Source organism: Sminthopsis crassicaudata, chromosome 4 (assembly GCF_048593235.1).
Source record: "Sminthopsis crassicaudata isolate SCR6 chromosome 4, ASM4859323v1, whole genome shotgun sequence".
In the NCBI taxonomy this organism is placed as follows: domain Eukaryota; kingdom Metazoa; phylum Chordata; class Mammalia; order Dasyuromorphia; family Dasyuridae; genus Sminthopsis; species Sminthopsis crassicaudata.
The window spans coordinates 429,384,427-429,456,515 of record NC_133620.1 but is presented as its reverse complement, the minus strand read 5'-3'; the positions used below and the strand labels follow the sequence as shown (position 1 = coordinate 429,456,515).

At 34.8% G+C, this 72,089-nt stretch overlaps 1 protein-coding gene and 1 long non-coding RNA gene across 3 annotated transcripts; one reads left to right on the top strand and one right to left on the bottom strand.

The window, feature by feature from the left end:
• Window positions 1-18,705: 18,705 nt before the first annotated feature.
• LRIF1 (ligand dependent nuclear receptor interacting factor 1) lies at window positions 18,706-54,362 on the top strand. Of its 2 annotated transcripts, none has more exons than XM_074263028.1 (4): window positions 18,706-18,810; window positions 48,536-50,042; window positions 51,177-51,431; window positions 53,852-54,362. In XM_074263028.1, exons 2-4 carry the CDS (start codon window positions 48,549-48,551, stop codon window positions 54,311-54,313), a joined length of 2,211 nt encoding a protein of 736 aa, XP_074119129.1. In that variant the 5' UTR covers window positions 18,706-18,810; window positions 48,536-48,548; the 3' UTR covers window positions 54,314-54,362. The 2 variants fall into 2 exon arrangements, with proteins under 2 accessions (XP_074119129.1, XP_074119128.1); XM_074263027.1 differs by lacking the exon at window positions 18,706-18,810 and adding an exon at window positions 26,453-27,000.
• On the bottom strand, window positions 23,013-26,500 carry LOC141539780 (uncharacterized). The gene is made up of 2 exons (XR_012481388.1): window positions 26,084-26,500; window positions 23,013-23,198 (listed from the first exon to the last, which is right to left on the bottom strand). It is a non-coding gene; the product is annotated as an uncharacterized LOC141539780 (long non-coding RNA).
• Window positions 54,363-72,089: the final 17,727 nt, after the last annotated feature.

The window sequence follows — 72,089 nt, the reverse complement described above, 5'->3', positions numbered from 1 at the left end:
ATGTTAAAGAATATATGCATATTTCCACAATTGCCATGACACAAAAGAAAAATAAGATCAAAAAAGGAAAAAACTGACCACTCCCTCTGTCTGTCCTCCCTTCTATCTAGTCCCTCTCTTTGCTTTCCCTCTTCTCCTCCTACTTTTGTAGATCAGATAAATTTCCATACCAACTTGAGTGTGTATGTTACTCCTCTTTGAACCAAATATTATGAGATTAAGATTCATACAATGTTTATCCTCCTTCCTTCTTCCTCTCTTTTGTAATATGTCTTTTGTGCCTTTTCATGTGCTCTTATTTACTCCATTTTACCTCCTCTTTCCACATGTTAATGTCTTTTTTTCTTATATTATCATATCAAAATCAACTTGTATCAACTCTTTTAATGTATACCCCTTTTAACTGCCTTAAGAAAGTTGTTTTTTGGGGCAGCAAGGTGGCTCAGTGCATAGAGCACCAGCCTTGAATTCAGGAGGACCCGAGTTCAAATCTGGTCTCAGACACTTAACACTTCCTAGCTGTGTGACCCTGGGCAGGTCACTTAACCCCAGCCTAAAAAAAAAAAAGAAAAGAAAAGAAAGTTGGTTTTCTACTGTACACAGAGCAACAAGATTATGGAGTGATCAACTATGATCGAATTGGCTCTTTTCAACAAAGCAGTGTTTCAAGGAAATTTTAATAAACTTATGATGGAAAGAGCCATCCCCATCCAGAGAGAGAATTATGGAGACTGAATGTGGATGAAAACATGGTATTTTCATTTTTTCAGTTGTTGTTTGTTTGTTTAATTTTTTTCTTTCTCATATTTTCCCCCTTTAATTTTATTTTTTTCATGCACATGATCAATATGGAATAAATGCACATTTTAAATCAATATCAGATTGCTAGCTGTCTAAGGGATAGTAGAAGATGAAAAACAGGGAGAAAAATTTGAAACACAAGACTTTGCAAATGTGAGTGTTGAACACTATCTTTGCATGTGTTTGGAAAAAAATTTTTTTTAAGTATTTAAAAAAAGAAAGATACAGTTCTCAAAAGTTGCAAACACCATGTTCCCATCTAGACATGTAAATAATTTAACATTTAAATATCATTTTTTCCTGTTTACCTTTTTATGGTTCTCTTGAATCTTATATTTGGAAGACTGAATTTTCTGTTTAGTTCTGTTTAGTTTCATCCAAAATGATTGAAATTCCATTATTTCATTAAAGGTTCATCTTTTCCCCCAAAATATGCCCTTTCTTGCAAGGTAGTTGATTCTTGGCTGTAATCCCAGTTCCTTTGTTTCCTGGAAAATAGCATTTCAGACCTTCTATCCTCTAATGTAGAAATTGCTACATCAGGGGTAATTCTGACTGTGATTGTCAATTCTTGAATTGTTTCTTTCTGATGACTTGTAGTAATTTTTTCTTTGATTTTGAAGTTTTGGAATTTAGCTACAGCATTTCTTGGAGTTTTCCTTGTGAGATCTCTTTCAGAATTTATTGATGGATTCTTTCAATGACTATTTTTTACTCTGCTTCTAGCATATCAGGGAAGTTTTCTTTAATGATTTTTTTCTGAGGCAATTGGAGTTAAGTGACTTGCCCAGGGTCACACAGTTAGGAAGTATTAAGTGGATGAAGCCAGATTTGAACTCAGATCCTTCTGACTTCAAGGCTGTCACTCTATTCACTGCACCATCTAGCTGCTCCTTCTTTAATGATTTCTTGGAAGAGATTATCCAGGCTCTTTTTCTGAACATAGCTTTCAAGTAGTCCAATACATTATCTCTCCTGGATCTGTTTTCCAGAGTGGTTGTTTTTCCAATGAGTTATTTTATTTTTTTCCCATTTTTTCATTCTTTTTATTTTGTTTACTTCTTAATGAATTATAAAGTCTTATTCTAGTTTTTAATGATTAGCTTTTGTACCTTTTTCATTTGAATAATTCTATTTTTTAAAGATGTTTCCTTCAATTTTTTGTCCATTTTTCAAACCGATTTTCTGTTTCATACCTCTCATTGTTTTCCAATTTGAGACCAATTCATATTCTTCTTTGAGGTTCTGCATGTAGGCATTTTGTCCTCTTCTTTGGTGTTTTGATCGTCCCCATGGTATCTTTGTATGGTCATGGGGTTTTCCCCTTTTGGTGTGTTTCTCTATGCGTTTCATGACTTTTAAAGTTGAGCTCTGATTTTGCAGTTTAGTGGGTGCTGTACAAACATCTTGTGCAGGATCACTGGGTTTAAGTGCTGGACCCTCAGATATGTGGTGACTTGATCACTCTGCTGGGCTAGTCCGACTTAGTTATGCCTGTTGAAGCTTGGTTGGGAGGTGGGGTTGTCTTCTACACTGGTGCTAAAGATTCTACCACTGATCTGCAGTGCTATTGTCTTCTTTCATCAGGGGAATCTGAGTTGTTAATCTGTGCTTTGGCAAAGATCTTTGGCTTGCCCAACCCCTATATGCACAGGACTGCATTCTTCCTTCACCCATGTGGGAATGGCCTTTTCTGAAATCCTTCCAAGGTATATTAAGCTGGAAACCTGTTTAACTTCATCTCTTTGGAGGTTCTGTTACTTCAGAAACTGTTCAAAGTCTTGATTGAAAGTTGTTTCTGAGGGAAACTGGTATATATCAGGATAATTTGTGCTTTTGAGGGGATGTCTTAACATCATTATAATTATATCTCTTTTTCTTTTAAAGCAAATTTATTTAATCAGGGCAGGTGAGCAGTGGAAATTTTGTAAGTACAATTTTGTTGGTGGTTAGCCACTTAAAAGACATGTCTGACTCTTTATGACCCCATTTTGGATTTTCTTGGCAGAACTACTACAGCAGTTTTCTATTTCCTTTTTCAGGCACTTTTTACAGATATGGAAACTGTGAGAAACAGGGTTTAGTGACTTGCCTAAGATCACATATCTTGTTGCTGAGGTAGAATTTGAACTTAGCTCTTCCTAATTCTAGGTTTTGAGCTCTATCTATTGAATCACCTAGCTGTCCATTTAGATAGATACTAGTTTTAAGAAAAAGCTCCATTTATTCCTATACTTTTTAATGTTTTTAATAGGAATGTATTTTGTATTTTGTCAAAAGCTTGTTTTGTACCTATAATATTTGATTTTTGTTGTTGTTTTTTGTTATTGATATGGTTAATTTTTTTCTCTTTAGAACGAATCTTTTATTATTTTCAATTTTTTATTTTTTCTTTTCCTTTTTCTTTATTTTTTTAATTAAAGCTTTTTATTTACAAAACAAATGCATGGATAATTTTTCTTCATTGATCCTTGCAAAGCCTTCTGTTCCAAATTATCCCCTCCATCTCCCACCCTTCCCCTAGATGGCAGGTAATCCAGTATATGAGAAATATGCTAAATCTCCTTTCTTGATACTGCAAATTTTGTTTTTTTCCTTTTAAAAAAAGAAATTAGTTAATGATTTATCTCTTGTATTATTTTTAAAGCATCTAGTTTTATTTAGCTATTCTTTTTTTGTTTTTAATTTTGTTAATCTATTTTTAATTTTTAGAATTTTTATTTTGTTGTTTAAGTTTTTTATGGTATAGAGTAAAAAATTCCTTGCTAAATTCCTTGATTTGTTCTTTCTTTTGTTGATGAAGTTATTTAGAGATATGCAACTTCTCTTCAGGAATACTTTGACTACATCCCTCAAATTTTGTTATATTGTCTCATTGTTGTCATTTTCTTGGTAAAATCTATTGTGTTGATTTGTTTTTTGCATCACCATTTCTTTTAGATTAATACAAGCTCCAATTATTTTTTATTCAAAAGTTGTTCATTATATATATTTGTTGTGTTGTAGGCAATAAAGAATGTTTAATAATTATGATTTTCTGCATTTGTCTGTGAAGTTTTTAATGATCTAATTTTTTAAAAATAGCTTTTATTTTAAAAATATATGCAAAGATAGTTTTCAACATTCAACCTTGCAAAACCTTGTTTCAATTTTTTCTCCTTCCCTTCTTCCTACCCCCACACAGCAAGCAATCCAATATATGTTAAAACAAGTGCAATTTTCTTATAAATATTTCCACAATTATCATGCTGCACAAGAAAAATCAGATCAAAAGAGGGAAAAAACGAGAAAGAAAAAAAAAAGCAAGTAAACAACAAAAAAAAAAATGAAAATACTATGCTGTGATTCACATTCCATCCTCAAAATCCTCTTTCTGGATGCAAATAGCTCTCTCCATCACAAGAATGACCTAATTTTTAAAATAATGCTATACACAACTAAGAAATATATAGTCTCCTTTTTATTCTCATTTAATAATTCCCAGACCTACATTGTATCTAACTTTGCTTAAATTGTACTCAAGTCCATATCTTTTCTTTTTGTAAATTTGCCTTGATGTGGGAGTAGTTTTACTATATAATTCTTCTTGTAAATCAATTATTTTTTCCTTTAGATATTTAGATGGTATGCCATTTGACATATATGTATATAAAGTATTGATATTATTAATTCATTATCTATAATGTGCTTAAGCGATGTAGTTTCCCTATTAAACTCTTTTAATCAACTATTATTCTTATTTTTGTCTTGTCTAAGGATAATGTTTGTTCCCATCATTTGCTTTTAGTTATCTCAAGTTTAATAAATTTGGCCTTAACCTTATTTTAACTTTTATAAAGTTCATGAGTTCATGAGTTGTTCTTGTTAACAACATATAAATATTGGATTTGGTTTTCCAATACATTTGCTATTATTTAAGAGTGATTTTATTCCATTCCTAGATATGGTTATGATTTTAAATTGCATATTTTATCTCCTTCCTAATCTCTAATACTTTTCATCCTTTGTGCAACTTTTTACAAAGCAAATTGGAGTGATAGAGAAGGGATATGTTCAATAGTGATCTTTAATTGATGTGAATTGCTTCTGCTCCATTGCTTCTCTTTTCTCCCAGACTAGGCTTCAATAATAGGTTCTTAATAATTTTTTCTTTCCTTTTATTTCTACCTTGGAAATCTATATTCTGAAGTTGGAGTTTATCTTAGGGGTACTTCCTCCTCCCTACTCACATCTCTGTTTATACTTGTTTTTCTAATGAACTTAAAAGTTTTTTCATACATAATGCATTTGTATCTTTTTTTTCCTTTTTTTTAAAATTAATTTTATAATTATAACATTTTTTGACAGTACATCCCTTGTACTGCCTTCTGTTCCGAATTTTTCCCCTCCTTCCCTCCACCCCTTCTCCTAGATGGTAGGCATTCTCTTATATATTAAATATCTTACAGTATAACCTAGGTACAATATATATGTGCAGAACCAAATTTTGTTGTTGTTGTTGTTGCAAAGGAAGAATTGTATTCGGAAGGTAAAAATAATCTGGGAAGAAAAACAAAAAAAGTGCTCACAGTTTACACTCATTTCCCAATGTTCCTTTTCTGGGTGTAGCTGATTCTGTCCATCATTGATCAATTGGAATTGGATTAGCTCTTCTCTATGTTGAAGATATCCACTTCCATCAGAATACATCCTCATACAGTAACATTGTTGAAGTGTATAATGATCTCCTAGTTCTGCTCGTTTCACTCAGTATCAGTTGATGTAAGTCTCTCCAAACCTCTCTGTATTCCTCCTGTTGGTCATTTCTTACAGATGCATTTGTATCTTTAACTTTATGTGGTTCAGGTGGAAATAAATCTCATGTGTAACCAACCCATTTTCCCACCCTCTTCCTTCACTTTTTCTACTTATTCATCATATTTATATGAAAGAGTAAGTTCTCCTTTCTTCCCTAGTATGTTCATTCCCTCTTTCTTTCCTTTCTTGTCTTAGAATCATCAAAATAAAAACTGCTCCCAAGGAGTACATGGGAATAAATGTTGAGCCTGAGATCAAGAAGACCTGAATTCAAAACTTCTCTCAGATACTTATGGACCCTTGGATAGTCATTTAAATCTCTGTTTGTCTCAATTCCACAGTTATAAAGCTATAAAATAGGGTTAATAATAATACTTCCAGGGAAGCTAATTGGTGCAGTGAATAGAACACCAGCCCTGAAATCAGGAGGACCTGAGTTCAAATGTGACCTCAGACACTTAACACTTCCTAGTTATGTGACCCTTGGCAAGTCACTTAACCCCAATTACCTCAGCAAAAATAAATAATAAAATGATAATAATAACCTACATTCCAAGACTGTTATGATGATGAAATGAGATGATATTTGTAAAGTGCTTCACACAGTGCCTGAAACATGGACATTTCTCTTTACTATTGAATTTGCATTCAAATTACTTACTCAGCTTTGATATTTTCATCAGTAATTCTTAAAAATATTCTATTTTATTAAAAATTCATTTTCTCCCTACAAAATTACATTCAGTTTTGCTAAATTATTATTGGCTTTAATTTTTTATCTGTTTGATTATTTCATTCTATTTTTTATAAATTATGTTATTTTCCCCAAGTACCATGTGACCATAATAATAGTTCTATATTAATTAAATTATTTTTGATTGCTTGCATCACAGGCTGCAGCAGCAACAACAGCAGTGCTTTCTTGAAAGATCTGGATTTGGTTATGATATTCATGAAAATTTTCATTTGATAGTTTCTTTTGGCAGATGACCAAAAATATAATCATTATAACAAGTTATGTAAAAGAAAGCTGTTTTATAATAACATTTTTAAAATTAAGTATACTGTGCCAAAACTTAGTATTAGGGTTAAAAACAAAATATAGATTAAAAATTAATTTAGGGTTAGGGTATCACGAAAGACAAAATGCAGAAGATGATATTAAGCTTCATTTTAAAGGTAGAGAGATTTTTTAGGTAAAGAGGGAATGTGCTCTAGACATAAAGGACAATCAATGTAAAGGAATAGAAGTAGGAGTTGGAATGCCATGTATGAAAAAGAGAAAGTGAATTTGGCTAGATCATAAGAGTACAGGAGAAAGAAGAATGACCAATGAGTTTGGAAAGACATTTTGGGGACAAGATGTGTATGGCTTTAGAATTTGAACAGAGGAATTTATATTTTATTCTTATAGGAAACAGAAATCCACCACAGTAGTTAAAGTAGGTATATAACATTGTATGATGAGCAGGCTAATTTTAGAAAAGCCTGGAAAGACCTACATGAACTGATGCTAAATCAAGTGTGCAGAATCAGGAGATTATGGTACACAGTAACAACAATATTATGTGATGATCAACTGTGATAGACTTAGCTCTTTTCTCAACAATGTGACAATTCAGGGCAATTCCAATAGATTTGAAATGGAAAATTCCATTCATCCAGAGAAAGAACTATGGAGATTGAATGTGGATTTAAGTGTGGTATTTTTAAAATTTTGTTGTGATATGGGAGCCCCCTGTCAGTGGCTTCTGGCGATCTAACTCAGACCTATAGAATGGATCTTCTTCATGTGAGAGGAAGATGATGATACAAGGAGACTGAGAGGCATTTGTGTTCTCTGACCTCTTTCCTCTTCCCTCTTGCCTCCAATTTATTTCATTCCCAGTCCACAAGGAACATATGTGTTAGCAAAGGCTGCTTAGCAACTCCTTCAGGGATATTATGATACCCAGCTATGGAAGCTCTCAAAGAATTGACCTGCCCCCTCACTTAGTCATGGTCCTTAACAATGAGGTTTCTAATGTTTTCTTATGTTTACCAAGACTTTTGTGCTGTGTGAGAGTCTTTCCACATTCATTGCATTCATAAGGCTTTTCTCCAATGTGCATTCTCTGATGGACAGCAAGATTGGAGTGATATGTGAAAATCTTTCCACAATTATTATATTCATAAGGCTTCTCTCCAGTGTGGATTCTATGATGGTTTATGAGACTGTTTTTGAATTTGAAAGTCTTTCCACATTGCTTACATTCATAGGCCTCCTCTGCAATACAGATTGTCTTATGGGAAGTAAGATTGCTGCACTGTGTGAAAGTCTTTCCACATTCATTACATTCATAAGACTTCTCTCCAGTGTGCATTCTCTTATGTGCATCAAGATAGGAGCGCTTTGTAAAACCCTTTTTCCACATTCATTACATTTATAAGGCTTCTCTCCAATGTAGATTTTCTGATGTCATGAAGACTGAAACTCTGTATGAAAGTCTTTCCTCATTCATTACATTCGTAACGTTTCCCACCAGTATAAATTCTCCCATGTATATCAAAGCCTTTCTTACAACTAATGGCTTTTCCACATTCAGTACATTTATAGGATTTTTCTCAAATATGATTTCTCTTATGGGAATTCAGGTTTCCTTTAAGAATGAAAGCTTATCCACATTCATTACATTTATAAGGTTTCTCTAAAGTTGGCATTCTCTTATGTTGAGCGAGATATCCACTCTGACAAAAAGCTTTCCTACCTTTTTAATTTTGTTTAAAAGGCTTTTCTTCCTGAAGATTTTTCAAATGAATAGTATGATATGGATTATATCTGGACGTCTTACTACATTCCCCAAATTTATGGCATTTATCTCCAATATGAATTTCTCCATATTCAGTAAGGCTTGAATTGATGTGGAAGCTTCTGAGACATTCATTGATTCTATGAGATTCTCCTTGAGAATGTATTCTATGGTAATGATTAAGTTTTGAGTAGTAACTGAAAGAATTATGTTTCTTCACCATATAAATTCTCTTACATTTAATTGTGTATACCATTTGAAGCACTTTCCAATTCTAAAATGATTATGAAAACATTTTTTTCTGTTGAAACTCTCTGTTTTGGAATGGGAACTGAACTGAAACTGAGTTTTTTTTCCAAATTGGAAAAAAATATGGAACACTAAACTTATAAGACTTTTTTTATGCTTCACTATAGCTGTCTTTTCAGATTGTTTGTCTGTCCTTCTAATCATTTCTTGTCAAATTCACTATGCTTTTCAGCTGCTTTGTCAGCACCATCCCCCCCCTCCTGCTCTGTCTCCTCATACTTCCTTATCTGGTTGTCTACCTTAAACTTTTCCATTTTTAGAACTTGTGGGATTCTTTAAAGTATTATATTGTACATAAGGAATGTTTACTCAGGAATTGAATCAGGACCCATAGCTTTGTAATTTTCAGTTAGTTGCTCTCCCACTATTTCCAAGGAAACATACACTCTAATATATTTAAGAGTATAGTGATCTGCTTCCAAGTTACCAACAAACCTTGCTTCTTTATTAGCCTAACTATGCATTCTACACACTTCCCTTGGGATGGGGAGGCTCGTTTCTTAGTATTTGTTCCATTTCAGCTGAAAAACGAAAGTGACTAGTTTATCTCTTACCAAAGTTTCCTGCTTATCTATTTTTATACTCACTCTATTTCCGGGTCACAGGGACTTCTCCACTGAACTTGGCTGATCGAGTCAGTCGAATTGATTTGTGCCCTGCTTTGCAAGGCCCTGCATTTCTAGGGGCCCATGTTTGGACGCCACATTTTAATTTTTTTCTCATAGCTTTTTTTTTTCCCTTTTTGTCTGATTTTTCTTGCCCAACTTGACAAATATGGAAATATGTTTAAAAGGAATGCATATGTTTAAACTATATCAGATAGCTTACTGTCTTGGGGAAGGAGGAAATATGGAGGGGCAAAAATTTAGAATACAAAGTTTTACAAAAATATATATTGAAAATTATATTTATATATATTTGGCAAAATAAAATACTATTGAAAAATAAACAATATTTCTTTTACCATAAAAACAATTTTAACATTGTAAATCATGCTTAATGAGATTCTTAGGTTCTCTTTTGAAATATTTTCCAGATGAGTTTGATAGAAATACGTCTACATTCTTTCCTTTTTTTAAAAAAAACTTTTGATCTCTTTTAATATTTCTTGTTGCCACATCAATTCATTCACTTATTCTATTCTAATTTTAAGTGAATAAGATTTTGTAATTCCAGTTCTAAACTATCCTCCTTCCAATTATTTTTCCTAAAGTTCTCATTTCCTTCCCATTAATAGTCATCACTAATAGTAATTAAAACTTTAATGTCTTAACAACAAAGTCCAACAGCAAGAGCTACAAAGAATTCCATTTAAAATAACTGTAGATAATCTAAAATATTTGGAACTCTTCTTGCCAAGGCAAAGTCAGAAACTATATGAACACAATTACAAAACACTTACCACTCAAAGTAAGATCTAAATAATTGGAACAATAATAAGTTTCATGAGTAAGCTAAGCTAATATAATAAAAATGACAATTCTGTCTAAATCAACCTATTTATTCAGTGCCATACCAATCAAACTAGCAAGAAAATACTTTAAAAAGCTAAAAAAATATTTAAAAGTTCATCTAGAAGAATAAAAGGTCAAGAATTTCAAGGGAATTAATGAAACATATGCAAATGAAGGTAGCCTAGCTGTACCAGATTTAAAACTAAATTATAAAGCAGCAGTTATCAAAACTATTTGGTACTGGCTAAGAAGCAGAGTAGTTAATCAGTGGAATAAGTTAGGTTCACAAGACACAAAAGTCAATGACTATAGTAATCTAGTGTTTGATAAACCCAAAGACCCCTCAGCTTCTGGGATAAGACTCAATATCTGACAGAAATTGCTGAGAAAAGTGGAAAATAATGTGGAAGAAACTAGTCATTGACCAATACTTAACAATCTATACCAAGATAAGGTCAAAATGGGTTCATGATTTAGACATAAAGAGTGATATTATAAATAAATTAGAAGAGCCTAGGATAGTTTACCTCTCAGACCTGTGGAGGAGGAAGGAATTTGTGACCAAAGAAGAATTAGAGATTATTGATCAACAAAATAGATAATTATGATTATATTAATAAGTTTAAAAGTTTTTGTACACACAAAACTAATGCAGACAAGATTAGAAGGAAAGCAATAAACTGGGAAAACATTTTTATATTCAGAGGTACTGATAAAGGCCTCATTTCCAAAATATATAGAGAACTGACAAAAAAATTTATAAGAAATCAAGCCATTCCCCAATTGATAAACAGTCAAAGAATATGAACATTTCTGTAGTTCTGTCTGTCAAAGGTAAATTATATGATCTGAAGATATAGATAGAACATTTTCTTTTGAGGGAAAGCATTAGGATTTTGCTTTGTTTTACCATGCCAAATGTTTTTTTTTAAGTCAATAAATGATATTTACAGTAGAGTTTTGTATTCTCTGCATCTTTTAATTGTATAACTAAGAAGATAAAATATGTTTTAGAAAACTTGCTCTATTTGTCTATTTTATTGCAATATTTTCAACATTCAATACATATGTGGACAATTTTCAGGAAAATTTTAAAGCAATCAAAAAGTAGACTATGGATTAGTAATTGTTGATAATGATTTAAGGTTTGCAAAATGCTTTACATGTTTTATCTCATTTGATCTCTCCCAAAAACTCTAGGAAATAGGTATTATCCCCTTTTTTACAGATGAAGAAACTGACATTGGGATAATTTAATAATATTATTAGAAGTTAATTTTCTGGGGTCACAAAATATCTGCGATGGAATTCAAATTTTGGTCTAACTTCATTTTCAGTTTTATATTGACCATGTCAAATGTCTTATTGGTTATATTTTATGAATAATAATTTTTAGTCACTCTTTTGATACCTCTTAAAAATAGACTCACTAAAACTTTCATAAGTCTGGGTTAGATTTCTTCAGTCTCCATTTGGTCTAGTCTATTCACTCTTTCTATGTTTGTCTTATTAAATGTCACTTCTACTCTCTTGTAGAGAACTAAGGTGTTAAACCTTATAAGTGGTGCTTCCTTTGTCATAAATAATATAAGAAATTCAAACAAAGCCCTTGAATTTTTTGTCTATTTGGTATGCTCTTTCCAGTTTCATATATAAGAGCTTTTGAAATTTACTTGGAGCTTGTGCAAGATTTCTATTGACTCATTTTCTCTTCTCAGATTCTTTACTATTTTGTGAGATGATGCTATTCATAGTATAAAATCATCGATTTAGAGTTGGAAGGGATATCATAGGTTATCTCTTCCAACCTACTCATTTTAGGAAACTAAAGCCCAGAAAGGTGAAATTACCAGTCATACAGGTAGCAAACATAAGAGGAGGTATTTGAACTAAGGATCTCTGACTCATTACAATGTATCAGACTTTCTTAATTTTGAAATATATTTCACCCCTTTACTTGCCACATAGGAAGCCCTTTCTTGTAATACTGTTTAAAAAGGGGAAAAGAAGTTCAATAAAACCAAGCAATATATTAGCCATGCAAAATCATGTAAACAAAGTTCTATAACCATAGTTACCTATTTCAAAGAAGAAAGGAGAGTTCTCACAATTCTTATTTAGAGCCTATATGGTCATTATAATTATATAGATTTCTGATTTTTAAAAATAAAATCTATCCACTTACCTTTGTGAGGTCATTGTATGGTCATTGTTTTCATGGTTCTAGTTTCTTTAATATGCTTCAGCTCATATGTCATGCTTAGCTGAATTATTCATATTTATTATTTTCATGGCAAAGTAATAGTCCATTATATTCATGCATATTTGGTTGAGCTATTCTTACATCACTGGGTATCTATTTGTTTATAGATCTTTGCCACCACAAAACTGTTATATTTTTTGTGTATGTGTAAACTTGTCATCTTTTAATCTCGTTGGTATATATGCTTATCAGAAGGATCTCCAAGTAAAAGTGTGTGGATATTGAAGTCACTTTTTTTGCTTAAATCAAAATTATGTTCCATAATAACTGGACTTAAAAATCCAACCACAATATATTAATGTGTCTGCCTTTCTGAAATCCTTCTAACATTGAGCATTTCCATCTTTTCTCATCTTTTCCAGTTTTCTAAAAATTGCTTTAATTAATTGGAATAATCTTTCATACAGTTAACAGTGACTTTCTCTTAAGAATTATTTACCAATATCCTTTGACCACTTATCTTTTGGGGAATGGCTTTGAATTCATATATATTTAGGTTAATTCCCTATATATTTTATCAAATGGTTGATGAAAAGATTCGCCCTCCACAGCTTTCATTTCTATACTAGTTGCATTTTGTTCATGAAAAATTATCTCATTCTCATGCTATTTATTAATTTAAGTTTTTGTCTAACTTTGCCTCTATTTTGTTAAGAACTCTCCACTAGGCATAATTTAAAGGAACTCACTCTTATTCTTTTATTTTCTTTTGTACTACAACCATCCCTTCCAGATAGTCTTCATTTTAAATTTGCTATTACAGCATGAGATATTGATTTAAGCCTAATTTTTGACAAACTATTTTTCAGTTTTTCTAGTAGCTACTAGGAAATTCTTTCCCTACATTATTTGTGTTCTGAGAAGTATAAGTACTTGAATTATTGAATTTGTTTCTAATTCTTATAATTTCTGTTCCATGGATTTTACTTTATTTTTAATGAATACCAATTAATTTTTAAGAATATAAATACTGCTCGAACCAGAAGATCACTATACACTTCAACAATACTGTATGAGGATGTATTCTGATGGAAGTGGAAATCTTCAACATAAAAAAGATCCAACTCACTTCCAGTTGATCAATGATGGACAGAAATAACTATACCCAGAGAAGGAACACTGGGAAGTGAATGTAAATTGTTAGCACTACTGTCTATCTACCCAGGTTACTTATACCTTCGGAAGCTAATAATTAATGTGCAACAAGAAAAAGGTATTTACACACATATATTGTATCTAGGTTATATTGTAACACATGTAAAATGTATGGGATTACCTGCCATCGGGGGGAGGGAGTGGAGGGAGGGAGGGGATAATTTGGAAAAATGAATAAAAAATAAATAAATAAATAAATATTAAAAAATATAAATACTGCTCTATAATTTGGAAGTACTATTCTATTTCAAAGATTACTTTTATGAGATTCTGGTATATTCTTCCTAATTTTTATGTTATATAGACCTTAAATTGTTAGTTTTATTGAAATAAAAATGCAAACTAATTTATGCAATGTTATTTTTTGTATCATAATATTCCAATCATAAATATTAAATAGTCCTTGAATTGTTGACTTTATTGTTCCAAGGTATTTTTTAAATGTATGTAAATAAGTCATTTCCCTCCATAGATAGGATTCCATGTATTTGATACATCTTATAGATACTTTGAATAGGACTTTCTCCTAGAGATTGTAATTTTTATATAGATATGCCATCAAAGTTTTGGATTTATTTTGTATCCTATAATTCTACTGAAACTTTTATCTCAATTATTTCCTTTTCTGATCACCTGAGGGTTGTTTGGCAATTGTTTTTCCCACTATTTTTGCATATACTTTTCTTTTTATATATTTTCTTGATAGGTTTTCTTTTTATATTACTCAGATTTCCCTCTATATTCCTTCTTTCATGTCCTTGGTAAACAGAGAAAGAAAAAAAAATAAAAGAAACCAACACATCAAGAAATTTAAATCCAACATTACATGCAATATTCCACTCTTGTGTATGTTTCATACCCCAATCTTTGAAACCTTCACATATCTTTTCTATGGGATCATGCTTGTTCCTTATAATTTCCTATCATTTGTAGTTTTATGATGGTCCTCTCTCTCCATTTACCTTGTTGTGGTCATGTGTATTTGTTGCCAAGCTCTACTTCATTTACTTTGCATCAGTTCAAGGTTTTCCCAAGATGTTTTGTATTCATTGTCATTTCTTACTTCACAATAATATTCTATTATATTCACATGTAAACATTTATTTGAACATTACCAGCCAATGGACATCTACTTTCCCTCCCTCCCCCCAGTTCTTAAGCTACTAAGAACTGACTTGTTTGGAACTATATGTCTGGCAATGGAATCTCCAAATTAAATTTGACATTTTATTCCCTTTTTTTAAATTCACAATTGTTTTCCAAAGTGGATATGCCAATTTATAGTTCCACCAATAATGCATTAATATATACTTTTAATTTCCCCTTGTCATTTCTATTACTAGCATTTTGATAACTATGTGAAATATCAATGAGAAAATGGAGATGGATCTTCTTATATTTATAGAGAATGCTTCTATTTTCCTTCTATTATTAATGTGCTAGTTTTGGGTTTGGGATATGGACAAACTATCTAAAATAGGTTTTTCTCTGATTATTTTTTTTTTTTAGCATAAATGAGTATTTTATCAAAGGCTTCCCTTCCTCACCCCATAATGTATTCATAGAATCATTGGTTTATTGTTTTTTTCTTATTCCTAACATAATGAGGCTAAATGTTTCCATAATGTTGAATGATGTTTGGATATACATTCAATTTGGTAATAGTGAATTTTTAAAATATATTGCTATATTTTTGTTTTGTTGACTAGTTTTCATTATTATTCACTGTTAATGTTGGTTCACAACTCTTTATCTTTGCCGCATACCTCACTACTCTAAAAACTAGAAATATATTTGCTTCACAAAGGGATTTGGCAAAATGATTTATTAATTTTTGAGAATCTGCAGTATTATTTTCTCTTTAAATTTGATAGAATTGTCTTCTAAATTCATCCCATGCAGCAACCTCTTCTCCCTCCCCATTTTTGGTAGTTACTTTGCAGTTAGATTTCATTTTTTGAGATTTGAATTAAATTCTTTAGATTCATTTCTATACATTGTATTTTTGTAGGTAATTCCCCATTTCTTTTAAATTGTCAATCTTGGTAGCATATAATTGTGTTAAATAGGTTTTGAATATTCTTTTTCTTTTCTGTGATTCTACCTTGTTCATTTTTTATTTTGATAATTTGATTTTTATCCTCTTTGTGTTTCATCAATTTAGGTAGAGTATTATCAATTTTATTAGCTTCCAGCTTTTAGTTTTATCATCTGCATTGTTTTTATTTTCTTTTAAAGATTTTCCTTTTGTGCTTATTTTGGGTATGTTTCCTGATTTTCTTATTTTTTAATTGCATATTCAGTTCATAAATCCTTTTTATATCAATGCATATTTTCATAAGTATAATTTTTTTTCTTGAGATACTTTTAGCTGCATCACATACTTTTGGGTATTTTACTTTATCATTATCATTCCCTTTCACAGGTATTTTCCATGATTTGTTCTTTAATCTGATGACTATTCAGGATGATTCTTTAAAATATCCACTTACTCTCTATCTTCGGTGCTCTCTGTATTTACTATTTTTATATGTTCTATAAAAGATGTTATTTCCAATATATTATCAGTGATAACATACATAGCACATAATCTATTTTTTGTAAAAGTATCATATAGAACTGAGAATTGTGTATAGCCTTTAAAAGTTCCAATTCACAACAAACCTTATACCTTTCACCTGTAACTTCTCCAAAAGCTCTTTAGTTCTATAGTTTCCATCTTGTTACTACTTAATAGATTTGTACAATTGTGATAAAGAGTAAAGTCTTTTGCAATTATTATATATCCATGCCCTTTGGCAAATCAATTTACTTTTCCTTCAAATATTTAGATACTGTACTATTTGGTGAACATATTTTTTGTACAGATATTATCTATGCATCCTTTCAGCACAGTTTCTCTGTTTCTTTTTTGATATTGTTTTTTTTTATTTTGATTGCATATGATTATAACCCATTTAAAAATAATTTTATATAGTTTTTTCAGATTATCATTTTCTTTTTTTTTCATTTTTTTTTTTAAATAAGCAGAAATTTGTTGGGTTTTCTTTTTGTCCATTTTGTTACTTCCCTTTCATTTTACTACATTGGTTAATCTAGTCTTATTTTTTTATGCCTGTATTTTTCATTAGTTTTATATTGGTCTTCATCATCCCTTTTCTCTCATATTTATATTTGTGATTACCTTCATGATACTGATGCTCTTTTATTCACTGATGTGTTTTTCCGAACCACTTTTCACAAACCAGCCTTTCCCAAAATTGACTTAACTCAAGCTATTAATTTTTCCTTGATTCCTTTTTCTTTATATATATATATATATATATATATATATATATATATATATATATATATATATATATATATATATATATATATATATATATATATATATATATATATATATGTATATATATACATATATATATGCCATTCAAAATCTTCCCTCCATATCATTTCTAATTTTATTTTAACTTACTTTTGCCATACTATTTAACACATTTCCTTATTGTTTATCTCCCTCAGTATTTTTCTTCTCTTTCTATCTTAAGATAAAAATTTTAAATTTATTTTCTGGTTATGGATTATATCTTTAATTGTTCTTCACAATTCTACACAAGGGTCAAACTTTCAAAATTCTAGATCAATGCTGTCTCTTTTACATTTGTCTGTTATTGCTTTTTTCATTCTTACTCCATTCTCCTACTTTCTGATGTGATGCACTATAATACATTCATGGAGGAAATAATGTAGAATTGAGGCATTGTTGGCTATGATGCTCACTCCTTTCTTCAATTGTCTAATCAGACTCCATAACTAAGGACATGATTCCTGTTATTGGATCTATTCTCTTCTCTCCAGTATCTTTGTCAAGAAGATTCTGTTAAAAATGGGATCATGAAGTTGTATAGAACTGGAAAAAAAACTTAAATGTTAATGGAAAATCATTCATGACTGGGTTCATATGAGCAGGAATTATTTGGGGCTTAGTTTCATATCCTTTGCTTTTTTGAAATAAATTATTGCAACATTAGTACTAAATTTCTTATGAAAGTATAATAATTTTGGCAACTTGAATGCCTCTTCACATTTAAAGGTATTTTTCTTGGCTGCTTGTAAAATTAATTATTACTTAAAACTGTAAAGTTTAATCACTATATACTTTAGAATCTGATGCACATTTTTTTTCTTTCTTTCAGTGGTGATCTATAGATTCTATTGGTCAAGCTTCACTGTATTCACTTGTGATTGATTTTCTTGCATTAGTGCAGTAAATGTATATATTTGTCATATTTTTTCTGGGAGCTCTCTGATTTTTTAACTCTGAAACTCAGATGTCAAGATGAATTGCATTGTTTTATTAAGAATCCACACACTGCCTTTTCCTTCTAATATTCTTTCACTTCAGTATTTTTGTTATGTCTTTATTCTGTTTATTTGCCCCCCTCCTTTTCCCTTCTAATTTCTATGTCTTTGGAAACATTTCCCCATGTTTGATTTTTCTTTCTCTGTTTTAAAATTCTGTGCTGAATGCTTTTATTTCTGTCCTAACTTCATTACTAAGATTTTCTCTAGTTTCTCTTTTGAACTATTCAGGATTTTTTAGCAGTAATTTTTATTCATCTGATAAAAATCTTAGAGCAGATTCTAGAGGATTTGCACCAGCCTTTTTTATCAGATTATTTTGGTTCACTTTCCTTTATAGTATATTTGTTTAGGGTGTTTTAAGACAGTTTGTAAAAACTTAATCTTAAAAGAGATTAAAATCTCTTTGTTTGCTTATGTATTTTTAACCTAAGCTTTTTATCTTAAATCTTTGGTCTTATAAATTCCTTCTCCTTTCCCACTTTTATACATAGCTCCAAGGCTGAGCTTTTATCCTCAGCTGCTTAAAGTTGGAAGATGGGGTTTGCCTGACTCAGTTCCCCATTTTGAATAAACTATTAGGGGACAGGATAGATTTCAACTAGCTTTCTAATCTCCTATATTTCAAGTTTAAGGTTCTTTTCTCTTTAGCCTGTGATTCTGAACAAAGCTCAGCTCTTCCTCTTTTTCTTACCTCACAATCCCTTTCCTTTGTGTGACTGGGAAGAATCAATGTCAGTCATCATGTTTGTTGTGATCAGGCTAAGTCACTGCAATGAGGTAGTCAGAGTTCTCTGAAAATAAAACTTGAATCATCAGTCTTTAGTTTGTCTCTATTCCCTATTTTTGACACCAGATTGGCTGAGATATGAGAATGGTAAGTAGGAGCTATTAAAGTATTAAAATTCTTTGATGTTATATCAGTAAGTATGTAACCTTAGGGGTTGGTGTTATCTTCCGTGTTGTGGACTCAATTATTATTCTATATTTGGTACATAATTGCTCATTTTGAAGTTTTAAAATTTGTTGTTGTATGAAAATAGTAATTACTCTGCCATATTTCTGGTTATATTATTTCTCTCCATGTTTTATGAGAGTTGGTCCTCCAATTTAATGTTTTCTTTGAATGCTATAGCTCTATATTTTGTAAAGAGATGAGATATCTTCCATGTATGGTTGTTCAGGGGTTCTTCTATCTCCTTAATGTAGCAATAGTTTTATCTTGGGTAATCTCTGGTAAGAAATTACAGTAAAGTTATTATCTTTATTTTTATTGATTGTACATTTGCTCAAAAAAAAAAGCAAACTCAAAAGTTTGCTTGTTGTGATTTTATGCGACTTCTAATTTTTATTTAATTCAATCAATCATATGATCAAGACAACATTTTAGGTGTTGGAAATATAAAGACACAACAAAAGATCCTTTCATTCAAGAAATTACGGATCAGTATAATTCTAATTTGAGATTTCTAACAATTAAGGAAAAGAATTCCCCAAGAAGGTGATATAAAGTGGTATGAGATGCATTTCAAAGGAAAAAAGGGACTCTTAAAAAGTCAAGGTGAGTGCGGCAGCCCTCTTTGTAGTGGCCAGAAACTGGAAAATGAGTGGATGCCCATCCATTGGAGAATGGCTGAATAAATTGTGGTATATGAATATTATGGAATATTATTGTTTTGCAAGAAATGACCAACAGGATGGTTTCAGAAAGGTCTGGAGAGACTTACATGAACTCATGCTGAGTGAAATGAGCAGGACCAAGAGATCATTATATACTTCAACAACAATACTATATGATGATCAATTCTGATGGACATGGCCATCTTCAACAATGAGATGAACCAAATAAGTTCCAAGAGAGCAGTAATGAATCAAACCAGCTAGACCCAGCAAAAGAACTCTGGGAGATGACTATGAACCACTACATAAAATTCCCAATCCCTCTATTTTTGTCCACCTGAATTTTTGATTTCCTTCACAGGCTACTTGTACACTATTTCAAGTCCGATTCTTTTTGTACAGCAAAATAACTGTTTGGACATGTATATATATACATTGTATTTAATTTATACTTTAACATATTTAACATGTATTGGTCAAACTGCCAACTGGGGGAGGGGATGCAGGGAATGAGGGGGAAAATTGGAACAAAAGGTTTGGCAATCGGCAATGCTGTAAAATTACCCGTGTATATATCTGGTAAATAAAAGCAATAATTAAAAAAAAAAAAAAGAAGTCAAGGTAAGAGCAAATAAGGGCATTAGTGAGAATCAAAATATGAAATGCCAACTTCAATAAATACCAGGTAGCTCAGTTTGGTTAAGATGGAGAGTAAATAAAGAGAAAGTTGTAGGGAAAAGAAAACCACTTATTTGGTGAAGGGGCATAATGGAAAAATACAGAAGAATATTGCCTGGAAAGAGATGTGTGACTTAGAATACTTTATTTAAAAGGAGGTTCTGGGAGAAGTCATGCAATCAGAGGAAGTCCTCAGAAGTAAAGGGTCCTTCTAAGGTGAGTTCTAGAGATGAAGTGAGTCGTAGATGAAAAGATTTCTGGGATATGGTGAAGAAGTTCAATCATTAATAGAGAGGCAGGTATCTTATTCTCTTGTGACATCATTTGCCATATACTGTATATTCTTTAGGAGTCACTTACTTGTTCTCCAGTCTTAGTATAGAAGTATGTATATCAAGAAGGAAGAAAAGAGGAAAAAACATTACTATCTCCTGCTTGTTCTCCATGAGAATTTTGCTTGGTCACTAGCCTCCAGTGGGGTAGGAAGAGGAAATAAAGATAGCTTACTAAAATATCTGACATTTATTGACTGATTTCTAGCTAGTCAATAAACATACATTAAGCATCTGCTATGTACCAGGCACTGTTAAGTACTAGGGATACAAAAAGTGGCAAAAGACAGTCTTTGCCCTCAAAGAACTCTCAATCTATTCAGGGAGTCAACAAACAAATGTATACAAAACATATTAAGATAAATAGGAAATAATAAAGGGGGTAATACTATAATTAAGTGAGTTGGGATTGGGAAAGGCTTCCTAACGATGTGGTTTCACTTGGGACTCTAAGGAAGACTGGTAAGGCAATAGGTAGAGAACTAGAATAGTGTTCCTAAAAAGATTATCAAGGAGGGAAGGATGATCAGTAATGTTAAAGGTAGGTCAAGGAGAATAAAGATTGAGAAATGTCTATTAGATTTGGCAACTAAAAGATTATGGCTAAGTTTGAAGAGAGTAATTTCAGTGGAATGATGTCAGAAGCTAGATTATAAGGGGTTGGAAAGAGAAAACAAAAAGGCACCTAAAATAAATAGTCTTTTTAAGGAGGTTAGCAAAAAGAGGCAAATGATATGTTTGTGGGAATAAAAAGAACAAGTTAGAGTTTATTCAGGATGGAGAATATGGGGACATATTTGGGGACAGCAAGAAATGAATGATGGGATTGATCCAAGGCTGAGACTTAGCACAACACAATTAGCAAAATGTTATGGTGGCTAGGGACTCAAAAGAGGATAGCACAGAATTGAATTAATTCATCAAGAGATTAAGATGGGGAAAAGAGGAGTGTCTAGTGCAAGATAATGATAAGAGTAATAACAGTAATTACCTTTACATAGTGTTTGCTATGTGCCAAGCACTATGCTAAGTCCTTTAAAATGAACACATTTGATCCTCACAACAATCTTGGGAGTAGGTGCTCTTTTCTCCATTTTATAAATGAGGAAACAGAGGCAAATAGCAATTAATTGACTTGCCTAGAATCACAAATCTAGTAAGTATGAGACCAGATTTGAACTCAGGTCTTCTTGAATTCAGACCAGTGCTCTATTTACTTCACTACCTAGCTACCTCGGAGAGTATTTGAGGTCAGCAGACTGGAGCTCAAAGTGCAGAAGAAGAGTAGAGTTTGATAAGAAAAGGCAGAGGGGAAGATAAAAACTCAATATATTGGATAACAGGATTTCAGAACTCTTGAATATGGAGGCTATAAATTTGTGATGATGGAAAAATCAAGAGCATAGCATTTTTATGTGTGACTGAGGTTGAGTGGAGGAGTAAGTTATGGGAAATTATATTGAGGAACTGAATGGTTAAGGTTTTGAGGAAAGCCAGTAATACACTGAAGTGCCCTAATATGAGAGTAGGATTTGGGGAGAAGACAAAAATTATGAGTCACATATTACCTGAAAAAGGGTTTTGACTTGGGGGGGGTCTACAGAGAACTACTAGAATGTTGATGGTAGATAGATCCCTAATAATGGGAACAAGGAATATTCCAAGTCCCTTATGTTGACCACTGAGCTAAAGAGAATGAGTGAAGGTAAGGACAATACTGGAAAGGATGTTTAGAGAGTTTGTGTTCATCAGGGAGAAGCTAGGTTTCAATAACAGCAAATAGATTGAAGGAGAAGAAAAGACTTAAAATGAAGGAAAGTTTGTTGCCATGGAACAAGCATTGCAGAGGGCACAGTGGAAGGCTTGGGTGACGTTTGACTAAAACTTTAGCGGAGTAGGTTGAGGGGAATGCGAACAAGAAATTGGTTGGTAGGGATCGGAGAACTGGATGCCCTGTAGGGATTCAGACTGTTTTCTGTAGGGTGTAACTAGTTATGAGAAGGATTTTACTGAATGGAAGGCATCATTTCTCTTCCTAAAGGAAGTTGGAGATTGGAGGCAGAGACAGTATGAGGTGGGAAGCACATAATCAGGTAGAAGAGCCTATTTCAATACTCTTTTCCCCTTTAAAGACTGGAGGTTAGGTAAGGGAGCAACAGGAGATAGAAATCCAACCTGCATAATAGAAGAAAGTATCATTCTCCACAAAATTTTCTTTTTTTCCCTCTGGAGGGAAGAAGAGGAAGCAAAAGGAAAAGGACACACCTTATCATCCCACCTCACCATCTCTGACCTTCCTTGGAACAGAAAAAAAAAATAACCAAAAACAACAACAAAAAAAAAAACAACCATTCTAGTTCCCTGTTGCTATGGTGAAGAGCCACTCCCATCTCCTGATTGTTCTTCAGATTCAAATGTGTTGGTCCATCATATTAGAAAAAAATTGAGGTCATTCACAAAGAGCTCTTTATTCTCTTCTCCTTATGTAACATTAGTCAGGTGATTTTGCTAGCATCTCTTCCTTCTCCCTCTTCCTCCACTCAGTTCCACATGATGAAGTGGCCATTCTCCTTGCCACTGTCAACACTTCTAGGAGCACAAATGATCCTATTTCATCCTGTTTCCAAGTAGATTCCTTAAAAAAAACAAAACAAAAAAAAAACCTACCATTATATTTTCCCATCTTACTCATTCTGAACTTCCATTAGATCATTCAAACTCTATTCTCCATCTACTATTGCCCAATTTCTTATTCTCTTTTCCTTTAACCCATCTTTTCACAATGTTCCACCTTTCCTCTTCTGGAATGCCTCCTCTATAGTCAACAAACTTGTTTTCATCTTAAATCTGTTTATTTCTCATTCCTTCCAACTTCTGGCTCCCACTGAGTCCTAGGTCCTCCATGGCCATGTTTTTCAGATCTTGTTGCCCTTTCGCTGATGCCCCCAATTCATTGTTCTAGGTGGAGGAGTTAGAAAATTCTTTACTCTCTCTCTGCTACTTCCAGATTTCCCCACCCCTTATATCATTCAATAATTCCTCCTACTTTGAGGTTCACAAAATATACATCTATGACCCAATCAAAATATTGGCAGCCATAGCTTCAACCTCTAGGACACTACAATTCCTTAGAAGTTGAATTTAGTATCTAACTCACAGAGAGTTTTGACTCTAATTAAACTTCCAACTGAAGAAGTTTTGGGGTTTCCTTCACATAGCAAAGCTTCTAGTGTTGAATCTATTACAACTGATTACAAGACAGGGATTCCATTGCTCATACAAAAACTTAAAATGTTTTCAAGTTATATAGCAAGAGGAGGTTATCTTCTAGAAGTTCAAGAATGCTTCCACCATCTATCTCTCTAAAGGAAAAGAAAATAGGTCCTGTGACAGTCACAAGGGAATTTTTCTTTTAGTTACTGCCAGCAAGATTCTTACTAGACTCCTCCTTAATAGGCTGGTCCTTCACTTGGAAGATAGTCATCTACCTGAGAGCCAGAGTGGCTTCAGAAAGGGCCAAGGAACGATCAATATACTGTATGATGCCCAATGACTCCAGGAGAAATGCTAAAAGCAGAATAGAAGTCTAATGCAAAATCTTTATCAATCTGATCAAGGCCTTTGATATTGTCATTTGTGAGGACTTGTGGACACTCATGGCAAAATTTCATTAATATTGGATGAGTTTCATTATGGCATGCTTGCACAGATTCTGGATAGATGATGTTCTTATACTTTTTCAGTTAGCAAGGAAGTGAAGCAGCACTGTGCTTGCTCCGTTTTTAGGCATGATGTTTTCAGCAACGTAGTAATGACACCTTCAATGAGGATAAAAAATGGCACCAAGGCCAGCTACTACACTGACGATAAATTATTTAACTTGAGAAGGCTACAAACCAAGGCTAAAGTGGAGGTAGATTGGTGTGTGACCTTTTGTTCACACAGGACTATGCAGTCAACACAACCTCTGCGGCTAAGGTGTAACAACATATGGATCCATTCTCTGTTGTTTGTACTATCTCATAATAAACACCATGAGAAAACAGGTTCCATCCCTGCCACACTATACCACACCATGCATGTGTGGAATCATTAGTTACAGCAAATAGAGGAATTTTGGATGCCATAAATAAGTTCACTTGACAGTATACTTTCCAGGGATGTGTACATAGATCATGAGATTGACATGTGCATTGCCAGAGCTAGGCTCTGAATGAAAGTGTGGGAGAAAAGAGTAATTAGGCTGTCTACCAAACTGAAGGTTTTCAGAGCTGGTGTCCTGACTTCCCTCTTGTACACCTGGGAAAAGTGGACTGATCACACAATAATAACTGATGGATGATTTAGGAGTTATTCCTATGTTAGCAAAAGGGTGTCTGTCTTTTGCATTATACAGACAGTATAAACAGACATTTCACAGACTTCTATGTAAAGTGATTTTTACATAATGCAAATTTTTTCTCTGGTGTGGGGAAATGAAGGAGGAAAGGAAGCAGGACAGGGATACACCTATGGAGGGTGAACATTTTATCAAAGTGATTGGTAGTGAAAAAGAAGTTGAAACAATTGGCTTAAAAATAATTTTTTTTTTAAGTTTGGGAAGACATGTTTATAGGAGAATAAGAAAATGTAGGGAAAGGAGAAAGAAACTGAAGATATGTAAGATAGAAGTGATTACTGATGGATTAAGAATCCTGTCAGATGCTAGAAGTGGATTTAGCAGAGATTTCAGATTTATGGTAAGAAAAACTAAAACATAGGAATGGGCTATTGAGGAAAGTAGTGGATTTTTCATCAATAGAGTTTTGATGAAATAGAGGATGAATGACTACTAATTGGCGATCCTTAGATCAAGCATGGGTTGAACTATCTTTGAGTTTTCTTACAAATTTGAGGTACAATGAATGATAAAATGGATAGCACGAGAATAGGTCTTCATGGAATATATGAGGATGTAGATAGGTGGAATGCTTTAAGTTTCTGGAATCTTCTACTGTGTATAGATTTTGCCTCCAACATATTCCAGGGCAAGGACATTTTCTTATCATTTAGCACATGTGTGTATGTATGCATATGTGTCTGGTTCTTCCTTTTTAAAAATTTTTTTTGGATTAGGTGACTTGCCCAAGATCACACTGGTAGTTGAGTGTTAAGTGTGTTTAGTTGGATATGAACTCTTCCAGACTCCAGGGCTGGTGCTTTATCCACAGCGCCCTCTAGCTGCCCCTCACTTTTCTTTTGATCTTTGTTATCCCAAGAACCTATCAGCTTTTGGCACATAATAAAACCTTTTTTTCGGAATAGGATTTTTAAAAAGAAGAGTATCCTGTCTTATGAAAAGTAAACGAACTTTTCACTTGTGGTAGATGAGTTGAGACCCTATGTCCTGACTCTTAGGCTTTTAAAAAAATATTGAAGAGGTAGTAGCCTGCTGTAAGGCAGAAGGTGGCGCTGTTCAGTGGGAAACAAAAATGTGAATAAGTAAAATCCACGAAATGTCTGAGTGGGTGTTCTGCTTACCGGAGCTCCAACAACACTACAGTCTGTGGGTGGGTGAGATGGAGAGACTGAAAGGTCAAAATGAGCCAATTTGAGGGGTGGAAACCTATCACAGCACCAGGGATATATCACCCCCTAGTCGTAAGTCAAAGTACTACTCAAAAGAAAGAGGCAGAAACCAGAGCGGAAACGGTTTGTAGACCCGGAACCGTTTTTAACTTACACTCCCTCTCTAAGAATTTTCTTTTGTGATTGTCGATTGATCCGGAAGGACAGGGAACGGAAATGATTGGCAATTGGCTAAACGCAGAAGGGCGGAGCTCAATTCAGCAAGTGGCCATCGAAGCCGGATATGACGATTCCGGAAATAGCTAGCTAAGGTTCGTTCTGGTTTGTTCTTTCGGTGGGCGGGGTCGAGAGGGCTGGATTCACCCAGTCACCGCCTTCTCCACTACTCCAAAAGCTCAGCTCCTCCCTTCCGGCCACAATCAACTGGTCGCCCCCTGCCGCCCCTACAGTGTGACACACACTAGAGCGGCCAGTGCGTGGAAGCTCCACCCCGCTACTTCCCTAGCCAACTCCAACATCCGGGGCTTACGCCACGGCCCCTCCCTCCTGGCGCTTTCATCCCTCTCAGTGCGGCCTTGGGCGGGGTTTTATACGCTCACGTCCACTTCCCCCGGGCACAGACCGAGGTCGCCCTTGGGGGTCCCTCGCTCTAGGACACGGAAACTGGCACCCCCACCAGCGCTGCGACGGCTCCCGCCCTTGATCTCGGCCCCCGTGCCGAAACCCCGGGAGCTCGCGCTCCGTTTTGTCTCTACACCCCCTCACCGCGTCCCCGCCTTTCACCCTTTCCCCATCCCTAGCATGTCCAACCTGCCGAGGGTCGTCCTGAAACCCCCCGAGGACGTTTCAGGCAGCGCCGCCCCGCCATGGTAAGTACCCGGCTCCTCGCCTCCCCGCCTGTCCTCGACCCTGGGCCACGGCCCTTCCCGAGAACGTCCTGTCCTCCCCGCGCCGAGGTCCCCTCCCCTTCCCCCTGTCGACTCGCCGCCCCCCGCCCTCGCAGGACCGTCGCCAAAGAAGAGCTTCTAGAGGACGGCCATCATGGCCGATCGCGCTGCGTGGCGGCGCGCGTGTCCGGGGCAGGCTTCTCGAAGATCCGGCAGACACTTTGGTGGGAGCCCAGCGGAGGGCGGGCCCGGTTTGGAGAGCGCGGCAAAAACCGCAGCCTTAGCGAGCCTGCGGCAGGCGAGGGCTTGTGGCTCAAAGCGGCGCGGCCCTTGCGGGGCAGGAAGCGAGCGCCGGGGGCGGGCCTTCCGTGAGGAGCAGCGTATTTGCTGCGTCTGGGGAGAAGGAAGGAGAAAGACGAAGGTGTGGGCCCGAGCCCGAAAGGGCACCTGGAGGTTTCCCCAATGAGAGCCAGACCCCACAGGGAATTTAATGCAGTGGGAGGGCTCGCGCGGCAATCTGTGGGACTGGGGAAGCTGAGTTTGGAGAACACTTCCTTCAGGTCAGTTCTTAGGCCAATCAGGAGGCAGGCATATCCAGCTGCTGAAGTTGACATTGAAGTTCGCTCCTGGGCTGGTGGTGCCCAGTGGTGCAGGCAGTAGGCTTTTGGATGCCTGGGGAAAGAAGACCCGAAGAAGAGAAAGCATGTGGTGATGTCTGAAGCAGTGCGCACTAAACTTGATGGAGTGCCCTTTGGTTGACCCAGTGGAGAAGAGAAGACCATTGTTATGTCAGTTGTACAGACATGGAAATCGGTTCCTAGAGCTTCATACTTCATCAAGCCAGGATTAGACCCCATCCATTACTCTTGCTTTCTGACACCAAATCCATTGTACTTTTTAAAAAGCATTTTTGTGAAGAAATATTTCCTCCCCCAAATGATCTGATTAACCAGTTCTACCATACAATCTGCTTAGCATGTAGAGTAAATTGTCACCTGATCTAAAGAAACAATCTGATTGTCAGCAAGGAATTATTAGTGGATATTCCTAAAAATTTGTAGGTGCTGACAGCAATTAATGACGGAAGTGGAAGAAAGGAAAAGTAGTAAAACTGTAGGTGCTTTCCAGTGTTTTATTTGGTCCTTACAACAACCTTGGGTGGTTATGATCCTTTTTTTACAGTTGAGGAAACTGAGGCAGGCAGGTTATGAAACTCAGAGTCACCCGGTTAGTAAGTGACTGAGGTCTTGTGGACACCTGGCCCAGGATTTTATCCACCATACTAACTAGTTCTGTCAGCTGAGAAAATTATTGAAGATGCTTCAGTCACTCCAGAAAGATGACAGAAGTGATTCAGATCAAAAAAGGCAAGACTCTTGGAATGGTAGAAGATGATTCATATTTCATAGGAAATTTGAAAAGGAAGATCCAACCATTGGCATCTCTTGAAAGATCCTTTCAAGGATAGACTAATGAAGGAAGAAAGGATGCTGCTGATCATTTTCTTGTTCTTAGGCTCTTTCCTTAGTCAAGGAATTAATGGTTAAAGGAAGAACATCCTCATCTGGATATATATAGTTAAGAGGATAGCCAGGAGTTGGATAAGTATTTGTGATCTTGGGAGGGAGGATATATCGCACAATAGAGAGTTTTCTATTTTCTGCTATTAGAGGGTAGGGAAGATAATTAGCATTTACATACTACTTACTATGTGCCCAATATCATCCCTCTTTTGCAATGGAGAAAACCGAGAGGATGAAAAGAACGGAATCAGCTGCTGAGGCCTGATTCCAGGGCCAGCGCTCTGGCGCCCCCTAGCGACCGCAGATTGTAAGAGCAGAAAACGGATTTTGGTTTATAACCTACTTCGTATTCCCTACAGAGCCTAGCATAGAGCACTATATGCATTTTTTTCCTGAATGAGTGTTTTTATATATACAAATTTTAAGCATAAAGAGAGAATAGGAAATGAGAAATGCCAAAGAAGTGGCATACTAAAGAGAAAACAATTTTTTTTTTAATGTTGAATAAGGATTACTTTTTTCTATCTGCCCAAGACAGTATTCTTTTAAAAATAGACTATGCTCCTTTACTTTGATTTTTCTTGTATTACATATTAGATGTTTTAAACTCTATGCTTTGTGTTAATGACATGATAGAAGAAAAGAATTTGTTGACATTTTAAGTGTTTCAGGTTTTTTCTTTTTGTCAAATATTTAGGATTTATAAGGAAAATTCAGCATTTTGCCTAATTAAATCAGGTTTTCTTATATATAATTGTCTGTTTATGACTGTTCCATTTTACTCCTCTACCCAGTCAATATTTTCATTGCCATGAGGATTTTATTCTTTATTTCTTATTTGTTTTTCTTATCCTCATCCAGATGACTGTCATGCTACATTATGATGTTAGGCCTAGCCCAGGCTTTGAGTACACGATCTGGCATTTTGGAGCCATTTGTTTTTAATTTTAGTAACTTTGTGACTTTAGTAACTTTGTCAAAATTTTATTGATTAATTCAATTTTTTAAAAATTAAGATATGAAAGTATAATGTAATGGATACATTACATATCCAAATAAAATTTATCAAGTTATATGTCTTTATGTATTTATATTTGTTAGCCTTCTTATGTATTAAAAACTAATTTTTCTACTTACATTCTAGTTAACATTTTTTTTTTTTTAAATGACAGGTTAATCATTTGACCTAGTGTTAAAAATCTGGACTTCATGAGACTGTCCAATATTATATTTAGGCTGAAATGAGGTGTTGCCAATGTTAGCTAGGTTTACTTAGCTGATGTATAATTTTCAAAATTGTTAGGAGAAATTAAATTTAAAGTTTTGAAGTATATTTGAACTTTGAGTATGCAAATTAACACCATCTCATCTTGAAATAAATTAAGTATAGCTTTTTTAAAAAGTGAAAACTTTTATTAAAAAGTGAAAAACCTTGGGATTCATACTGAGTGAATTTCAAATATTGATGCTCTTGGCTGTTATTTGTGTAAGATACCATCTGAGACAAACAGATATTAATTTTGAAATCAATTAATTAGTCTTTGTGTTTTAAAATGTGTTTTGCAAGTGTCCTCCTTTGGGTTTCAGAGTCCTATGTAAAATTAGGAAAGATAGGGATAAATGTTCTGTGTAGGTTCCATTCTGCCTCCATGATTTTGAAATTTTTATATTTATTCGAGGAAATATATATTTGATCCCATTTATTGTATATTTTGGTGTTCTGTTTTTCATTTTCGAGATTTTTCTCAGCCCATTGTCTGGAAATCAAATTTCATTTTTTATTCTAGCTGGTTGAATAAGTATATGTTTACATGCTGAGTGGCAAAAACCACTGAGATGGAGAGGAAAATGAATATTGGCTTGAAACTAGAAACTATCAAAATTAAGGAGAATCATGACTTTTAGAAGGTACATTGCATGATATATCCAGAGCTCCAAAAATCTCTACAACTTTGAATTTCAACACTGTTATTTAAAACAAGTAATTGTTAAGAAATTGTAGATATTATTAACCTGTACAAATTATAACAAATTTGGTTTCTGTTTTGAATGGGCTTCGAGTTTTATGGATAATAGCGACAGACATTTATTTAGACAAATGAATAAAACCTTTTAAGTCAATATATATATATATATATATATATATATATATATATATGTATGCATGTATGTGTGTGTGTGTGTGTGTGTGTGTGTGTATATATATATATATATATATATATATATATATATATATATATATATATATATATATATATATATTTAATTTTAGAGTCACCAGTAAGGACATTATATGAATCCTCAAATTAATAATACTAATAATATAATTCTAATGGTTCTTTGGAGATCTGCTGTTGTGGAAATATTCAGTTGAACCAACCTTAGTGACTTTCCACTGTTAAGTCTTGGGGGACCCACTACAAAAGAATTACAATGTGTAATCTCTGCTGTAAAGGGATTTATTTTTGGACTCACAAGAAATAACAATGTAACAAGTAGAAAATAGTCAAACTGAGTAACATCTAGCTATTATGTGACCTTTTCAATTTTAAGAATTATTTTCTTTGAATTGGACAGACAAGTGTTTTAGGAGATTAAAAATAAAAACTGGATATACCCTGGGATGTGTGGAATGGTACTTCAAAGATAAAACAAGCTCTTATATGAATATAAGTTTTAGATCTTGAAGGAACATCTAGTCTAACCTGTTTGTGTTATAGATAAGGAAGTTGAAGCACAGAGAGGTTAAATGACTTACCTATGGTCACACTATTTTGATTCTAGTTTATCTTTCCTTTCCAGGCTTATTTTACATCATTTTCTTTCTATTCTAGCTAACCTGGCTCACTTGTTCTTAAAATGTCATTTAGTGTCCTACCTAAGAGTTCTTGTATTGGTTCCTTCCCTCAGTATGCCTTCCTCATTTCTGCCTTTTAGACATCTTAGAGTTTCCTTCAAGCTTGATCTCAGATGTCATCTCTGAGAAGCCTTTCCTGATTTTACCTGTTCTGTTTCCCTTTTCAAATTATCTTCCATTTGTTTATAAGCTCTTCTGGGGCAGAAACTGTTATTTTGCTTAGCATCTCCAACAACCAGCATAGTGCCTTACACCTAAACAAGATAATGAAACGCTGAATATTGTCAAAAGATTCTGGGATCTTATGGGCTACAATAATACTGCATAAAGAAGAATTCCACTTTTGGTATAAAGGAAAGATTACTGGATTAGGAAAAAGGAAAGTTGGGTTCTAATCTTGCCTATGTAGTGAATTGTATGACCTTCTTTCCTTATTTGAAATTTCTAGTACTGGACTTGGTGATTTGTAAGGTATCCTCCTTTAGTGAATTAATCAATCTAAGAATTAAGACCTAGGGTATTTAGAACCGTTAGAGGAAATAGAATATATTCTAAGGTAGGAGAACCAGGATTCTGTAGTGTATTTGAAACATGGAAAATTTCAAGTGGGTAGAAGTGGTTACTAACATCAAAGTCTAGTAAGTTCCAGGAAAAATAATAGAAAAAACTTTGGACATAATCATAGTGTGTTGTTGGCATCCTTTTGAGGGTAGCACATCAGAAGAATTGCTAGAAAAGAATTAGGAGGGAATAGAAAAGCAATGAAAGTATCAGAAATCATTCTAGAAGTCAGTTTTCCTCAATGTCAGTCTTTGTGATGTTCCCTTTTCATTGTTGACTATGCTCCCAAAGTGTAGAGTACTGCTGAGAGAAGACAGAATAAACCTTCTGATTTGTGAAAGTACTGGGGATACAAAATGGGATAAAATAGAATTCTTGCTCTCAAGGGGCTTACTGTCTAATGGGAGAGTGAAAATAATAAACATAAAAAGATAAGATGTATTTTAAATTATTTTCAAGAAAATTCATTTCTTTTTTTCCCTTTTCCCCCCACTTTGAGAGAACAAGAAAAATAAACTTTTAGAGTCTCACTTTTCTATCATGAGGTGGGTAGCATATCATGATTCATCCAGACTCTCATAGTTGATTTTGCTGTTCTTAAACACTTACTTGCTCTCTGGTCTTGGACGAGGCATTTAACCTCAGTTTCCTCACCTGAAAAATGGGGATAATATCTCCCAGAGTTGTGAGGATAGTTTCTAATGAAATACACTTAAATGTTTCCATTATTTTTTTCTGTCAAAAAATGAGTCATTGGGGCAGCTAGGTGGCGCAGTGGATAGAGCACCAGCCTTGAATTCAGGAGGACCTGAGTTCAAATCTGATCTCAGACACTTAACACTTCCTAGCTGTGTGACCCTGGGCAAGTCACTTAACCCCAGCCTCAAAAAAAAAAAAAAAAAAAAAAAAAAAGAAAAAATGAGTCATTGCTGCAATAGCTGGGTTCTTTGAGTTTATCCTACACTAGGCTATTTTGCTTCTCTTATCATATACCTAATCATTTCTGAGCAGTACCAAATAACTTCTTTGTAGTCAAGTTTGATACCTGATACTATTAAGAAAAGAGATAAAATATTGGAATATGGCATATTCTAAGAATCACATTCTTTGATCAGCCAATAAATTTTGTAGGAGTTGAGAGAAGGGATTGATCATTGAAAGCTGGGGTGGTCAGTCGCCTCTCTGTGAGGAGAAGAAGCTGAAAATGGGCTGTTGAAAGAAGGCAAGTGGAGAGTAGGATGGGGAATGGAAGCATTGTAGATGAGTAGAACTGATCACACTATGTGTATGGAACAAGTTTGGCCAGAACAGGTGATTGCTATAGAGAAACAATAATAATAGAGATGAGTTTGGAAAGGAAGTTGACTACCAGATTACAGAGCGTCTTAAATGTTGAAATAAAAACTCCTCTTCTTCCAGGACCCTATTTTTGTAGGGTTAGTTAGTTCTCTAGATATTCTATAATAGCTACATTAAATACAGAATAATTCCATCAAATGATATGTGCTGTATAAGTTAAGCTAAGCAAAATAATGTCAACAGGGTCACAAGTTGGATGAAATAGTCACGTCCTCCTGTTGGATAAGAAAGAATAGTTCGGGTGTACAAAAGTATATTGGGGAGGGCATTTCCATGTAGATGAGTCACCTTCACCATACTAGGCTTTGTCACCACAACAAGGAAACCTGAGGGTGATGGGCTTCAAGTTAACTTCCTATAATTAAAAGAATCTGTAGCTCACAGTTCCTAATGAGGCTCACAGCCTAATGAGATATGATTCTATAAATTTGTTAATACTTATTGGAATAGAATAAGGGTTCAAATAAATTATTTCTCACATTCCCCCCCTTCAAACCACAGAAATATGCTGTTCTTTCTTTGTATTGTTTCAATTTTAAATGCGTGGAGAGGCATTTCTCCATGGGCAATACAAAACGAAAAGGGGGCAGTCTCCTTACTGAGGCACAAAAATTACATTAAAAAAGAGGGAAAATGGGCACAATTTAGAATGATTATGCTGCATTTGATTAAATATTTAACTTATATTTGAATATACAAGAAATGGCTGAAGTGACTGTCAAGAACCACAAGGGAAAGATAATTGAAAAACATGCCCTACATGATAAAATGAAAATCGAGGAACCATAGAACATCTCTTTCAGCATGGCAGCTCAAGCATTGTTTGCCCTGTATACGAGTTCTGGGAATCTTTTGAGTTTATGAAAACAATAAAAGCAATTTTGACAAATAGCTACCCTGTCATGGCTATGAGAGGCAGCATTCTCATAGATTACACAAACAGATCTAGATGACTGTAGCATAGAAAGTGAAGGAAAATAAGGAATAAGTTGAGTTCTTTGACCAAAGGAATTATCAGTCATTTGTATAGGTGGTGGAGTAAAGCCAAAGCAGAAGACTGAAAAGAAGGATTCACAATTCCAGTCACTCTATAGACTCAGGAAAGATGGATTAGGAATGATTTATGAAGAGGATGATGATGGTGGTGTGCTGCTTACTAATTGTATCACATGCAGTTGTCCAATCTTTGAAAAATCTTCTGATGCTATGCTGTGGTCCTTTGCACAGCTTTCCTCTTCCAATTTTGGAGTGAGTGGGGCTTCAGAGAAATCTTTCTAGTAGATTTGCTTTTCTTGTTGATGTCACTTGCAGAGATATCCCCTTCTGTGTTAAAAATCTCTGACAAAATAGATCTAGTTTGCTGTGACAATAACCAGGTTAAGATAGGAAGAGCCAACTCAAATTTTAATAGCACTAATATGAATCTCACTAGACCAGAGATTAGATTGGAAAATTGAAAAAACTGAGAAATTAAACAATTCTAGACCCAAATTTTATATTTGGCATTTATTATTATCTAATCTTCCAAATATTTACTAAAGGCAACTGAAAAATTAACACAATTTACTTTCCTTTCTGTTTCCTTTTAGCTGCTCATCCCTCCCCCAGGAGGATAAGATTTTGTTAGGAAATAATAGAACACTTTTAAAAAAAATTATGATGACCCCTACAACTGAACTGATTTGAAAGTTGCCAAAATAATTGCAATTGTCCGAAAAAGCTCTGGGATGAGATGTGTAAATATATTTAATAGTCAAGTTCAAGACAGTTATTTAAGTTATTTAAAATAAAACATGTTTGTCTTTTAAGACATGCTCAGTATCTAGATTGTAATAATAAACCCAAATAAAATTTATCTTTTCCCATTATATAAGACAAAATATTCTATTATTCTGTTTTTTAAACCAAAATTAAAGATGTTTGTGCTAAATAATTAATAGAATAGCAATTTGATTCCATAAACTATTCCTTCAATATCGAATTATCCTCACATTAATTTTAGGAAGTACTAAAATTTAGGCTAAATAGTTCAAACCTTATGCCTGTATCTCATTGTAATAATTGAAATGTGCCCCATATATTCCTAGGAAGTAAAGATATCGATATTATTGGTTATATTGATAATCTGCCATGATTATAGAAATTTTCCAAAGGAAATAGAGACATTATACAGCAAAGAAAAAATTGCTTCCCTAAGTTCAGGCTAGAGTCTCGTGTGTGTATGCACACACGCATGTGTAAGTGTGCACGCTCATACATACATAGTCAAACAAGTCTGGCTTTACAGTTGGTAGAATATTTTCTGTTTTAAGAGGAAATGTCATAGTGGGTAAATCAAGTCAGGAGAAGCAGCCTTCCCTTTGAGCCTCCATATGTAGTGTATAGATGTCAACCTCATAGGCTTATTGGTATCAAGTATCATTGCCCTAATAGGATTCCTTGATGGTCAGACCTTCGAATCAGTTTCCAAATAACATAAATTACAATCCCATGAAAGCTAATAACAAATTCTAGTTATCATAGCTTCATAGCTTTATGTGGATTTAGTTATTAAGGATCACATCCTTGATGTAAATGAAAAGAGTTCAAAAGTATTTTATATTTTCTAAAACAAGTCATGTTTTCAGGTCAGCTCTGAAGAGTTTCTTCCTTCTAGATCTGTTTTAGGTACCAAGACTTGAGAAATTTAATATGTAAAAAAGAAGAATCATTATATTAATAATGCACAATTCACCTAAAACTTCAGAGAAATTTAATTGTTGTATCATAAGCAACTGATTTGGAAACTAAATCTTTGTCTCAATATTATTAGATAGATGGTTCAAACAATTTTTTACATGTAAAATTCTTAATCTAATTTTGGAAATTTCATCATATCTCCTACTAATATTATGCTGAAAGAATGGTACAGGGTAGTCTTTTAATAAACCTAAATAATCTACCAATTTCTATTATCTGTGATTCAAATGACAATTCAAAATGATCTCTTCCTGACTAATATATATTTCTTAGTCACTAATAGAGTTGTTGGTTGTTGTTCATCTTCTTTCTTCTCTTCCTCTTCTTCCTCATTAGTTCTATTTAATTTCAGCTATGAATCATAGATAATCAATTGTATGACAGGATGTCATGGTCAGGTTCAGAATTAACCAGGTAGGAAAATTTCTTATTAACAAAGATGGGAATAGATCAAGAGAATCCTTTCTTCACTTCTGCAAGGGGGTTCTCTTGATTTTTCCTAGAGACCACATTCATCTGTGGCAGTTCTCAGACTGCAGGGGCGCATGACATTTCCCTTGAAAACTAGCAGCCTTATGCAGGATTATACCTTGATTTAAGATTTGGCATAGCAGAAAACTGAAGTCTTAAGAGAGTCTTCTTTGAATAGCAAAATTTCACTAATCATAGTTTAGGTCTAGATAATTGTTATTTTTATATATAAATATTAGCCTTAAAATTTCATTTAGAATTTTTTTAAACATTCACCAATTTCATTTACAACCATCATTCAAATTGTCATTCTCCACCTTGGTCTGCAGTTAATCCCAAAGGGAAAATATCAGATTTTTTCTAGAATATGATAGAATGAGCATGAGATGTGATTTCCCAGTAGGAAAGTGCCCATATAGGCAAATGGGTCATATCTGGGCATAATTTCTTTGTTGAAAGCTATGGTATGAAAGGGAGCTGTGGCTTTAGAACTAGGGAATAGTTCAAACTTGGTCAAGGATTAACTTGTGTTCAATGATATATATTTTTTTAATTCTCAAAGGCTGTGTAAGCTAACAGATGGCCTTTGTGACCTGCAATATAAGTTGATTAAAAGCTACACAAGTTGACAAATGGCTTTCATGTAAATTACCACTAGAGTAGTATCTAGAGTAATTCATCCTTGCTTAATTGAATCTATTTAATAATGCCTTCTACTATTCCTATTATCCCTACATTGATTCCTGCCTTGTGAACTAAAAATACACACACACATACACACTTGAGGAAAAATGGCTTACCTATCTCATTTACTCAGACCCCAAAGATCTAGTTAGCCTTTTATTTTTATTGCTACTTTCAGATCACAAATTCATACATAGTAAATAATTGGTTCAAAATTGTAGCACTAAAAGATACAATTATATAAGTTTACAGATGATCCTAAACGACACCCATTTATTACTCAAAAGTTTCATTTCTCCACTTTGGGTGAGAGAGATTCTAGTTCCTCAAATGGCATTGTAGAATTTCACACTACTCTGTCAGTAGGACTCATCCCAAGGAACTTCAAAGACAAAGCTCTTCCAAGAGGATTTATCATGCTTTTCTCCTAACAGTAAGTCCTTTATTATTATTTTCTAGTGTTTTTTAAAAAATATACTGTAATAATCATATAATGGATGTATTTATAATGTAACAATATTCAGATTGAAAAGAGGAAGAAACTTGTTTTAACAACTTCTCTTAGCCTTATTGGATTTAAAATATCACCAGTTATGTGATAGTAGTTCCATTAAATACCTTTCATATTTGTCAATTCACAGAAAGTCATTTATCTTAAATTACTTCTGGCATTTTCATGCTAATCATAGTAGTTGATGTATTGCCAACAATATGCCAAGATTTTTCTATGTTTTGAAAGTTAATTAAGCATGTTTAAAGTATTCAGTATACAATTTGCCAATTTTTAACATTCCATGCCAGTTAGAAAAAGTACCTATAAATGGAATAGCATTTGTTCAGTTGTATTCCTACTATAGTGCTCATCCTTTACACAAGCCAGGCATTGTGTTAAACATTTCACAACTATCTCCCAATAACCTGGGGGGACATAAGTGTAAATATTTGTTATTCTCTTTGTACATAAAAGGACTGATTAGATTCTTTAATTTACTATCATAATATTTTCAACCCAATAAATTTTGATTTACAATGATTCATGGCAAACAATTCATGATGATTCTCCCAATTCCCCATTATTGCTTCTTTGAATTACAAAGAAACAAGCCAATTCCTTTAAAATTTCTAAATTACTAATCCTTTAGCACAACTATTGAAACCAAAGTACAGAGTTTAATTAGTTCCTCTAGTAAACTGGTTCTTTAGTAGTTAGTTACACAGTTTATATCAATTTCTTTAAAGGCTTTTAAGCAAGTAGAATTAGTTACAATCATAGATTTTTTTTTTTTTTGTAAATAATAAGCAAATAGACTCAAAAATAACTTAGTACAAGTTCCTCATTTTAGAGTGTCACAGATTTTTAGCTAGCTTTAGAGAAGAAATAATCTATCACTTCAAAATTAACCTTTCTTCTGCTGGAAAACCATTCATTAAGCTATTTTGGCAATTCCTAAAGGGATTGGTGAAAGCTCAACTATGGCACAGGAATGTAATGAATTGTACACTAGAAAACTATCTGCTAGAGATTCTAGTTTTCTGAAGGGTTCAGGTGTCACTTTTTCTCTTTATTTCCTTTCAAATAACTCAAAATTAAATCAACTTATTTTGTTTTTTTTAAGTAGTTTTTTCAAGTTCTGCTTTTTCCTCTCAAAATTTCAGTATTTTACACCTTTCTATGCCCAATGCTAAATTAATTTTTTTCTAACCTGAGATCTATTATGTATGTTTAATTTATTTCTATGTCTTTCTTTTCTATTCATATTATTTAATTCTATCTTTAATAATTCTTTCCCTAACTTATTATAGTCTTATTTTACAATTTGAACTTATTTTCACTAATTGGTTGATTTCAACATGCTTTACCTAAACAATTGATTTAAACTGCAATAGTGTCATTAAACTTTACTTACCTTAGGTTTCTTTGATTTCAAAACACAATTTCTTTTTCTGTACTTTGGGATTTCTCTTCAACCTGGGATCCCTTATCAGGACATACTTGGTGTCCTCAGGTGGGTTGTTTAAAAGCAGTAAAGAATTCCTATTCTACCAACTTTTATTTTTTTCTGAAATTAATCTAAAATTTACTTATACTACTAATAAAAATTCCTCCCTATAATAAACTTATCTCAACTTGATTCTACTCAAAAATTTGTTTCATAAATTGATACTCTGAAACTTCAGACTTAGATATTGGCTAACAAACTTTTTTAGACTTAGAAAATCCTTTTAAAATTCTGAGTTGTTAAAATTATTTAATCTCACAAGATTTTAAATCTTAATTTCCTATTTCCTAAGTTTTTTCTTACTTTAGAATACTTCCCTGAATTTCTATTTCAAGAGTCTCCTGAGCATATCTAATGATTAATAGTTAAGTTCTTAAAATTCAGGTTTCAGCTTTAAATCAATCCCTAGTCATTTAAAAGTCCTTTTAAGGAATAATCTTGTTTTCATTAAATGTAGTAGTTTGCTAGTACCCCATAAGCTCATCAAATTATTTAATAAAGACATCCAAATTATAATTTAGAAACCAGAGAAATTTGGTTATTCCTTTTAATTTTTTTTTTTTTTTTTGCAACTTTTGCTTCCAATTAAAAAAATTTTTTTTTTTTTTTTGCATCTCAGTTTTCAATTGACTTCTCCATCTGTCTTTCATCTCAGCAAACTACTTGGCCAGTTTTAGAAATAGGAAAAAAAAAAAAAGAGTTTTGTTTTCTTTTAAGCCTTTTTTTGGAAATTTGTTTTTTTAAATAGCTTGTTGATTACACCAAAACATAAGACATAGGTAAAATAATCATTTTCTCTTGGTGAACACAAAGCATGAATAGCATAGACAAACCAGGCACATATTTCCCATTCTCTTAAAGATTTTCCTGATTTCATAAGATCCTTTTCTGTTTGAAATAAAGAACCCACTTTTCCTAAATTTAGTTTCATCATTTGCAAAACAGCCGTATACAGAACACATAAGACAAAATATTAATTCAGGCATGAACTTTAAATTTTTTCTATAGGAGATTTTGAAGTCAAGATCTTACCTGTTTCCTCTATTAAGGATGCAACTTATGACCGTCTTGTGGCTGGGATCCTGCTTTCAGCCTAAGCTAATTCTTCTGTTTCCTAATTATATTAATACTTTTAGAATCTTATAAAAGAATAGTAGCAATGCAAAATTGCTTTAATTTGTCAATTGCAGTCACCCACTTAAAGGTACACTTAGTATTTAGTCCCTAATTGATAGAAGAGCTGGTTAAAATTCCATTCCTCTTAGACTTTCTACCAATGTAGAATCACAGGAAGAAAAACTAAGAATGATGAAGAATTGAACAATATCAGTAGTTCATTTGTCGTAAGCTGTTTTGGGGAGATTGTTAAACAAAATTCCATTAACTTTTTAAATCAAAAGTTCCATGCTTTGGCAATTCATTTAAACCCTTTGTGTTATCAAGTCAAACTTGACACTGCTTAATAGCTCTTTCTTTAGTCATCCCTTGACAAGGAAATCAAGGCAGAGTTATCAATTGAGGGGAAGTTCAGGCTCCAAGGGGCAGTGGCCATTAGGGAGCCATTAGGGAAAATTGGACCTGGTGTGCATTTCCTTTTTGGGTCTTTTGCAGGGGCCTACCAGAAAGTCCATGAGTCACTGTCTCATCTTGTGTGTCATTAATGTGTGGATTAAAATTAGTCACCTACAATAAAAGAAACTGAGGCAAAACTCTTGAGTCAATATCACTTTATTACAAGGTCCATGGTTTTCTCTAATAAAGTCTTTCTTACAATCTGAGTTGCCTTCTCCTTCCAGGACTTTCTTTTTATAGGGTTAGATTTTTAGACATTCCATAATGTCTATTATGAACTATAGTTCATAACTATAGTTAAGCAGTGTCAAGTTTGGCTATATCAAATACAGAATAATTCCATCAATTGATATGTGCTGCATAAGCTAAGCTAAGAAAAATAATATGCTAGCAGGTTTACAATTGGATAAATCAAGGAATATCTCCACACAGGAGCTTCTCCTTAGGTTAGGCAAGAGGAAATGGTATAAGCTATTATAGTCAATGACTTAAGTGATCACAAGATGTTCACCTGCTTCTATTGGACAAGAAAGAATGGTCCAGAGGTAGAAAATGAAAATATATTGGGGGTGGAGGGGGAGCTCTCTATGTAATTAAGTTATCATTACAATGGGCTAAAATGAGGGTGGAAGGCCTCTGGTTAGAATCTGTAGCTAACAGTTCTGGGGCCTAATAAGCAGAACTTTGATATGATTCTATCAAATTGATTGAATTGAATACTGCTTGGAATATAGTAGGGGTCCATATTATGTATTTCTCATATTCAACACTTACTAAAACCTAGAGGTTGTCTTAAGTGGTAGAAATATAAATACAATAAAAGGAAAAATCATCCCTTCTCTGAAGGAGATGCAGATAGAGGACAGATAATACATAAAAAGCTGAAAAGGGGCAGAATTAGGAGTGGAATCAAAGACAAAGACTGCTCTGGGGACTTTTTAAAGTTTACTTTCTGGAAGGAACTAACCAATCAGAGAAAGGGACAAAGTAGACTTCTGGTGTGAGAAATCCAGGAATGAAGGAAATTTCCAGGGTGAGGTGGCTTCTGTCGCATGGTAGAGATAGGCTGCTGAGAGTGCAGAGTGGACTCTGGAGAAGAATAAAAATTAGTCTGGCTTGGACACTTTCCTTATATACCATATCTGTCTTTCTAACAAATTGGTCTTTTGACTATATCAGTAGCTAATCAAGAAATGACTTCAAACATCAGTGAGTCATTTCCCATATATTAAAATTTAGTTTCTTTTTATGTGATGCAGTTTAGTACTTACCATGTCTAACTCCCTGATTCTTAAAATATCACATATAACTTTTAGACTTCATTATAACCTATAAATCTATCCTCATTCATTACTTCTGATTCATTTTTTTTCCAAAATATTTTTTACTGTCCTCAGCTACTTCTACTTTTGCTTTGAAGCCACTGAGTAACAGTATTTTTAAATGGGGGGGAATAAAGATTACTAGATTAGGCAATAAATATTTGTCTTTCACTTATAATATGCCAGGCACTCTGCAAATTGCAAATATGGAAATATGAAAAAAACAAAACAAAAACCAAAAAACCACTGTTCCTGCCATCAAGGAGCATGCATTCTAGTGAAGGAGACAATATACATAAAGAATATGTATGATGGTATTCTGAAAAGACCTGGCATTAGCAATTGCAAAATGTAGCAGGAAGGGGCTGAACAGGTTTCCTGTAGAAAATAAAATTTGAGCTGAACTTTGAAGAAAATTGGTGAAATTGTGTGAAAAGGTGAGTGGTAAGAGTACTCCAAGTATAGAGACTATCAATCAATAGTGCATAATATAGTGCCTAGCACATAATAGGTGCTTAATAAATACTTCTTATCTGACTGGAGATGGGAGATGGAGTGATATATTGGTTGACCTACAAATAGGCCATTAATTATAGTTGGATTGCAAAGTATATGGAGGGTAATAATTTGTAAGAAGACTGGAAAGGTAGTCAAGGACTGAGTTATGAAGAGCTTTTTCAGAGTCCCTGGCGTCCATTGTGTACCTAACAGGTTTTTATATGGTAACAGGAAGCCACTGAAGCTCATTAAGTGTGGGAGGAATATGGCCAGACCTATGCTTTCTAAAAGTCATCAAGATTCTGAATTATACCACTTTTCTTCTTTGTCTTGATTTAATTTGAAGGTTCTTTTTGAACTCATTGATTTTGGTACCTCTTCATCTATTGCAATGAGTGTTGATGCTTAAGTTGAAGCCATCTACTTTTCACCCCTCATCTCTTAACTGAAGTTCTTATTTCTTAATTAAATTAAAGACAAGACAAAACCTGATACTATCTATCAAGCACTGTCTCTTCTGTCCATTTTTATATTTCTTATCCCCTTAAAACTTTTCACTCCCCCTTCTCTTCCATTGCCCCATCCTTGAAAGAAAAAATAGAAGTAGACTTTTCTTTTTAAATATTCTGCTTGGACTCATTATTCAGTAGTAGTTATATTCTCACTCATCCTAATGATTTTGAGCCCTATTCCACATTCTTGACTTAATATTCCCTCACATTTACCCAACTTTGCTCCCCTCAATGTCCTAAATTCCAGGTCCGCCTCTACCTTCCTTCCACTGTGCTTCTGGAATGCATGCTTCATAACTGGCAACACTCTTTCTTCTTAAACTTAATTTTTTATGGGACTTAATCTAATTGCTTCCTATCTCCTTCAAGAAGTTGCCCTTTAATTTGTCCACTGGTTCCATCTTTACTATCTACACATATGTCTAGATTTCTGCCTTTAATGGAAAATAGAAACCAAAACTTTCATTTGACTTTTTCATTCTTTAAACTTGTTGTACTGGATCTCTTCTATCTTTTACTGCCAAACTTCTTTAAAAAACTATTTATACTCATTGTTTCCACTTTCTGACCTTGAATTCACTTTTTAAAGTCATTAAATCTGATTTCTGCCCCCATTCCTCAATTAGCATTCCTTTCTCCAAGGTATTTATCTCCTTATTTTATTTTATTTTTTAGTTCTTAACTCCCAACTTTGCTGTTTTTGAACTTGTTGATTGCTATCTCCTAGATATTCTTTCCCCCCCCCGGGATTTTTGTGACATTGTGATGTTCTGTTTCTCCCACTGATCTGATTGCTTCTCCTCAATCTCTTTTTGCTGACTCCATATCCCTTCTTCTTTGCATAGCTCTGTCCTGGACTATCTTTTTTTTTTTTTTTTTTTTTTTTTCTTTTTTCACACTCTTGGTTCTTTTACTTGATTTAATTGATCCCCCTCGTACTCTCCTTAGCTGAATTGTTATCCAAATCACCCCAAACTCCTAAAAGTGAATATACTTATCTTTTTCTTGAATGTTCTTCATTAACTCTCTTTGTACTCTTATTTAGTGACTTTATGCCTTCCCATTAGTTTAAGAATCATGTCCCAAATTTGTATATTCAGCCTCATTTTCTCTCCTGACTACCAGGCCCAAATTATCCAATTTTTTTTTTTTTTGGACTTTTTGAACTATTTGTTCCATATATATCTTAAAACAATTTCTGTTTCCTTCCTTCACCTGTCCCTCAACCCCAAATCACCCAGTCCCCAAATTTCCCTTTTTCTGGTGAAGATACTGTCATCTTTCTATTGACTCAGGTTTTGTTAGTCAATGCTAATGAATCTTGCAAGCTGATGATGTTATCCCAATGATGAACTTCCTAGAGCATAGTGGAGAAGTCCATCAGGGAAGTTCCAAAGTAGCATGGCCAGGTGAGAATTAGGAGATGCCTGAATTGAGCTCTCTCCTTAAATGGAAGCTTGGAGTTTCTCAATGAAGTAACCATATGGTAGGCCTTCAAGCAAAAGCTGGATGACAAGACAACTTGCTATAATTTAGAGATATTTTTCTTACAATAGATACTTTATGAAAGATTTTCTGTTGCTCCAAGTTCTCTGTGGGGCCAAGTGTAAGAATTCTCTAATTCCTTCTCCAGAATGATAGCTTGCATTTACTTGAAGACTATTAGTTCCCTCTAGTCTTCACTTTAAAACATTCCCTGTACTTTTGACTAGACATTCAGATAGCATAACCAATCTTCCACTAACTTGGTCACCTCCCTCTGGAAATGCTCTAGTTTGTGCACGCCAATCCTAAAATGTGGCATCCAGAACTGAACACAAAACTACAGATTTGGTCTTATTAGAGAAGAGTGAAATGGGTCTATCAACTCCCTTATGACAGATACTAATTATTAAGCACCTAAAAGTTGTTTAAGGAAATAAAGCTAGTCTGATGTGATGTGTTCTAATAATAGTTGTGCCAGCTGTACGATCCTCTTCCTCTCTTTCTCCAAATATTGCTAGTTGACTGGTAGTTAAGGGGAATACATGGATAAAATATATAGATTTCAGCAACAGTTGATAAAGTAATTTAAACAGAATAGAGAAATATGAGCCAAGATTTGTTTGGTTAGGCAGATTTAGTATTGGCTAAATGATTAGACTCAAAGAATCCAATGAAGAGTTTGGATTTGATGGCCTCTCAGGTTCCTCCTAATGCTCAGATCTATAATTCTGGGATCTATGGATTGATTTCTCCTTTAATTTCAGGGATGCATTTAGCATCCAAGAACATCTTGACAGGCTAGAATGATGGGGTAAATTTAATGCATGTAAGTGCAAAGTTGCATTCTTGATTTTAAAATTTTGACTTGGCTAATATTTTCCAAGACCCCAGGAATACATATTTATTGGCTCTCATTAAGTATATTCTGTCAGTCATCGACTATCAAATATAAATGACTTAAATGGGGGTTTGGAAATCATAGCCTCATTTTTCAATCAGAGAAGCAGAGGGAGAATCCCAAGGCTAATGAAATTTTGTAAGGTGATGACTCTCTCCTAATAATGATGTTTGTGAAGTATGGTGGAGAAGTCTTTCAGGGAAGTCTCGAAGTAATAAAGCCAGGTAAGAATGAGGAGATGCCTGAATTAAACTCTTTCCTTAAATGGAGAAGATTTGGAGCTTCTCAATGAAGAAATAAGGAAGGAATATGATCCATTCTTACACTCCATGCAAAGATGTAAAGTTGTAATATGGGGAAGGTTGAATAGAGGGGATGGCAAGTACACCAGGTGAGTAATGTGTGTAAACCTGGAAAAGTATAAAATGAGAGGGATGACCATAATGGACTTTGTTTCCCTCTAGTGTTCAGATGGATGATTATATGACTTTATGGGTTGTTGCCTTTAGTGACTTAGATGAAGATGGTATTTAATGGAATAGGTTGAGATGTGACTTTAAAAGCACTTTAAAAGTTGAGCTTTAAAATTTGTAGTAATAAGTAAAAGGGAGATTCTGTCCTTATTGTTTGTTTTTCTATTTAATTACATTCTGCTCATCTTGTTAGTTAATTCTTTAATGTGTTGATTCTGGTCTTTGTATTATTTTCTAGTGTATAAGATATAAAAATCTTTCCTTTATACTTTAAGGATTTGTCATTTCTTTGATATTGATATGGCCTCTCTTAATGCTAATTATAATCCTTTCAGATGATCTAGAGTTTCTGTAACTAAAAAAAAATAAATCACTCTGTGGCTTTGTTTGTGAAAATGCCTTCAAACCTAACTAGACTGATTTAAAGCAACAAACATGCAGACTTGTCTGGGGTCTCATTAAATCTTTTCCAACTGGTTAGGAGTTACCAGGGATTATATTCCACTGGCAGGTTTTTCTAGAAGCAAGCCACTTCAGACAGTAAAAAGGAGTCAGAAAGTGATTTCAGTGGAAGTTAACATAAAACAGGTGCTTCATCATAGAATAGCAGATTTGATAGTTGGAATAAATATCAGTCATCCCATATAGCAAAGAAATCCCTTTTATAGCGTAATAAGTGATCATCTAGCTTCCCTTCTAAGCCATTCTGGTTCTTACAGCTCTGTCAGCATTTTATAAAGCTTTCCCGATATCTAACCCACATTTATTTCTTTGCAACTTTTACTCATTGCTCGGTTCAGGCAAACCAAATAAGACTATTCTGTTTTTCCCACATGACAGACTTTCAAATACCTGAAGAGAACTTTCATGTATTCACTGAGTCTTTACTTCCAACTAAATATGTCTAGTTCCTTCAGCTAATTCTCATGTCATAGATTCAAGGCCCTTCTTTGAACACATCCTAATTTGTCAATGTCATTTTTAAACTATGACACCCAGATATGGGCACAATACTTCAGAACTGTAGTCTGACAAAAAACTGAGTACAGATGGATTATCAATTGTCTATCCATGAAAACTTTGCCCCTTTTAATGTAAGCCAAAATTTTTCATTTGGTTTTTTAGCTATTCCATCCTACTACTGACTCATTGAGCATAGTTTTTTTTTTTCCCCTAAAATGTATGAGATGAATCAGATTGTCCTTTTTGAGATACATTATAATTTCATTTATCTTTTCTTAGCAGTTGTTATTTCTTAGTCTTTTAATACCTCTTCCATGCTTAGTTGGGTCTAATAGCTTATTTGCAAGCAACTTTGAAATAGCCTTTAACATTATTTAAGTGACCTTTTTTTTTTTAGCTGTATATGAGTATTCTAACTTTAAATAGTTGTAGTACTGGATTTTTACAAACAACACAAGATGGCAGCATTTCAACATGAAAAATGTTTTTTTTTTTTTTTTTTTTTTTCCCCCTCTTAAGAATGCAACACAGCTTTCCTAGGTTTTAGCATTTTAAATTAACTAAAGGCTTTTCTGGTTAGAAGATCATGAAAAAATGGCATTTTTAAAAAAGTTCATCTTTATGTATTTCCATTTGCCTGAGGTAGTAGTAAAAAACAGAAGAAATGACGGCAAGTTTCAGAGAGATAGGGATTTAGATTTAATGTCAGAAAAAAGCTTAGAGCTGATCAGAATTTGAATGCTGTACTTTGAAATGTGGTAGGTTCCCTTTCAATAGGTCTTCAAGAGCAGAGATTATGTTGCATTTGGGGTTCTTTTGTATATTGTTTATATTCAGGGCCTTCTGACATTCCTTCCCACTATCAAAAATATTTGAAAGTCTGTTAGCAAGGGTGGGTGCTTTTGTAGATAGGTAGATGAACAAATATAATGAAAACAGGAATAACAAGTGCATTTTATTTCTTTGAAATAATAAAATCATTTGGAATCAGGGCTTAGGGCAGTGGGAAGAGTGCCAGACCTTAAGAACTTTGAGGCAATTGATAATCAAAGAAGTAGTAGATGAAGGATCAGGAGTTGATTCCAGTGGAAAGGGGAGAAAGTAAAGAAATCATCTAGTTCATAGCTCTTTGCAGTTGGCACTTAATTGTTTGTTGAATAAATGATAAAGAAGCAGTGAGAAAAGAAGATGAGAATTACCACATATGTGAGGAGAGGAGATAAGTTTTGGAGAATTAAGAGAAAAAAAAGAATGTGGGGAAGAAATAGTATAAGTGGGGAAATGGACATTTCTCCCTAATATGTGAATCTTTAAAATATTAAGAATTCATTCCTGTTTTTTGGATCACATACAAGTTTTGAATCAGAACTTTACTTTGTCAACTGGTTATTGCTTCTATTTGAAGAATAAAAATTGTGTTTTTGACTACATTTGACTAAGTTTCCTCTTGCTTTATCAGCTTGAGAGCTAAAAATCATAGGGCTAACTGAAGAATTCATTGCTTTCAAAGATCGTATTTGCAAATGTTTCTGGTTTCTTAAAAATAGAAACATGCACATTGTAGTGTCCTATATTCATTTATATGTAATTTTTTTTTAAGTATTGCAGGCTGCATGTATCAAGTAGTTCAGACGACTGGCCTGGATGGAAAAAATCTTCTGAAATTGCTTCCAATTCCCAATTCCCCTGGAAACCTTCTGCCACTAGTTCAATCTTCAGTCACATCTGATACTTCAAAAGGGAATATATCAAATCCAGTTCATGTTACTATTCAGACTCAACTTGCTAGCACTCCTACAACTGCATCTATTCAGTTTCCTGTTTTTCAGGCAACCAATTCTGGAAATTATTTTCTTTCAACAAAAGTTGATAAATCTGAAAATGCTAGAGTAGCCTCTGTGGGGAAAGAAAGTTTGGCTTCAGCTTCAACAGCTCAGAGTAATTCTATGAAAGTTGAAAGACTGGCCTTGCAAAAAATCACCATTTCTCCCTCAACTACTCAAGGTGACACAACATACATGTTAGTAAATGCAAAGAATCTACCAGTGACTGTAAAATCTCCTGTATTACCATATGGACACCATTTACAAATACCTGCCAATGCTGAAGTAAAATCTCTACCAGCATCATCTTTGCCACCGCCAATTCAGCAGAAGATACTTGCAGCTGCAGCTACAAACACCTCAGGAACAGCAGAAGCTTCAAAGATACCAACTGTTATTTATGTGTCTCCAGTAAATACAGTAAAATCAGTAGTTCCTAAGACTTTTAAAAATATTTGTCCCAAACCTCCAAATCCCACGGAAGCTGCAAAGCAGCCCATGGTTGTAAGCACTTCACAAACACCTGTGAAAAATCCTGCCACAGATGTATCTAATAATGAAGGCCAGCAATCTCGAGATACACCAATGAAATGGGTTGTAAGAGAAAATCCACAATGTTCCCCTTGTCTTGTTCCTGTCAAATCTTCAAACAACATGGCTTCAAAAATTTTAAAAACATTGATGGATATGAAGAATGTTGAAACTAATTCTTTAAATATGCCTCCATTATGTTCAGGCACTTCGGGTGGAACTCAAGCAAAAATCACACCCATTAAAGATAATGCTTTGGTTATGTTTAATGGGAAAGTCTATCTATTGGCTAAGAAGGGGTCAGAAGTTCTTCCATCTCAAACGGATCAACAGAATTCTGTTGCTTCTGATGCATCACCAAGAAAAGACATGTCACAAACACCTAATGCCAATTCAGTCACAAAAATCACTAATGAGGTTGTAAATATTGTCTTGGCAAAAAATAAGACTACTCCCCAGAAGGAGACAAAGTTGATTTCAGACACACAGCTTGCTTCTGAGCCTGTTCCAAGTTTAGAGAAGAATAATAAAGTGGAGTGTACGTCTCTTTCTGCCCAAAGTCCACAGCATGTTACGCAGCCCCAGTGTCTAGAGCAGTGTAAGACTGTGCACATAAAACTAAACTTACCAGATGTCAGTCCAGTGCAAAATGCCAAAAAAGAAACAAGTGTCAGCCACACGAAAGAGAAAAGTTCTTCTGATGATACAACTATTACATCAAAACACTGTGTTTACACAGATCAAGAACCAAAGGTAATTCTCCCAAGCTCAGCATATGTCTCATATGTTTCTTTGCATGCATATTGACATTTTTTTTTTCTCAGTAGGGCAATGATTGTCATCCATGTTGCCTTTTTCTCCCTCTACAGAAACACTGGATGAAGTACTCATTTTGAAATTTATGAAATTGTATTTTGTAGCAACCACTGGGGTTGAAGCATGCAAATAACCTGAGGGAACTGGGAGAGGAGAGTGTAATTGACAAGTCCATGCAGAACCTTGCACTGGAATCACTTTTACCAAGTCCTAAAAATAAGTACAGGCACTCTGGTCTGGAAGAGCTTAGGATTGACATTGCTTATTCAAAGCATAATTAGGTACTTTATATTTTAACCATAACTCTGATTTTAACATTAGACCTGATCAACATTGTACTTTTAGAATGACTTTTATCTTAAATTTTTTTTTTTTTTTGAGAAAAAAAGATATTCTATTGATTTCTTGAATTAGGAGGAAGGAGGCAGGTGTCTTCTCTTTCTCATTAACCTTTTCAGAGCCAGTTAGTTCCTGAGTTCTTGATTTTCTCTTCTGAATACTTTTCCTTCTCACCTAAGCTCAGTTACTCATGAACATAACCATTCATATACATGCCATTTTTAGTACTTTCTTTGATTTTCTGTCATTCTCTTCTGTCATAGAAGTTGTTGAATGGACAAGGAAGTAGATGACTAAGTTCTGATTGTTACTTGCTAGACTGGTTAAACAGGTCAGCTTTTTTAGATATTTTAATTTCCAGAAAGCCATGAAGTAATATTTCTTAATTGTTGTGACTCATTTACTTTTTAATTTCATGTGTATTAGTAGTAGTAACAGCAGTAGTAGTAATTACCTGTTACTCTTTTGGTATAGAATCAAGTCAAAGACTAGTAAAAATATAATTAAACGAGAAATTGTAGGGGAGCTTTTAAGTTTCACACTGTGGAATTCAATTTTCAGAGTGTGGGTGGTAGAACAAGGATTTCCTGTACCTAGCCTAGCCATTTAGGATTTTAAAACATGCTGTTCTCTTTTATGTAAGATGAGGTAATCACTTAATTGCAGGTCTGTTGAAACAGCTTGAGTAATTTACAGCATTGTTTATGTGTTGTATTCTCTCTCTGATTTTAGAACCAGGGTGAGATGGCGTTTGTATTGGAGACATATACTCACAGCAGAAGTCAGAAGGAATCATGTCGGAAGGACTATGCTGAATTAAGAAAGACTTTTGGTATCACAAAAGATTTGAGAGTGCACCTCACCCGAATTCCTCTATTTGACTCCACAAGTTTATATTCCCCTACCAGTTTGACAAACAATATTTCTTCCAAAGAATCAAAGATCATTGTGGATCTAACATCTGAGAAAGATGAAGAGAGCCAGGAGGTAAAATAATTTTAAAATGTCTTCTGTAGGTTCCAAAAAAGGAACATAAATTTATTCATTAATATTTTTAAAGATTTTAGCTCTTAGGAAAAAAAAAATAAGCAGAAAGTTCTTGCCTATGCTTTTAAATACTTGCCAACAAAAATAAAAATATAAATCCCAAATTAATTTTTTGGAAGGATGTAGTACATGTGTTTTAAGATATGTGATAATGTACTTAATGCTTTTTCTTTTTTAATCGTAAAGCCAAAAGGAACATCCAGAAGTTACCTAACATTCCTTGTTTCCAGACTGAACTCTATCTAAAGTCATTTGTATAAATAGGTGTTCATCTTCAATTTTTTGTGACAGCAAAAATTCAGCAGCCTCCCTCACTAAACCTTTTAGGATACAAAATGTTTTTTGACTCACTAAGGAAAAACTTTCTAACAAACATACTTATCTAAAAGCAGAATGAATTGCTTCAGGAAATACTATTTTCTTTGCAGATGATATGAAACTAAAAAAGTTAACTAAGTTGAATGAGAGGTCCAAAAAATGTGCTAAGTTACATTAAAGATCTAGATTTTTAATTTTTATTTAATTTTTTTATTATTCCCTTACCCTACCCTCACTCCAGGGAATGGGGAGAGGAAAAACCCTTGTTAACAAATATAAAAGCTAAGCAAAACAAATTCCTAAATTTGTCATATACCCAAAATAACCTTGTCTCCATTTTACACCCTGTATCTGTCACTTTTGGATCAGGTAATGAGCAGCCTGCTTCATCAATTGGTCCCCTAGAATTGTGGTTAGTCATCAGATTAATCAGAGTTCTTATAAGTTTCAAAATCATTTTTTCTTTACCATGTTATAAATGTATAATTTTTCTTCTGGTTTATTTTCTTCATTCTAATCAGAGCCAGATTTAATAAGGTAACATTTAACAGTTAAATAGAATGTCTTATACTTAGATTAAAAGGAATACTCTCCACAAGTACAAATTGGGAAAGAAGCAGCTGGACAGCATTTCACTGAAAAAACTTGAGTGAACAGTCAGATGAATAAACTGCAACCATAGGTGCCAAGGGAGATAACAGCTTGGCCAGAGTCTGACCCAGTCAGACTGTATAACTCAAATAGTACATACAGTTATCGTTGCTACATTCTAAGAAGTAAATTGACCAACCAGAAGATGTTGAGTAGAAAAGAATCAGTAGGGGGAGGAGACTAGAAATTATACCAAATAAAGATTGGATGAAGGAATACAGAAAGTTACTTTAAAGAAGAAATGGAGTATGATAATTAGTTTGAAGGACTTTTATGGAAAGAGAATTAGACTTCTTTTGATTGGCTTCTGAGAGTAGAACTAAGAATAGGAGATAGAAATACTAGACAGATTTTGATTTAATAAGGAAAAGTTTCTAATTGTAGCTAGTAGAAAGAGCTGTCTCAGGAGGTAATGGGGGCCCAATCATTGCCAATTTTAAATAGATCCTGGATCACCATTTGTTGGGATCATATTATAGATCAGTTTCTTAATCTTTTCAAATTTTTGAATTTCTAACCTTTGCTTTTTCCATGTGTGAAGCACATTTATCAAATAAAATCAGAGGACATATTCAAAAGAAATAATTTGACCTTGGCATCAGAGGCCTTTCAATGCTAATGCTAATGGATTTAAAGACAAATGTACAATATTATATTCAGTTTTCTACTTTGCCTAGGAGCAGAGAATCCTGGAGTAAAATCTAGCTTCCAATGGGCCAAATGTGTTCCACAGGAGTGAAGGGAAATAATCATTAGGAGTTGTCATGTTATTTTAGTGCTTATTGAGAATGACTTTTCATTCATTCATATTCTCACTTTCATTTCTCCTCTTTGTACCTGTCTTTATGTTATTCCCATCCACAGAAGAGAAGGAAATTAGGCAGATTAATTTATAAGGTTCTTTGCTAACAGTATAACTTTGTTTTAGTCAGTCATTTGAGTTGAATATGAAAATATGAACTAAGTAAAAATTGTCTAAGAATTATCAGTGGATTGTAGCTTATTTATTGTGTTATCATATATTAAAGTGGATAATAGTTTTCTCTATTTCTCCTATTAAAAAAGGAAAGAAATAAAAAAGCATTATAGGAGGAGGGGGAAAATGGAGGTGGTTATGCCCTCCCCATACTATAATATGACATAGGTAAGTGAGACTAATAAGGTGAGCTTGTGACAGACTGATAAAATTCAGGTCAATTTAATGAGCATTTATTAAGTGTCTTCTATTCTAGGTGTTGTGTTAGGTATCCAAAGACAACAAAGAAATAATTCCTTTGCTGAAGGACTTTACATTCATTTGAGCAATACAAAGTTTTTTCCAACTATCAAATTGTGTTAAACTTGTTAGCATGATGTAAATAATACCTTTTTTTTTTCCTTTTGGGATTTAGCATACATTACAACAGGACTTGGATAAGAAAAGAAAAGCAAAAACTGTTATAAAGATAGACAGTATCAAGAAGAAGAAATCTGGGAATGATGTGAACTCATCTATGGACACAGGAACTGATCACACCATTCCTCAAGTTCTTAACAGTATATCACCCAATTTAGCTTTATCACCACAGAGTAATAATCTCATTGGTTGCATGAAGTCCCGGCAAGAGAATTCTCCTGAACGAGAACTACGTGCCCCAGGTGGCCTTGACAGAGGTACACGTAGTCCAGCCTCTGTTTCTTTTGAACAAGAGCCTCCAGATAGTCAAGACTGTTATATTGATGAAAGTTTCCCTACGACATTGCCAGAATTGGATGAAACTATACGAGATGAAAAAATAAAAAGACTTAAGCAGCTACTGAAAGAAAGAGAAGCAGCTCTTGAAGAAATTCGTAAAAAGATGCAACAAAGTTAAAAATGTAGCTGTTGACTTGAAAAGATCTTAATGAAGTGTTTATTTCTTCGCTTGTGGTTTTGTATAAATTATTTAAATGTACAGGTAATCTGAAAGCTTTTTTGAATCTAAAACATTGTTTTTGTCACTGAATTACCGAATGTGTTTAAAGGGGTTTAAGAGACTGAAGTAGAACTGTTCTAAGTACTTCTAACTTGGAATATGTGAAATTTGTCTTAGGTGTGATTTTTTTTTTTTTTTTTTTTTTTTTGTAAAGGAAAATTTGATACTTTTATATAATTTTGATTTGAACTTTCGAATGCTAAGCTTATACAGTTGTGATGTGTCTTTTCCAACAGTTAATTTTGATAAGATTCCAGAAATCCTTTAGGAAGAAAATCTGACCTGTTTTTAGCTTTGCCACAGAATTCTGTAGATAACTTTGGGAAAGTTGCTTAATGATTTTATGTGGTCTTCTTATCTGTAAAATGAAGGTAATGATATCTGTTCTCCTACCTCACTCATATATTGAGGATTGGGTGATACATACACACATATATTTTTTTATTCCATGGAAGAAAGGTCATAATAACCACAATGTTTAAATGTTACAAATTTCTTTTTTTTAAGATGAGGACCTTATATTTTGTAGTTTGTACCAGATTGTTTCTTGTGATCCAAAACATTTTTGAACCAGGAATTAGAATGTATTGTATCTTTGAAGTGGGAATTTCCATTAAGATTTAACTACAATATTTTATTTTTATTTTTTTTTTTCTCCTAAATATACCTTTAGCTGGAGTGAAATATGAAGCATAGTTTGGTTAGTGGTTAACCATTCTTTAGTGCATAGTCATTGCTTTGGATTGTAATAAGCTAACTATGTAGTACATTTTTTAAATTACAAGAAAAATATTTTATAGCTGCTGCTAAAGTGTAGTCATTGATTTTAGAGTAATTTCAAGCATTGGAGGTGGGAAACACTGGAAGGTAGGTGTCATTTTTTAACTTGGTTATCAACAGATCCCTAGGAAGAAGAATTGATTTTGGAGCCAAAAATAATCATTTAAAAAAAAAAAAAAAAAAAAAAGATTTCAGTGATGGTCTTAAATTTGACATTGGAACAGCACCTTCTAGAAACATTCTTTTACAGTTGAATGATGTCTCAAATCGACCAATAACAATAATATTGTTAGGGGTATAATCTGTCTTCCTATATTATTTCTCCTGTATAAATGAAATGCAAGAAGTATAATTTATATCCTTAGTGAAAAAAACTCCAACAACTAATAAGGATTTAGGAAGTTATCATGAGGGATGTAGCGAGGGAGAGAACCCAGGGAAAAAAATGGTAAGTGTAGTAAAATGAATAATGAATTTTGCGAGGAGATCTGGGTTTAAATAAATACTTATTATAGGCCTGTAACCATGAATAAGTCATTAAGCTTCTGAGGCCTATTTCTCCATCTTTAAAACTAGAATTGCCTGCCATAAGGTTGTAAGGAAATTGCTATGTAAATTATAAGTACTATATAAATGTAAATTTAATATTACCATCTTATAATTAGTTTTTGTAGAAGAGAATAGGAGGATTTGGACATTTTAATATCCAACGAATCTAGGTCTTTATGTTCTACAGAGACTACAAATACCAATCCTACTCCCTTTGTGTTGTCCTACTAATATAATCCTATACTTCTTATGCAATTTTAATTAAACTTTCCAAAACTTTGCAGAGAGGGGTCTCAGTCTGAAGGAAAATAATTCTCTTTAAGCTCAGTGTCAGTTTGGCTCTGGGATAGGATATATTAGGAGAACAGAGACATGACTCCTTTATATTCAGTGAACATACTTTCCCCCTGAATTAGGGGGAAGAGAAATCAAACCAAAATTGGATTAGGTACAGTTCTGGTATGATAACAACTGGATTTCTGGCACTGATCTATCTGCTACAGCAACAATGAGTAAGGCCCACTAGTGTCCATTAGTAATGAGCAGATCAGTGAATTGTACTTGTGTTTTCATTTCAGTTAACCTGATCCTTATAGCCAAGGGTTCTTAATCTGAGGACTTAAGATTTCAGGAGCCCCATGAACTTGGATAGCAAAACAAACAAAACATCTTCAGTATAATTTCCATTGTAGTTCTTTGTATTTTGAAGCATTTAAAAACATTCTGAGGATCAAACGGAGACTTTGATGCCATAAAGGGTTAAGAATCCCTGCTTTAGAAGCATTTGGAACATGGAAGTGGTATTAAAAAAAAAAATACCCAGATGGTTCTGTGATCTTTTATATTCAAAAATTCCCGTTAGCAGTATAGATCACCACTCATGGATACCTGCTTATCCTGTGCAGCTCTTGTGTTTGCCACAGGTGGTTCATCCAGTGTTCTGAAATTCTTTGAATACTCCTGACATTTAGAGAGTATCAGTAGAGCATGCTGGTGTATGCCTGTAATGCCTCACTCTCAACATGTGACCAGTCCATCTTCTCGTAGTAGCTTACAATTCCTTTCTTCTCTCTTAAGTGGTTAGTGATAAGTGGTTTTTGCCATGGTAACCCATGAAACAAACTTAAAAAAAAACAAACTGATAAATTGTGTTTAGCATCCTTTTGTTTTTCACCTTGCCAGGCTTTTTGAACACCATTTTATATTTTGAGACTATATTGAACAGAACAGAATAATGAACAGAAATTACAACACTAGCACATCCATTAATTTGCTGATTATTGAAAGAATTTATGTAATTCATAGATTTAGTCTAATCAGCATATTTGTCAGAGTTCTCGGACTCAAATTTTATATTTGTCAACTACTATTTAAATATTTGTTTCTCTTCATATACTTAATAATTACAAATATACAAATAATTACAATAATATACAAATATGTAAAGGGTAGGAGTGGATAATATGATTTGAGGAAGCTACAAGCATCCTTTAAGTATGGCAGATTTGAGGTTCCTGCTTTAAATCATGTTGGGAAGAGTATGTATATGTATTAATGATGTAAATTCAGAAAGATCCAAAAAAAGGGTTGGGAGTAGGTTGTATTAGAGAATCCCAAATAATAAAATAAAGATTTTCCCATCTCTTGGGCACATCATAGAATTACCTAGATGATAAAACTCAGTTTTAAGATAATTATTCATCTGTGAAGAATTCAGGCAATCACTGATGGATCAGCAGCACTGATGGAGTGCTCATTTGAACTCAGAAAATTAGTATTGTGGAATATGATCTTTTATACTCCATTATGATAAACATGGTACTCTTCTTGGGACATATTTGGTAATGTTTTTGCAGCAGTAATAGTGATAAACATTTATTTTCATGTTTATTTGATTATTTGTAAACAGACGCATTTGGGAAATGATATGCAATGTGTTGCTGTCTGTGCCACACAAAAGATATATGGAGTTTGCTAAAATGTTGGTGCCTGGTTGGAAAATGTTCATATTTTCTTGTTGTATTTAAAATAGAACTAGAAAGTTTATACTACTGTGAGTCTTGTGTCCTGCAATTTCATACTTTAAGGTTTGTTTATGCACCTGAAAATACTAAGTAATCAACATAACACTGCTTTTTTTTTTTTTTTTTTTTTTTTTTTTTTTTTTTTTTTTTTTTTTTTCTTGGAAGGCTTGCCCATTTTCTTACTTGACTTTTTTATTATGCAACTATCTCTAGGTGAGCCCATATATCTAGTTTCCTGGTGAATTTGTAATTCCATATGAATTACAGGGGTTCATTAGGGGAAATTTGGGGTGTCTTTTGGAATAGGAATCAAGAGGAAATTTTCCTGGACCTCTTAAGGGATCATTTCTTGAATGGGGAACTCCTCCTCCATGAGAAATTTTGGTGTTCTTGTATAGAAAAGAGTATTTAGGAATTTATCCAGATCCAATTTGTTTTATGCAGAGAGATAATTATGGAAAAGTTTTTTATTCAGGATAATTGGATTCTTGCCAGGGGGTGAGGGAGGAAGACTTCCACCTCAGGTCTCTAATTCTTGTATGGAAAGTCCCAAGTCTAAGATGATTTTGATTTTCTAAAGGAGTTTCTCAATATTTCAACCCATTTTGTGAATATGGGTCCAGAGCAGAGGAGGGGAGGTGGTAAGGAGGAACAGAAGGAGTGGAATCTATTAGCTCCCCAATACTTAGACTTGGTTTATAGTCACCAAGCCAGGTTGATTTGGTTTGCTTTTTGAGAAAGAGGAGAAAATGACTAACATTAAATTTCATTCCACAAGATCCAAAAACTGCTGTAATGATCAAATTTCCTTCCAATTTAGGAAGCCAGTTTTCCTTTTTCACCTTTGAGTGTAGAAAGCCCAATCAAGCCTGGAAAGAGGGAAGGACTAATTACTAAGGAAGACATAATCTTTAGTAAGCTTTACGAAATGCTCCTAGTTTGTTGGATTTACATTACCTTGTTTGTGGGTACTATGGTAATAAGTCGGTACCCATGAGGTTGAGACTGTTCCCCACTGACTGTTTTGATACTGGGGAATCAAGTAAAATGACAATGCTTATGCCTCCCTAGAGACACTAGAATACTCTTCTGAATTGGAAATGTGGAAAATTTATTCCAAATGGCCATTTTTTCAGTGAGGGGAGAATAGTGAAATGGCCCCTGCAGAATACCTGGAGTAATGTCTTTCTGTGGAAAAGTCAGGAGCCTACTTCTGGGAGAAGCAGAAGGATGTGTCCTGGACAAATTAGAAATTGTGGACAGTGACAGTTCTGATCACTAAATATGTAATGAATGGGAGACTTGTGCTTTGGAGGCATTTGGAAAGCCTGGGCCAGTTTTCCCTGTGACTGTTGGGTGTTCCTTCATTCTTGTGGTGAGACTTATTCATGGTGTCCAATGAGAGACGGCCTTATTGGGGGAGATGGCTGTGTGACCCAGGAGATGGTCTGTGGCCTCTGCATCTCTTCCATTCTGGGTCGTGGGAGGCTGTAGAATGTCAGCGTTCCAGAGTCCAGAAGAGACTGCTTTGGTTGCTGGTGTCGCGGAACGGAATTTGGAGCTGGCTGAGCATCACAGTTTGATGGAAGGATGAATGGCCTTTCCTGGTCCTACCCATTAATGTTGTCTACGTGTGTTCCATCACTTTTAAATCACACAAACAGCACTAACCAGCTCCATCACAACATCTGTTACCTAAAGTCAACTGGTTTTTCACTTCCCTAAAAATTGGTCCCTATGGTAAACACTATGTTGGACTCTCAGGAAAGAACATAGGTCAGAAGAAGGTGAGATTAGCTCTTACCTGACAATCATGGCAAATCTATAGGAATTTATTGAGCCCAGTCTTAGGTAGGACCTGAACTAAATTTTGAGCCTACTCCCTCCAGAGAGCTAGGTGGTATGGGGGAAAGTATGAAAATAGGGGTTTAGTTGCAGCCAGTACTGGTCTTTATGAGTTCCAGAAGGTAGGATGAGAAAAAAGTGGTTTAAAGGAACATTTTCTCTCAGCCCTATTAATTATGGAGCAGGAGCATTACAGAAAGCATTGTAGAAGTGACAGGTAAGTCGTGAGGGGAAAAAAAGACATTGAGGTGAATAGGAGTAAAGCAATAAATATATAGAGGTGGGAGTACGGGTTTTATATTTACTCCTTTGACTTAAGGAAGCCTCCCTGGAGAGGCTGTTTGGGAAATAGTGGATTGTGAGGAAGTCATTGCTAATGATATGACAAGCACAATGAAAAGGAAAAAAACTGTGGATTTGGAGTCAAGGAATCTGAGTCCATGTTTGGCTGTTTGCCCCACGTGGTCTTAGGCAAGTTGCTTTGTCTCTATTGGCCTCATTTTCCATATCTATAAAATGAAGACATTTAGATAGAATGACTTTACTGGTCCCAAAAATATATAGGAGCCTGTGAACATAGGACCCAAAGCCCTAGTGGAAGCTAAAGCCCACTAGAAAGCAAATCACTTTTTTTTTTTTTTTTTTTTTTTTTTAACATTTTGAAAGCACAAATTTGATGCTGAGGAAATCTTAGCAATGTTTCTTACTAAGTATTTAGATAGAAGTTTTGATGATGGGTACTTGTCTCCAAAAATATTAACTTGAATTCTCTCCCCCACTCCCATCCCAATCCCCATTCTCCTCCTCCTTGTAACTTAATAACTTCTGCCTATAGGTGTTGATTCTGCTTTCTGGAGAAATAGAAATTAAAACTAATTTTTTCTTTTCCCCCAATAAACTTTAACTATTTGAAGACTCGAGATTGTTGACACTCTTCATCCTAGTGATTTCAACTCTATCTTAATGAATGAAGCTCAAAATTAGTACCACAATCCAGATATATTGTGATAGAAAATTTATAGTCACTTTGGTACCACTTTTCTAGATCTCATAATTCATACATACACTTAGCCTCAGCTCTTTAAACCAGAGGTGTCAAGTATGTGGTCCATGACACCTCCAAGGTCAGTCCAAACCAGATTGATGATTAACAAAATAAAAATATAAAATGTGGTTGATACATTTAAAAACAAAGTCAATATGTGACCCAAAGAAATCTTTAATGGCTCCCATTTCTTTTTGCATTGGCAGCCTTGCATTAGGCAAATTTTAAGTTGCAGAGGAAGTACCAATTTATATCCATAGTGACTTTCCTCACTTTGAGATTCTGTCCTTATAAATTTTGTTGAATAATGTGGATTTGGAAAGTCTAATTTGCCCTTCAAATATAACTACATAGAAAATGTCAAACTTTGACTTCAACCTTAGGTGACAACCAGTCCCCTCACCATTGACCTATTTTGCTCTTCCTGAACATGCTCCAGTTTGTCATTGTGACTTACTGGCCAAATCCTGTCACAATGACAAACTGGAGCATGTTCAGGAAGAGCAAAATAGGTCAATGGTGAGGGGACTGGTTGTCACCTAAGGTTGAAGGATGCAAGTACCCAATTTTTAGCCCAAGGGACCCTAGGCAAATCACTTTGTTTACCTCAATTTTCTAATCTGTGAAATGATCTGGAAAAGGGCAAACCTCTCCAAAAACCAGAAGGTCCCCTCATCTGACAATAGTTCTTATTAAAGGCACGTAATGAATTAAGAGTGCTGGAGATGAGAGACCTATGTTCAAATCTAGTCTTCATACAAACAGCAGTTGGAGATGCAAGATTGGAAGTAGGCAGAGTTTGGTCCAAGATAGGTAGATTTGTGAATCATTTGCACAGAGAATGTGATTAAACCCACAAGAGCTGATAAGATCACCTAGTAAACTGGGTCTAGAACAGAAGCCTGGGGGATATCTGCAGTTAGGAGGTGTGATCTGCTGAAGTGTGAAAGCTTCTGTGATATGGCAAGGTCCTCCAGGGAGTCAGATGCAGTGCTGGGAAAATGCCCTGAGTTCACTGTCTAGCACACTGACATTCATCAGTTCATGATTATTTTTAATTCAAATCAAATAATTCTTTGTTATTCCTCTCCAGTGCAGTCTACCCAAAGCTCAGCTTTTAGTTTCCAAAACTTAATCCTTTCTGAGTCAATATTTGGCTCTTTTCTCTGCTGCCAGGGTTCATGCTTGAAACTGCTTCTGGACGTTGTATTTCTATGTATGGAATGTGTCAGTGACCTTAACTGTGCATCTCTTTATGAAACTGGCTTTCTGACTAATGCCTGGGAAGTGTCCCTCTAGATAAGTGCTAGATGCCATGACCAACATGGGGAGGGGGGAGGCAGAAGAGAAAAATCTTTTCTTTCTCAAGTGAAAAGATGAGTTCTTCTCTAACTTGTGTCTTTACCATTTACAGTACTCAAACTTTTCTGACTTCCCTTCTCTGGAGAAGACAGAGGCTTGCAGTGAAATTGCCTATTCTTCCTTTCCGCAGAAGTGTGGTGATTTTCAGAGGCTGTGTGTTCAGCATGGAGTAGTGTATTGAGTTAAAAGTAGATAATAGTGATCCAGGCTTGATCTATTGCCTTAGAGGTCTGGTTAGAATCTGAGAGGAAAGGATGACTGGAAGAGCCATTATAGGAGGCTTTATTAGTGGTAATTCATGTCTTCTAACTAGGTGTATATAAGGATTTTTGCCTGGGCTCTCTTCACTACTCCAAATCCACTCTGTTGCCAAAGTTTGTCAGTTTGACTTTTGCCCTCATCACTTTACTCCTGGATTATTGCAATAACTTGCTAGTGGGTCTGTCTGCCTTGAGTCTCTTCCCACTCCAATCCATCCTCCACTCAGTGAATAAAGTGCCAGTCCAACCATGGCTTTTGCCTCATTCCTTTCAGAAATTAGTAAACTCCAAAACTATTGCCTCCAGGATCAAATATAAGATGCTCTGTTTAGCATTCAATTAGCCTTTCATAACCTAACTCCTACCTTTCCATTCTTCTTACACCTTATTCCCTAACACATAGTCTTTGATCCAGTGACACTGACCACCTCGCTGTATTCTCATATTGGACATGTCCAAATATATATTTATATATGCCTCATTTTAGCCTTGAATCTTATCAGCACTGGCAGGAGCTAAGAAGTAATTTTTATCATAGTACTTCTGAAATCATAGATTGCTATTGTTGAGAATCCTTAAGAATTTCAAGAGGGCAGATTAGGGGTAGCCACCCAGTTAAAATTTTCCAACATTCCCCTCCAAACAACTTTAAAATTATGCCTCAAATTAAATTAAATTGAATCAACATAATGTTTCAAATTTAGAGCAGCAGAGTCCATAAAAAGTTGAGGTGAGAAAAATTTTCTGACCTAAGGATTTTTAAGAGGTTAGCAGGAGTTTGTGTCATTGTGATGGAGATCATTATGGAGCCCACACACATGGAGGCAGCCATAGTGGCCACAGCAGCAGCTTCAGGAGCTCAGCTCAGGGAAGGCAAATGCATTAGACAACTGCTTAGAAAAAAAGATTATAGGGGATTCCTTGTTGGCACTGGGGACAGCTGGTACTGATTGACAGCCCTATTACCCACCTACAAATCTGGGTTGCAGTTCCAGAGAGAAGTCCTGGTGGTCAATCAAAGGGATCAAGAGCCCTGGCTACAGTTCCAAAGCAAAGAGAGCAGTAGTGTTTTTGGCTTCAGTGGACTGGGACCTTTCCTGACTAAAGATCAAGCACACAGACCAGGAGAGCAGTGACCATGCTTCTGGAATCACCCTATCTTGAAAGCACTTAAAACTGCAAGCCTCCATAATTAACTCTGAAAACAGAAGTATAGAAAGCCTGAAACTTAGAACAGTACCTCCCCATCCCCAAGTGAGCAAAGCCCAATTTGAACATAAAATTCAAAGTTGAGATGAACAAACAACAAAAATCTGACCGTAAAAAAGCTACTATAATGGCAGGGAAGACCAAAACATAATTGAGAAGAAATGTAAAAACTATCAAAAAAAATCCTCAGAGAAAAATGTTAATTGGACACCAACCCAATAAGAATTACCAAAAGATTTAAAGACAAAAGTGGTAGAAGAAAAAACTGAGAAAAACAATAACAGTGCAAGAAAATTATGAAAAGAGAATTTAAAGAGGCACATAAAAATAATGAAAACACCTTAACAATAAAATTGATTGTTGTTCATCAGAGGATCAAATACTATGTTGAGGTCAAGGTACAGTGTGTTCTACTGTAGCTAATCAGACCAATATGAGCTGGGAAGACCCTACCAGAGGTCAGGCACAAATAGTACTCATGAACAATTGAAATGAAAATGGCTCTAAATTTCTACATCTCAAATTTCTGCTTTGCTCACAGAGTACAGCACCTTCTTTGATGAGGGCATATTATGCTGGACTATCCTGTGCAAATGTCTCCATGTCATGCAGTCAATTCCAAAGTTATTCTGAGAGACCTTGAGAATGTCATTGTACCACTTCTTCTGACCTTTATGTGAGCCTTTGTGTGACTTCTCCATTTTTTAAAGATAAATATGTGTTTAGCATTTGAACAGTGTGGCCAGCCTATAAAAATTGCACACACTTTAGTAAGAGTTTGAATGCTTGGTAATTCAGCTGAAGAAAGCACTTCAGTGTTGGGCACCCTGTCTTGCTATGAGATCTCCAGAATCTTCCTAAGACAATTCAAATGAAAGCAGTTCAATTTTTTTTTTTTTGTCATGGTGCTGATAGACTTCAGATTTTACAAACATGCAACAATGAATTCAGCATCTTTCTAGATCTTCAATTTGCTAAGCAGTCTAATGCCTCTTCTCTCCCATACTTTCCTTAGCAGCCTCCCAAACACTGAGCTAGCTCTAGCAATGTGCCCACCCACCTGATCATCTATGTGAACATCCCTGGAAAGTGTATTGCCAAACAATATCACAGAAAACATCTTGATAAAAAGCATGGAAGTAATTACAAAGTCCTGTTTTACTCCATTGGTGCCTGGGCAAGTACGAGAGCATTGTTCATTAAGCAGAACCCAGGTAATCATGGCACCATGAAACTTGCATATATTAATGAACTTCTCTAGGCAAAATTTGTCATAATATTCTACAAGCCCTCATAACTGGCAGTATCACAAGCCTTGGTCATATCAATGAATGTTGTGTACAGACCTCTATTTTGCTACACGTATTTCTCCTGGAGTTGAAAAGGCAGAAAACACTATACTGACTCTTCTTTGCCTTTTTCTGAAGCCTTACTGGCTCTCAGGTAGATTGTCATCTTTCAGGTGAAGGATCAACTTATTAAGGAGGATTCTGGTAAGAATCTTGCCAGTTGTGACTAAGAGAAAGACCTTCCCCCATTTTGTCATAGACTAATCTATTTCTTTTCTATTTATAGAGATGGATGTTGGAGGTATTCTTCAACTTTTAGGGGATAGCCTCCTCTTGCCATATAAACCAGAAAATTTCCATCAGTTTTTGTATGAGCAGCGAACCTTCTGCCTTATAAATCTCAGCTGAAATAGAATCAGTGCCAGGCACTTCACCATATGAGAGAAGCCTAATCGTGTTCAAAACTTCTTTAGTTAAAAGGTAGATCACAATTGAATCCAACATGAAGTAGAGGGTCAATGGCTCCAGCATTGATTGATGAGAGTCTATTGAGAACACTATGGAAGTGTTCAGTCCATCTCTCTAGGATCATCTCCTTATCACTAATAAATATGGCCAAATCAACTTTGAAGAGTTGAGATGCACTGTAAGTCTTTGGCCCAAAAATAGTTTTCAGGGCATCATAAAAGTGCTTTGGATTGTTATTGTTGGCATAAAACTGAATTTCATCTGAGCCAAGAATCTTGATCTCTTTAAGCTTTGCTCACAGTTTATTTTTTGATGGAGTTAAACACTGACTTCTCAAATATATACAAACTATCCTGCTGATAAATCCTGTAGAGTTCTCATTTTTTGTTTATCAGCTCCTAAGTTTCCCCATCATTTTCATCAAGTGAAACTTGATGTTTGCAAGTGTTCTAACCCCAGGTGAGTAAAGGCAGTTCTGTATACCAAATCTCTGAAAGCTGTCCACTCACTTTTTGTTCCATTGTTGCCAACTCTGTGTTGGCTCAACTTTACCTTCAACTTAGTAATGAACACTTGGAGAAATGCTCTAATCTGTTAACATTAAAAACATTGTCTTGCCTTGGGACTGTCACTTTCCTTATATGTGAATGTTTAGTTTAGAAAAGATAAATCTATCACTAGTTCAGCACTCTGTGCCACATAGCACCCTCATTATTCTCACATCTTGGTTATCTCTTCTCTGATATAATCTATTAAATGCCAATATTTTTTATAAGGGTGAACCACAAAATTATTGCACTTAGTTAAATGGAAGATAGCATTAGTAATTGGAATTCTGGTCATGAGACTTACAAGTCTTTAGTAGTAAGTGACATTTCTGTTGTTATCTCCAGCTCTATTCCTCCCAACAACTCTCTACCATGATAGTCTCTGCCTACTCTGGTGTTAAAGTTATCCAGAATTATAAGCTTGCCATCTCTTGGCACATTGGTGATGATAGCCTCCAGATCTCCTTACTTCAACAGGGTTTGTCATGGTTGGAGCACACACACAGATGATGGTAGTATGGTGCTTTCCTGCAAGTGGCAATCACATTGCCATGAATCTGTTGTTCACTCTTTTTGGGAAACAAGCTTACTGATCAGATTAGTCTTGAATGCAAAATCTATGCCACTTCGTGGCTCTCCCCATCACTGTGGCCACTCCAGAGAAGAAATGTGTTTCTGGTTCCAACTTTGGGAATTTGGCCTTCATTTACCAGTCTTGTTTCACTCAGGCTGCAATTTGGATGGGGTACCTACTAAGTTTTCTCTCCCAAGAGCTGCTCATCTTTCAGATCCTCTGGATTTTATGTTGCCCATAAATGTGCACATATTCTATGTACTGATGGTGAGTAGAATTATCTTTGCAGAAGTTTTCGTACCTTTTTTTTTTTTGATATTTTGACTGCAGGTGATGTTGTCACCTGCTGTGGTAAGCAGCTCAGAGTTGGGTGAAGTAGACAATTTTTAGGGCACTTTTCCCAGCTCTTTCTCTATGCCGGAAGTTGAGCAGTACAGACCTTTGAAAAGGCTGCTTACCTAGGCACCCAAGGGGTTGCTGAATCCTACTTCTGTCTCATCCAGTAAGAAGACAACTCTATAGTCTGAACTGTCTGTGTATAAAGTTGTAACTACAGATCCCAGTGTATCTGTACCTGCTGCTTTATCACTTGTCTGTTGCCACAGGACTTTGAAGTAGGTAAAAATGGCATGGGTGATGACTTTTGATTCATGCACTAACTGGATTTAAGTGAGGCAGAGTTGTGCAAAGTTTGTTAGTCTAGTAATCTCTTCCAGTCATTAGAGTCCAGTGGCAAGACAAGAATAAAGATGACTGGCAATATAGCCTGAGATGCAAGGATGACTCGGGCTTCCTTAACGAGCTCTGAGTGCTTCACAGTGCCTGTTTCAGCTGCCTCCATGACCAGTGGAATAAATTGTTCTCATCTGCCCATTCTCCCAGGGGAAGTCTTTACATGCTTGAGGGAGACACCCCCTTAACTCATTGATGGGCTCGAGACCCCTCAATTATCCTTAATCTAGTTTAGCCTATCTGCTGAAATGGTTTCCAAGTTGTCACTGCTATGCATCCTACAGCCTCTTGAAGCCACAGATAAGAGTTGGGTGAATCAAATGAACACCAGAGGTGAAAAACAGCTCTGAAAAGGACTCAACTGACCTCACACCTCACAAGAAGCTAGTTTTTCCTGAACACTTTACACTCCAGTCAAATGGTTTAAAAAAAAAAAAAAGGCTCAAAAACCCATTGAAGAGAAGAACATCTTAAAAAGCAGAATTGTTCAAATGGGAAAAGAGGTACAAAATGTCACTGAAGAGAAGAGCTCCTTGAAAAGCAAAATTGATCAAATGGTAAAAGAGGCACAGAAATCTACTGAAGAGAATTTCTTGAGAAGTAGAATTATCAAAATGGGAAAAAAAAGGTAAAAAATCTTACTAAAGAAAATGATTCCTTAAAAATTAGAATTGGGCAGGGGCAGCTAGGTGGCATAGTGGAGAGAGCACCAGCCCTGAAGTCAGTAGGACTTGAATTCAAATTTGGTCTCAGACACTTAACACTTTCTAGCTGTGCCTAGGCAAGTCACTTAACCCCAATTACCTCAGCCCCCCAATAAAAAAAATTTAGAATTTGGTAAACAGAAGCTAATGACTCCATAAGACATCAGTAAACAATAAAACAAAGTCAAATGAGTGAAAAAATAAGAAAATATGAAATATCTCATTGACAAAACAACTGATTTGGAAAATAGATTGGGGGAGAGATAATATGAGAATTCTTAGACTCCCTGAAAGCCTTTATCAAAGAAACAACCTAGACAACATATTTCAAAAAGTTATCAAGGAAAATGATCCTGATATCTTAGATCCAAACATTAATGCAGAAACTGAAGGAATCGACTGATCATCTCTTGCTAAGAAATTTTAAATTGGGATGCTAATGAACTATTGGTGGAATAGTAAACTGCTCCAATCATTCTGGAGAACCATTTAGAACTATTCCCAAAGAGTATAACAATCTGCATACCCTTTGATCCAACAATAATATTCCTAGATCTGTGTTTCAAAAATGAAAGAAAAAGGAAAAGAAACTGATATGTATAAAACTATATAAGTTCTTTTTGTGGGGCAAAAAATTGGAAATTGAGGGAAAGCTCACTAATTGGGAAATAACTGAACAGATTGTGCCATGTGATTGTGATTGAGAGTTATTGTGTTATAAGAAGTGATGATAGGGGTGGTCTCAGAAAAACACATAAGATTTATATGAACTGATACAAGGTGAAGTAAGAAGAAATGAGTAAATGCAATCTGATAATAATGATCAATTGTGAAAGCCTTGGCTATATTGAGCAATACAAAAACCCAAGATAATTCCAAAAGGCTTTTGATGAAAAAATGCTAGTCATACCCAGAGAAAGAATTGATGACAGTGCAAATTAAAGTTTTTTCACTTTATTTTTCTTTTTTATATATGGCTAATATGAAAATATGTGTTGGAGGGTGGAGCCATGATGGCAAAGAGTAGACAGGTCTTTGAGCTCTTTCTTTAGAGATCAAGCTGCTGAACTGGTTTTGGAGTAATAGAACCCACAAATATTTGTATTTAGCAAGTTTCCAACAGAAGATTATTTTGGAAGAACTTTGGGAAAAGTCTATCAATTAGGGCACAGAAGGAGGTGCCCAGTGTTGGCACAGTGCAAGGAGACCAAGGGTGGAGAAACCTCCACACACTAAGGAAATCTACTGGGAGATTCTTAGACAAAATATAGCAGTGTTGGCCACTCTGTACTGGTTCAGAAGGCAGTGGATCAGCACACTAGCTGTGAGACCTCCAATACAACTACCAAAGGCAAATAGTGATTCCGTGAATCCCAGCATAAGAAACAGGACTTGGACATGCCCACCCAACTTGGGAAGGGAGCCAGCAGTACCAGCCCCAGGGCAGTGTGGAGCCACTGTCGGCTGTAAAGGATATTTGGAACAATTTCCCCTTTGCTCTAAGAGCACACCTCAACCTTTAAAATGAGCAGAAAAGCAAAAAGAGCTCTAAGGATAGTTATTGTGGAAACAGGGAAGAACAGACCTCAAACCCTAAGGACAGTAAGGGAAAAACATCTCCAGATGAAGCCTCAAAAGGTGATACATGTTGGTCTTCAACTCAAAGGCTCTTTTGGAAGAATTCAAAAAGGATCTTAAAAGAGATTTGGAAGAAAAGTGGAGAAAGGAAATGAGAGCTTTGCAGGAGAGTTTGGAAAAAGAAACACAAATTATCTGAAGAAAATTTTTAAAATAACATTTGGTGAGATGGAAAAAGAATATAACTCCTTAAAAATAGATTTGGTGAAATGGTAAAAGAAAACACTCCTTGAAAAATAGAATTATATGAAATGGAAACACAGAACAGCTTCCTAAAAAAATAGAATTGGTGGAATGGGAAAAAACCCCAATGAACAAAATAACATTTAAAACTTCAGTTAGCCAGATGTAAAAGGAAATAAAAAAGCTAACTGAAGAAAATAATTCACTGAAAATTAGAATTGAACAAATGGAAATGAATGATTCAATGAGACATAAAGAATCAATCAAAACAAAAGAGAAAAAAAGAAAAAATAGAAGAAAATGTAAAAAGCAAAACAAAACCAAACCTAATTGGAAAAACAGTTAGCTGGAAAATAGATCCAGGAGATTTTTTTTTTTTCATCATGGTTTTTAGGTAGTCCAATAATTCTTAGATTGTCTCTCCTGGATCTAAAAACATTTTTCAAGAAATCAAGGAAAATTACCCTGATGTCCTAGAACCAAAAAGTAAAACAGCCATTGAAAGAATCCACCAATAATCTCGTGAAGGAGACTCCAAAATAGAAACTCCAAGGAATATTGTAGCTAAATTTCAGAATTATTAGATCAAGGAAAAAGTACTGCAGGAAGCCAGAAAGAAACAATTCAAGTATCAAGGAACCACAATCAGGATTAGCCAGGACCTAGCAGCTTCCAGTTTAAAGGACTGAAAACTAAGAATCAACTCTTCCACAAAATTAAGCATTATCTTTTAGGCAAATTTTTCATTTATTTTTGATGAAAAAAATCAGAGCTCAACAGAAAATTTGATTTTCAAATATAGAACTCAAGAGAAGCATAAAGTAAAAGGTAAGAACAAGAAAAACATTTTTAACCTTTAAAAATGTTTTGTATATATATATTCCTATATAACATATAAATCCCTATATGGGAAAGATGATATGTTTAACTTGAGAACTGTATCTTTGTTAAGGGTATACTTAGAGGATGTAGGTATGATTTGACTTTATTGTGATGATATGAAAAAGAAACTAGGAGTGGAAAAGGGATTGTACTGAAAGAAGAGGAAAAGAGAAGTAAAATTAAGTTACACGAAAAGGCAAAAAAAGACCTATTAAAATTGAGGGAAAGAATGGAGGAGTTTGAGCATCAATGTAAACCTTAATCTCATCAAATTTGGCTCAAAGGGAGAATATTAGACATACTTAATTTGATAGAGAAACTTGTCTCACCCTAGGGAAGTAGGAAGGGAAAGGGGAAAGGGAAGGGGGAGGCTAATAAAAGGAAGAACAGAAGTAGTAAAGGAAAGGGATAAGAAAGGGAAGACTGTTAGGGGCCAGGACCAGTCACAGGGAACCTCAATGGTGACTACCTCTTCCAGCTTCCCCAACCCGATGGGGCTTTGGACGTCTCTGGACCTCCTCGTTGAGACAGGAGGAGGGAATCACCAGACAGAGAGCCGAGGTGGATAGAACACAGTGATGTTTATTGAAGTTACAAGTCAGCAGTGTCTCTCCCAGCCCTTCCGTGTTAGCTCTTTTATAGCCCATTAGTCTTTTCCACATTATTCCCCGTTTGAGTTTGGACTCCTCCCTGATTCCTCCCCGAAGGTGGAGCCAGTCCTTACTGTGCCTCCCCTGTACCCACCCAGATCCTGCTGCGTCAGCATTGCCATGGTGGCAGATCCGGGTTCAGGCGGGTCCTGACACAAAGGCGTCTCAACTCTCCCCCAGGAGGTTCAGGTCCAGAGCCTCTTACAACTCCCCCTTTTTGTTTTTTAACGGGTATAAGATATCCGCCTTAAGGGCTTCAAGAGCGGCACCGGTGGCCTTAAGGAGAATTGAAAAAACACAGGGTAATAGACAGAACATAAGCATCAATAATACAACTCCAATAAATCCAATTGTAAGCCAATGAAAGAAATCTGTCAGGCTCATGCCTTCAAACCAAGAGGTAAACTTCTTTGAAATTTCCTCATTCCATTCTTTGGTAAAAGTAGTAGAAGCATTTTGCATAGCAGAAATAATAAGATCAAGAGCTCTCAATTCACTAGTAGCATTTGTAGCATAAGTAGCATTTTTTAACACATCTTCCAGATATTGATATAAGGTAGAGTTAAAAGGGACAGGAGTAACACATACAGGGTAATACTTATAATGACATTGCATTCTCATATAGCGAAGCATCAAAGCTTGTTGATGTACAACCACTTGCAAAACCTCAGTTGTTTGTGCTATTCTAGCCAACAAAGCGCTATCTATCTGTTCCTGATGTTTCCATGCTTGTTCATTCTCAATCATAAATTGTGGTAACAAGGAGGCTACAAGACTTAACTGATTTTGTATATTATGAATCTGTATCTCTTCTATAATGTTAAGGGCCAGATTCACTACCGACAGTGCAGCCGCCAGTTCTTCTTCTCTTTTCTTTCTAATTAGTTTTCAATTCATCAGAGATGGAAGTTGCAAAATCATCAGCTTGTACA

Bases quoted from the DNA above. Each gene is read 5' to 3' on its own strand.
- LRIF1 (XM_074263027.1), top strand. From the start codon at position 26,933: ATGTCCAACCTGCCGAGGGTCGTCCTGAAACCCCCCGAGGACGTTTCA. The intron at 50,043-51,176 runs GTAATTCTCCCA...CTCTGATTTTAG, and splicing joins ACACAGATCAAGAACCAAAG to AACCAGGGTGAGATGGCGTT. The intron at 51,432-53,851 runs GTAAAATAATTT...TTTGGGATTTAG, and splicing joins AAGATGAAGAGAGCCAGGAG to CATACATTACAACAGGACTT.